General features: G+C 36.9%; 1 protein-coding gene across 1 annotated transcript; it reads left to right on the top strand.

The window, feature by feature from the left end:
• The first annotated feature begins 10,203 nt into the window (after positions 1 to 10,203).
• On the top strand, positions 10,204 to 39,656 carry YIPF7 (Yip1 domain family member 7). The gene is given in 6 exon segments (XM_072620641.1): positions 10,204 to 10,284; positions 11,714 to 11,830; positions 18,372 to 18,550; positions 26,653 to 26,798; positions 34,388 to 34,569; positions 39,095 to 39,656. Coding segments are annotated over 5 exon segments (786 nt in total). The 5' UTR covers positions 10,204 to 10,284; position 11,714; the 3' UTR covers positions 39,258 to 39,656.
• The last annotated feature ends 30,418 nt before the right edge of the window (positions 39,657 to 70,074 follow it).

Genomic DNA, 70,074 nt, shown 5'->3' with positions numbered 1-70,074 from the left:
ATGTTCATGTAAAGCTTCAACATTTACAAAACACTTTACATAGATGATCTCATTTGATCTTTCACAATAGCACTATAAAATGGGTGATTCTGCAGATCTAGACTGGAAATGCATAGTCTTTCCTGATCTTTTCTCACTTATTGTGCGTTTGGCTTTTTGCACTTGTAGCACCTACCCCACCTGGGTTCACCCTCCCCACTCCAGTTATCCCTCATTTGGTCTTCACAACAACCCTGGGAGGTAAGTACAATTAATTTCCTTGTTTATAGTTGAAGAAATAGAGGTAGACATAGCTTAAGTGGCTTGCCCAGGGTCACACAGCTAGTAGGTGCTTGAGTGTCAGTAAGAAATTAATAAGAGCTAAACTGATTTCTCCAGTGTCACATAGCTAGCAAGAAGGTTCAAAACCCAGGTGTCATCATTTCAGTTCTAGTATCTGTTCTGTCTAGCAGCCTCCCAATGCCAAAGTAAGCATGCTTCTCTGCAGCTACTCAGTTTTCTTTATTCCATATTTCCTGCCAGTGCAGTTGCTTCTAGTTACTAGCTTATGACACCAGAATCGCACATTTTATTTTATTTTTGTTGTGTAAAAATAATCTTTATTCAGATTGAATGAAAATGGAAGTTGCTGTACTTTGCAAGATGGAGAAAATTAAATTTTTAGAAATATGTAAAACAAGAATAGATACATAATACCAGCATGTAGGACTCTACCCTTGATTTCCTGTGGATTCCACAAAGTATCAAGTTTTTGTTTTGATTGTGCTGTTTACAACTTTGTTAAGTCCAAAAGTACAAAACCAAAGACTAAGCATTTTTACTAAATGGTGTACTTCAAAAGGCATCACTTAAAGGGCAAAGATGGTCGAACCTATTGTATCTACCAATGTCATCATTCTAATCTAAAAGGCATCAGGTACTGAGCTCTATTTCTATAACCCTGAAGGCTAAGGCATTTGAAATGGTCTATTGAGAACCATGTAATAAGGAAGCTCTTTAATTTAAGAAAATAAGCCTGGTGCCAGGAAACTTAACAGAGTAAGAGAGCAGGCACTGAGGTTTCACAATTATAGACACACCACTGGGAGAGTTAAAAAGGTACAACATCAACATGTGTTCTACTGCAGTTGTTTGTGCCAGAGTTATCCAAAATGTACAAAAGCTTATTCTCTTAGAGTTCCATCTGTGCTGGCAGCCAGTTTGGGTCCTTGGGTGGGATCTAGACCTAGACCTTCAAGGTCATTTGGAGGAATAAATAGACTTAGATTTAGACTGGGATCTTATTCATGAGGCTGATTTTAATCTGGAATGAGATTCTGATAGAATGTTTGGTTTTCATTTGGAATTGAATCAAGACTGGACTCCTGATTCTTGTACTGAATTTTCTGATTTGTTTCTATGTCATAACCCTGCCACTTCTTCCATCTTTGTATTCTTTTGAGTCAGACTTCAGCTTTCTGTGTTCCTTGGAATGATATCAGGGTTGAGATCTAGATCAGAAATCCTTTTAGTCTCCCATTTTTTCTTCTTGATTCTGTTTTCTCATGTGTTTTGCTTTTTGTACTTATAGTACCCACACTGGGTTCACCCTCTCAACTCCCACTCCCACATCTTAGAAGGCAATGAGCACTTCACTCTTATGGACTTTAGGGGTAACCCCAAGGGCCTATGGCTTCTAATATTGTTGTTCATTAGCCCTTATCTAGTATGCCCTTTCAAAAACTGATTAACCAGTTGATATTAGGTATTTAGTAATATTTAGATATTTACCATGAAGGCATAGTGAGTACAATAGTTACAAAATATTCCTCCCAAAATGGATGTGCACTCTCTTCCATGCATACACTCAATTCCTAAGGAGATTGGATTCAGAATTATAGCACAGAAGTAGTGGGGCCCACATGTGTGAATCATATGAAACAGAAAGGGTACTTCTAGACTCCTAGTTAACCCAAGGAACCATTTCTCCCTTTCTCGTTATGATGTTTCCAATGGATGAATAACTTTCTAGTTTACATTGAATGGCTCCTTTCAGGAGATGATATCTTGACTAACAGGTCAGTCTACTGCTAGGCAGGTTAGAACAGGTTGTTCCTCAAAGGCTACCTATTCATTAGATTCAGCTTCTGCTGTTACTAGCTCTAATAGTCTCTGCTATTAGCTTTACTTATTGAAGGCTTTACTGACTTCTGAAATTCCCAAAGTCCATTCTATCTCCAAATACTCACCTAAGATCACAAAAGAATGACCATAATAGAACAGGCACTGTATGTACTCCCAGCATATGTTGTAGCTGGGTGAGGAGATAGGGCAGCTGAAGACACTTTCCTCCAACTCCATCTAGAGGCATATAGCAGTTCTTCCTGTATCAGAGGCCACTAGAGAAGACAGAAGTTTTAAAAATGGAAAAAGGGAGAGGGATATATATCCCTGACTTTGAGGTCAATCAGACAACTCTCCTTTACTTTTCCTTTCCTTTTGATGATATTTTCCTTTTGACTTCTACTTTTCTTTTGCTTGTGCTTCTTCTCAAACTTTCTACCCATTTCTTCTTCTCCACTCTCTTAGTGATACCATGACGCTTGACTTTTCCATAATCTTCAATATTTTGAATTTCTCCTCTGATTTTGCTTTGGCTCCAGGACTTTTCTGTGTGATGACTGTAGTTCCTGCTTTTGTTACTCCTTCTTGAAAAGAGAAGGCTCTTTTTTTCTTTTCCTCAACTGCAGCTCCTGCTATGGCTTCAACTCTTACTCCTGGAATAGGAACCAGACTTGGACAGGGATGCTACTATTGCCACTATAGCTTCTGCTCTTCTGAGAACGTGTGAGAGTGAGACTTTGAGTGCCTTCTGCACTAGAAATGTTGCTGTCTAGAACTAAGAGTGTCTTCAGCTAGTTTAGTTATCCTCCAATGTTTTTTGGTTCCGTCCAGCTCTTCAGGAATGATTTTCATATCAGAATATGACACACAGCTCAATTGCGCCTTCATTTTTGTGCCCTTTGTGAGCATCTTAAATGTCACTTCTCCTAATGTGTATAATCTTTAAGTATTGTTAAACTTTTATTGATGTTTTGTTTGTACACTATAGATATTTAAATTACCCCTTCATTTCATGAGAGATCTTTTGTAATAAAGTACAGAACTTTATCAAAACTTATAATAGCAAGGACCTCTTCTGAAAGTGCTTGTAACATTTCACATCTGTAACACCCCCCACCTATCTGTTAAAAAAGTCTATTTCCTCTATCTTCTACTGCCAACCCCATTGGAAAAGAAAAAGAAATTCCTTGCAATGAATATATACAGTCAATATGCACAGATACACACACATGCATATTCTGAACCATAAATATGTCACCTCTCTGTCAGTTGATGGATAGTGTGTTTCATCAGCAATCTTTTGGAGTAGTCCTTTGAATGGTCAACATATTGCTCATACTTCTTAACTATTATGCTTGTCCTAGAAGCAGATGCCCTAGTCACTTCCACATAGAAAAGAGCATCTGAGGTTGTCTAAACATGGACCAAATCCCATTAGCTTTATAAGGAACTTACATTCTACTAGAGGAGACAACATATACATAAAAATATAATTGCAAAAATAATCTGAAGAGAGGACAGCTAGGTGGCACAGTGGATAGAGTGCTGAGATAGGAGTCAAGAGACCTGAATTCGAATAGGGCCTCAGACACTTACCAGCTATGTGACCCTGGGGAAGTCACTTAAACCTGTTTGCTTCAGTTTTATCATCCTCAGATAGCTGGAGAAGAAATAGCAAACCATTCCAGTATCTTTGCCAAGAAAGCCCCAAATGGGATCACAAAGAGTTGAACATGACCGAAAAACTGAACAATCTTATGAGGGAGAATGCATGGACATTTGAGAGATCAGCAAGGGCTTCACAGAGGATGTGACACTTGAGCTGGTGCTTGAAGAAATACATGGATTCTGAAAGGCATCGATGAGAAGGATGTCTATTTCAGTGCTGGCTTCTATAACAGGCAATGCCAAAGCAAGGGAGAGGGAGATGAAATATTGAGTTCAGAGAATAGCAAATAGGCCAAGTTGGCTAGAATGAAAGGGAATGATGTGGAATGTCCTAGAGAAGTCAAGTGTGAACAGTTGGAAAGGTAGGGCTAAAGAAATAACTTCTAAAAGGATCTGTTAGGTATGGCAGCTTCTACCTTGTAACAATCTGAGCTTCCAGACCTAGTCTAGTACTGAGAAGCTAATTGTTGGTTCTTGTTATAAAATAAAAGTGTAAGAGGCTTCTTTTGAAGGCAGGTTTTGCCTTTTTCTCCTGTCACTAATGTAGTCTCTCTATTTCTGCTGTCTTGATTCTTTGCTTTGCTTTAATCCCCTGCCCCATTGTCTGTATTACTCCTGGCTTCTTACTGCCTGTCATGGCTCCCCAGTAACCTCCCTTCCATGGACCCTTCTCTCAACCCATTCTACACTTGATTCCAGATTTTTGCCGTAGTTATTCTAGCTTTGTATTCCATTTCACTTTGTATTTCCATTACTATTTCCTTGATTTTATTGCCTGGTAGGATAGATAGAGCACCTCATTTTACCATGTTCCCTGCCTGCTACACTCTTGTCTTAGGATCTTTTTACTACAGGGTTGTGACTTCAGTGTTATATGATGGAAGGAATTTTAGAAGTAGTAAAGTGTGGAAGCACAACATTTGTTATTGTTTAGTCATGTCTGACGCTTCATGACCCCATTTGGGATTTTCTTGACAATGATACTGGAATGGTTTGCCAGTTCTTTCTCCAGCTCATTTTATAGATGAGTAACTGAGGCAAATAGCGTTAAATAACTTGCCCAAGGTCACAAGCTAGTAGATATCTGAAGCCAGATTTAAATTTAGGTCTTCTTGACTCTAGGTCCAACACTCCATCCACCACACCATCTTGTTCCTAGTTTCTTTAAATATGAGGTCCTCTTTTTAATATTAAAAATGTGGATGCCTACATGATAGTAGTAGTGTAATTTTGATATGGTTGAGAAAATATGCAATAGCAATTACTTAGGTATGCATGCAAGGAATAAATATTTACTAAGACTTTGTGCTGGGCAATTCTATGAGGTGACTGGGTGGTACAGGGGATAGAGCATTAGACTTGGAATCAAGATATTTACACTCTCAACCTCATTTTCCTCATATGTAAGAAGGGGATAATAATAACACTTTTCTCACATGCTTGTTGTGATGATCAAATGAGATGATAGTTGTGAAAAAATATGTAAAAATTAAAATTTTACCCAATACTAGCTACTTTATTAAATGAATTTAATTTTTTATTAATCACAATAGCATCTACAAAAAATTTGAAAATTGTAGCAAATATATTGTGACATTATTACTTTAAAGTTAAGAAGGTTTATTTGCTTATTTATTTTTTAAATTTATTTATTTAACTTTTAACATTCATTTTCACAAAATTTTGGGTTCCAAATTTTCTCCCCATTTGTCCCCTCCCTCCACCCCAAAACACCAAGCATTCTAATTGCCCCTATCACCAATCTGCCCTCTCTTCTATCATCCCTCCCTTCCCTTGTCCCCATCTACTCTTTTCTCCTGTAGGGCCAGATAACTTTCTATACCCCATTACCTGTATTTCTTATTTCCTAGTGGCAAGAATAGTACTCGACAGTTGATCCTAACACTTTGAGTTCCAACTTCTTTACCTCCCTCCCTCCCCACCCCTTCCCTTTGGAAGGCAAGCAATTCAATATAGGTCATATCTGTGTAATTTTGCAAATGACTTCCATGATAGTCATGTTGTGTAAGACTAACTATATTTCCCTCCATCCTATCCTGCCCCACATTGCTTCTATTCTCTCTTTTGATCCTATCCCTCCCCAGGAGTGTTGACTTCAAATTGCTCCCTCCTCCCACTGCCCTTCCCCCTCCCCCCACTTATCCCCTTCTCCTCCATTTTCCTGTATTGTAAGATAGGTTTTCATACCAAAATGAGTGTGCATTTTATTCCTTCCTTTAGTTGAATGTGATGAGAGTAAACTTCATGTTTTTCTCTCACCTCCCCTCTTTTTCCCTCCAATAAAAAGTCTTTTGTCTGTCTCTTTTATGAGAGATAATTTGCCCCATTCCATTTCTCCCTTTCTCCTCCCAATATATTTCTCTCTCACTGCTTGATTTCATTTTTTTAAGATATGATCCCATCCTATTCAATTCACTCTGTGCTCTCTGTGTCTGTGTGTGTGTGTGTGCGTATATAATCCCACCAATTACCCAGATATTGAAAAGTTTCAAGAGTTACAAATATTGTCTTTCCATGTAGGAATGTAAACAGTTCAACTTTAGTAAAGTCCCTTATGATTTCTCTTTACTGTTTACCTTTTCATGCTTCTCTTCATTCTTGTGTTTGAAAGTCAAATTTTCTTTTCAGCTCTGGTCTTTTCATCAAGAATGCTTGAAAGTCCTCAATTTCATTGAAAGACCAATTTTTCCCCTGAAGTATTATACTCAGTTTTTCTGGGTAGGTGATTCTTGGTTTAAGTCCTAGTTCCTTTGAATTCTGGAATATGATATTCCACGGCCTTTGATCCCTTAATGTAGAAGCTGCTAGATCTTGTGTTATCCTGATTGTATTTCCACAATACTTGAATTGTTTCTTTCCAGCTGCTTGCAATATTTTCTCCTTGACCAGGGAACTCTGGAATTTAGCCACAATGTTCCTAGGAGTTTCTCTTTTTGGATTTCTTTCAGGCAGTGATAGGTGGATTCCTTGAATACTTATTTTGCCCTCTAGTTCTAGAATATCAGGGCAGTTTTCCTTAATAATTTAATGAAAGATGATGTCTAGGTTCTTCTTTTGATCATGGCTTTCAGGTAGTCCCACAATTTTTACATTGTCTCTCCTGGATCAATTTTCCAGGTCAGTTGTTTTTCCAATGAGATATTTCACATTTTCTTCCATTTTTTCATTCTTTTGGTTTTGTTTTGTGATTTCTTGGTTTCTCATAAAGTCATTAGCCTCCATCTGTTCCATTCTAATTTTGAAAGAACTATTTTCTTCAGTGAGCTTTTGGACCTCCTTTTCCATTTGGCTAATTCTGCTTTTGAAAGCATTCTTCTCCTCATTGGCTTTTTGAACCTCTTTTGCCAATTGAGTTAGCTTATTTTTCAAGGTGTTATTTTCTTCAGCATTTTTTTGGGTCTCCTTTAGCAAGGTATTGACCTGCTTTTCATGCTTTTCTTGCATCTCTCTCATTTCTCTTCCCAGTCTTTCCTCCACCTCTCTAACTTGATTTTCAAAATCCTTTCTGAGCTCTTCCAAGCCCTGAGCCCATTGACTATTTATTCTGGGTGTTTGGGATACAGAAGCCTTGACTTCTGTGTCTTTCCCTGATGGTAAGCCTTGTTCTTCCTCATCTGAAAGGATGGGAGGAGATCTCTGTTCACCAAGAGAGTAACCTTCTATGGTCTTATTTTTTTTCCCTTTTCTGGGCATTTTCCCAACCAGTGACTTGACTTCTGAGTGTCCTCTCCACACCCACTTTGCCTCCAGATCTGCCTAGCCAGCACTTGGGGTCTGAGATTCAAATGCTGCTTCCCAGCCTCAGGGCTTTGGGTGGGGGCAGGGCTGCTAGTCAGTGTGAGATTAAGTTCAGGTGCTCAGGTGGGGGCAGGGCCACCGCACAGGGCTCAGTTCCCTCAGGGGTTTATGTGGAGACCTTAAACAATAGATCCTGGATCCTGCCTGCTTTGGGAGCCCCTGTCTGCTGCTGCCTCCCAAGGGGGCCCGAGTTATGGGGACACCCCACTCCCCTCTCAGTGAGCCAAAAAGACTCTCTCACTGACCTTTGCACCCATGGGTAGAGGGACCTGTGTGGCCGCTGGAGATTCCATCCCTGAAACCTGCTCAGATCTGCTCCTCTTGGTGCTGTGTGGCCAAGGCAGGGCTGGGCTCTGCTCTGGGTCCAGTGCATGAGGGACCTTTCGCGTCAGTTTTTCAGGGCTCTCTGGAACAGAAATCTCCTCCACTCCATTGTTCTGTGGCTTCTGCTGCTCCAGAATTTGTTGGGAGTTCTTCTTTACAGGAATTTGATGGGCTGTGGGTTCGGAGCTAGCATATGTGTGTCTTTCCACTCCACCATCTTGGCTCCTCCCCCCCATTTGCTTATTTATTATATTGACTCATGCTGCTTATTCTTTTAAAGCTATGTAAAAGTCAATAGGACATTGGCTTTGAATATGTGTTCATAAAACCCTTGTAAAATTTCTGAAATCTCCCAGGAGTCATAGAATCATAGATTTAGAACTTGAAGGTTATTTCCAGTTCCCTCATTTTGTATGGAAACTGAAGAAACTGAGACTTACATTAAATGACCTATGCAAGGTCATTTAATTTCAAGGTCACATAGCTAGTAAGTAACAAATTACGGTTTTCAAATCCAGAAGCTTTGAACCACAATCCTACACTGTTGTCACTGTGGCATGTTCCCAGGTTTCAGATTCAAGAATGCCATATATTTGTAGGCATTTTGAGAAGAACATGGAATTTAAATCTTTGAAGCAAGTGAGAATAACACTTCACATTGAAAAGTATTCTGGGTCACTCAAAACTTTTACTTTGTACGACTAATTAAAAATCATACTTTAAATCAGATGATCTGAAATGATATGCCATTGTTATTAAAATATTAGATTTACTCTCTATCCTTCAATTGAATTAAAATAAAAACCTTAAAATTGAAGTATAGATTCATGAAAACACATTCTAATTCACATTTTAATACAATATGCATGTAGAAGAATAGTTTTAAAACACTCCAGGATATGTATTAATGGCCCATTAATGTACTTCTCAGGAGATGGAAGTCATTTGGACTCCAACATTTCCTAGCTTATGGTGCACCTGAGGCTTAGATTAATGTTCCATTATTATATGCCATTTTCCGTCAAGGCAGGCAATTCAGCAATTCATTTAATCAGACTTGTTGCCATGAAGGACAAAGTTGGATGACTATAAAATCACCCCAAGTTGCTTGGAAAGATGATGATAGGAAATATTTAGTATTACTAAGGCTCACTAAGGACTCTGGGAAAGTGATGCCCATTGCAAATTTCTCTGGGGATCAGAAAGAAGGATCTACAAAAGAAAAAATTGCTATCAGTCCAGGATACTTTGCCTTTATACACATAAAATCTCCTAGAAGGGAGATACATGCTGGGAGGGTTTGTTCAGCTTCACTATGTGAGTTGGAAAGTTTCCTAGGTCATCACTACAGTAACTTAGAGAAGTATCTGGCACACAGGCATAAACCTGTGATTTCATTACTCAACCTCTGAGGTAAGAAACTTTGAACAATGAAGCTCAGAACTTTCTCTGCACCACACAGTCACAGAGGAGCAGCCACGAGCACTAAGGGCTTAAGTGTCTTGCCCAAGGTCACGCGAAAGTATGTGGCAGAAGTAGAACTTGCCCCAGGTCCTCTTGACTTTGAGGCCAGCTCTATATTCACTCTGCTATGGTACTTCTCATACATAGAGAACAATAACTGTTAAGATAACTATTATGTGCCACTGGTTTGTAGGATGTACCTAACAAGTGCTTGTTGATTGATTAATAAATTGCTATAAGGACACATAAATACTCAGTTCCACCAAAATGTTGTCCAAATTAGACAAAGATTGAGTTTGAATTGAGAAAAGCATGAAAAGCACAGGAGTTCTTGTCTCATGATGAAATTTCCCCTTAGAGTAAAGCTAAAAAATTAACTATATAAATGTTTTATATTTAAGTTTTTTTCTTTTTTGCTTTGAAACATGCATTTAAAATCACATTTAAAAACTTCAGGAAGCTCTAGGTCTCAGAATTCTAGCCAGGCTGAAATCTTGCACTCTATGAAATTAACAAATTCTGAACAATCAGAGCTCACTCACTGAACAATCTGAATAATCTTATGCAGGTTCAGATGAATAGAAATGAGGGATCGCTTGATCACATTGTTCACACCCAAAGAACGAGTCAGTTTTAGAATTTAATGGGAAATGGGTATGAAAATAATTGGCTTTTGTGTCTCATTTTTTTCAAATGAATATTTGTGCACTGTGCAAAGTGTTGTTATGTCCTGGCCATGTTTTCTAGTTGGCCTCTTTCCTTTTTTTTTTTTGGCATGGACTGGTCAAGTGACAAAATTAGAAAGTTATAAATAGTCCTAGATCCTCTCCCTACCCAGCAAAACTTTTTTGTTCCTCAAGTTGGTTATATCTATTGGAAGATTTTTCAACCCCAAGTAATACAAAGGTATGTGCTTGATAATATAACAAATAGATTTAAACATGAATAAGATCTATATCAGTAACTGTGGTTTGCAAGGGCTTGCATATTCTAAAAAACTTCTTGACTTCTTTAATAAAAAATCAATTCCCATGTTTTATAGGAAGGCACTTCAGTGTTATTAAATTTTAAGTTCTCTAAATCATAAACTGTTAAAAGATTTATCACTATTGTAATTTTTAGTTTACATAATTCATAAATACTTGTATATATATTACTAATGAAAAATCTTGATTTGCTAAAATTAACACACATAAATCTGTTTCACCTAATTTCAAAAAATCTTTTTATCCCTCTAAGCTAAACAAAGTTGATATACAGGACAATTGCTACTTCGAATGTTGCTGATTAATGAAGAAGTTGATTTTCAAGATTGAGGCAGTTTCTGGGATATAATTAGAAATTTGTTAAATGAAGTGTTATATGGATGACTATAATTACATGAATTACTCTTAGTGATTTTTAAAATCATATGTTGTTTCAAGGAAAAAAATCAGGTTTTTAAAAGAAATCAATTTTTTTAAAAAAATATAAAGGTAGTAATATAGTTTGTTCTAAATTGTGGATTAGTTGAATTCTCCTCATGAACTAAGAGGGTAGAAGTATTATACCATAGCATGTTGATGGGGAAAAAAAACAGCAAACAAACAAACCACATTCCTTTCCTCTTCCATTTTGATTTCTAAACTAAAATTGTGCCATTTTTAGGCAGAGCTTCAGCACAATGGGGAAATGGACATGGGAAGGAATCTGAGGGGATGCACCAGTTATCAATGTGCAAATATAATTGTTTACCATGGTGTACAGAGCTTCCTTAATGTGGAGGTAGGGTAGGCACCTAGCCACATGTAGAATATGATTTCTAGAATTTAAAGCCTTATTACCAAAAAAAAGGTAACCTATCTCCTTGCTAATTTGCTGATATTTCTTTATTAGGAGACAAAAACAAAATTCCACAATCAGAGTCAAAGTTTAAGAAATGAATATCCTTTGCAAGAGATAAAACATTTTACATTAAGGTATAAGTGACTGATATTTTCTGGGAGCAGATTTTGATAGGATGGAGAGAACATGACACTGGGAAACTAGGATGGGAAAAAGGCTAAGGACCTGGGGAAAGAGAGACTGGAACCCTGAAGTGCATACTTTCCTTTTTTTTTTTTTTTTTTTTTTTTTTTACGAGGCTGGCATGCTGTCATCTTGTAAGTGACATTCAAATGAGTCTTTCTAATACCTTTTCCAAAATGCCTAATTTTTCTCTAAAGAGTTACTCATCAGTGGTAAGCTAGCCAGTTGTGCCACCTAAAATTCTTTTCCCCAAAAAATAAGACTAAGTTTTCTTCATCCTTACTTTTCACTATTAGTAAAATCTTTTTTTGTGTGCGTAATTTTTCAGAATGTCAACTATGGGAGAATTTGATACAGACTTTTACCAATCTAATTATATTATTGATAATCAAGAACAAGGTTATGATGCTGCTGATGCTTATGGAAATCCATATGAACTCAACGAGTAAGTATACTACATATACATCAGTGGAATTCCCTCTCACTAAAGAGTTCACATTTTGATATTATAAAAGTATCTAACTTTGATCAAAATATAAGAAGCAATCTTAGTCTCCAGAGCTGGCAGAGATTTAATTGATTATCTAATGTGGGGAATCTTAGACTGAGGTTCATTAACTTTTTTTAAATCGATAATTACATATTAATACAATTGGTTTCCTTTGTAACCCTCTGTATCTTATTATATGCATTTAAAATATTATCCTGAGAAATTATCACATTTCCATAGTAGTCTATGAAAAGGAAAAGGTAAAGGATCTCATTTTAAAGATAATGAAACAGAAGCCCAGAGTGTCTTGACCAGGTTCACATACAGAAGTAGCAGAATCAGAATGCAAACTCAGGTCCTCAGATGCCAGTTTTCTATTATGCCATGCTCCTTCTAGGCTTTGTTTCTCTGAGGGATTATTTCCATGGAGGAAGAGAATGTATTTTCCCACTTTGCATAAGTATAAGGTATCAAAGTAAATATACCCTTTGTTCTCAGGGTCTCTTTAAACTCTAAAAAATTATTGAGGTCTACAAAGAGCTTTTGTTTATATGAGTTAAATCTATTAATATTTACTCTATTAGAAATTAAAACTGACAAATTGTAAAATATATAATTTGACATAACAATATACTAATTAGGTGTTAGCGTGGTGTATTTTTATGAAAAATAAATTTTCCAAACAAAAAAATTAATGAGTAGTGTGACCTTGTTTTATATCATTTCACAAAATTCTTTTATGTGTGAATTAATAGCAGACAGCTGGATTCTCATTCTACTTAGGCATTCAATCTGTGTGATGCATTATTTTTGTTTGAAGCATGAAGAAAATCTGGCCTCACAAAGATATGTAGTCAGAAAAAGAAGGAATATTTTAATAGGCAAATACCATCTTAGTATTATTATGAAAATAGTTTTGGCCTCATGGACCCTCTGAAAGTGGGGGACCTCTAGGAGGCGACCATACTTTGAGAATTACTAGTGTGTCAGGGGGATATAGAGTAGTTGTTTTCAATAACAGCTTTCTAATGACTCTTCTTAAAAATCCCATGTGGCTTCTAGATATACACCATTTAAATGTATACACAGCGGGCTTCTCTTCATAGTATTTCATCTGAGAACTGAATGCTAGAGAATCGGGTATTAGGGCATTAGACATCTTGGAAGAAAGAGGCTTGTTTTGCTGTTTTCTTTTCCCTGTTCCTCCATACCCAGAAGGGCATTTATCCAAAATTGCCTCAGAAATATAGGCTGTATAGGACACTATAACTTCAAATTGGCTTTAATTAAATAAAAATAGAGGTACAATAATAACAAACTGACATTTACATAGTATTCAAAGTTTGTGGAGTATTTTTTACGCATTTCTCATTTGAGCCTCTCAGCTCCTCTGCTTTTTGGTCATGTTAATAATTGCAAAAAAAAAAAAAAAGACAAATATAAGATTAATTAGAAGTAGCATGCCACTCTCTGTTCCAGAAGATAAAGAGGCAAAAATAATTTAAAATTAACTTCCTGTTTAAATCTACATAATCTTTCATCCTTTATGAACTCTGTATAAAACTAGGAATGAGAAAAAATAAAAATGGGAAAAGTGGTAAAAATATGGAAAACATGGTTTGGAACTAATAATAAATAAGAAAAGTCAGTGCTTTGATGACTGTACTGAAGCCCGACATTTATATGGCATGGTATGCTATCCTCAAGAAAAGCGTTTGGGATGTGAAAATTACCAAATGACATCTCAAAAATGAAATTGTTTATGTTTTTATTTATAAAATTCAGTTGCTTATTGGGAGTCATTTCAAAATCAATTGTTTTGTAAAGCCAAATCACAAACTTAGAACACAGAACAGCGTCACTTGCAAAAATACAAATGAGAAGATATGAGATGCTACTGAGGCAACCGTAGCTTGACCTATTTAAACAAATTACTGAGGCTGATAAATGAGAAGTGAATAAAAATCCCTAATGAACAGAGACTGACATAATTTCTGAAGGAATTTTAACTGTTATAAATTAGTCATCAAAATGAGGAGACAACGCGAAACTAGAAACAACCTCAGCTAGCAATGCTAAATCTTTTTTGCCAATATATGAAGAGAAATATGTCATTCAAGGTGAACATGGGTTTAGAATGAACTCCGTTTTGTAAAATCTAATGAAAGAGGGTGGTAAAAGATCGTAAGTAGCATCAACTCATTAAAAAGAAAAACAAGAAACAGGGGAAGGGAAAACAAGTTTGCATAAATCTTGATCAGAAACTCACCTATATGAGATTATTTTGAAAGCATTTACGTATGAAACTGGACACAGAATAAGGAATGGAAACAAGGAAAACACCTGCAACAATTTCTATAAGAAGCTCTTTTTTTTTTTAACCTAATATCATTGATATGATACACAAGGAAGTAGACAGGACACCAAAAGAAAATGTCTTTCAAGTCCATAGAGAGGAAGTCTGGGACAGATGTCACAGTTTGAAGCCACTGAGGGTTAATTCTTAACCTATTGAAAGGAAGGAAGATATCAAATATATAGAAAAATACAGGCATTTTCATCTATATAAAATCCTTAAAATGCACACAAACCAAAGATATCCTTGATCAAAGAATGAAAAGGGAGCAGGTAAACTTTCATAAATGATAATCTACATTAGATAAGTTCTTTGCAGTCACACAGTTGAAAGAAAGATGCAGAAATTATATGATCCAATTGTGTTTTTTTCTGTAAAAATTATTTAATACTCAAATATTTTTCATCTAAATTGGTAGCAGATTCTGCATTTAAGTTAAATTTCCCCTTTCTGTAAACAAAATTTCTTTGTTTTTTTTCTTTTCTTTGTTTTCTTGTGATGGGTGAATAATCCTTTTAAATTCCAACAGAAGTAGCTTGATAAATGATACTTTTCTTCTTAGTCACTTATGAATTTCTCTCCCATTAATGAAGCTTTGGAGTATGATGCCAATCTCTGTGGGTGAATTGAATTTGATGATTCTCCCTGGAGGTATCTGGTGAAGTGTAGCCATTTTTAGTCTATCTTTTGACAGACTATTTCTGGGAAATTTTCTTGAGTGGTTAACTGAAAAATGATCCCCAGATTATTTCTTTCTTTGAAGTTTTCAGGTAATCTTATGACTCAGATCATGTTATCTGACCCCTTTCTTCTGGTTCTATAATCTTGCAACACTTTTAAGACTTTTGCTAATTGTTACCCTTTGATCTTGTTTTTAATATGTTCTACTCATTCTGAAAATTTGCCTTCCAGTCAGAGAATTTTATTTCCATTGATTCAATCCCTTTCTCTTTCTTTAGCTATTCCACTACTTTCTTTATACTGATGTCTTCTTTTTCTCTCACACCAATTTCTTTTGTTCCAATTTTTTTTCTGGTATAAACCCTCATTACAGATGCTAGATACTTCTTTACTGACATCAAAGCTTCATTACTTTTCTTTAAAAAGGTTTATAATCCAATTTAATGTGTCTTGTGCTAGATTTTTGTTTCTTGGACCATTAATACATAATATTTATTTGTTTTTTTTAAGGATTTTTTCCCCTCCAACTGCATTTTTGCTTCCTGATCTTTTCCTTGTCAGAATCTATCCTATTTTGATGCTTTTTGGTTGTTCCCCTGCCCTTTCCCCTCTCCATATTTGTTTTATTTGGGATTGGAGTATTTTTTTCTTTCATGACCTCTCAACTCTGCCACCTTGTCAGAATTCTGGGTATATACTTAAATAGGAAAAACTTTGTAGAAGACCACTGTTTCTTTTTGGCAGCAAGAAGTACTCTGACCTAAAAAAAAACTTTTACATATATTGATACAGATATACTTCATCATATATTGAAAAAAATTTACATTACAGATCTAAATTTATTGTTATAGTCAAATAAATGAAGGGATTACCCATCAATTTTTCATTTTGCTTTCAGCTCACTGAGTCATGTAGCAGGTCCCAGAGGGAGGTATTGATTAGTTCCAGACATTAGAGGATTTTTCTATTCTCCTACCAGAGATGTTTGCCTCTAGAATCTTCAGACTTCAGAGGAACTGAAATCTTCCAAAGGCTGATGTTAGGAACTTTAGTCCCTCTCATTATTGTCTTGGATTTATCATTTGCCTTCCTTCCAAATCTTTGTTCTGACCATTCCCAAAGAATTTTCATTTTTAATAAAGAAAAAAACAAAGTCTGGATGAAAGAAATAGACTCACCAGAGAATTTTCTAATACTGATATATAAGCCTAGTTATGATAATGAACTCAGGAAACTAAAATATAAATAGAAGTTACTGAGGTAGCAAGATGGCCTAAAAGCTATTCATTTTACTTGTGTAAACTACAAGAACAACAGATTTGCTATGTGGCTTTCAGCAAATGACTTAAGCTCTTTCTTACTTAGTTTCCTCACATAAAGAAAGAATATTTTTCACTTACTTGCTAGTGGATTGCTGAATTTTTTTTCCTTTGAATATGTGCTTTGAACTACTTGGGTCATATATAATACATGCAAACTTTATTCCATTATGTAGAGGTAGCATCATGTGATGGATAGTCAGGAACATATGCGTTCCAACATTTCCTCTGGCACGTATTAGCTGTGTGAGCTTCCTTGGCTCCTCAGAGCCCTCGGCACCTCACTAAAATTCTGAATTACAAAGGAGGTACAGACTGGACATTTGTGGAAGAAATCTCCACACTGGGAGTTCCCCATATCAAGGATATCACAGGTATGGATTCTACTTGTTAAAAAAAAAGAAAATGTAAGAAAGTCCAAATTTAGGTGCAACCTGTGTGTGGAGAATCACTCATTTGCAAACAGATACTTAAGAAGCAAAGGAATCAAAGACTTAGAAATTATTGATCATAAGTGAAATGAGTTGTCCAGATATTTAGCAAGCAATACGGAGTGCTTAAGTCTGTAGACATTTTTCTTGGCAACTCCTTGAGATTAGGGACCATGAATTATGTTTTCTTTTTTTTTGGTAAAGCTTCCTCACCCAGCTTCTAGCACAGGGCAATTCACTTAGTATATGTTCGGTAAATGGAGAAAAAAAACATTCATTAAGGGCTTACTTTGCTGCAAGCACTGTGCTAAATGCTTCCAGTTGATCAATGACCAAATATATGTGAAATGCCTATGACAAGTAAGGTACCATATGCAGCGCTTCAGGGGCTGTAAAGAAGTATAATATGCCATTCTTATTATTGTTTCAAGGAATCAATTTCTCATTTTTCAATAACAGAATTTCACTCTATCAGGCATTAATGAATAAAGAAGCTAAGGGCCTTGTTTATTTAACAAGCATTTACCAGGCACAAGGTTCTCTGCTGGTCACTGAAAGGAACAACACAGTAAGGGTTAAGAGACACAATTTCTTAAGCACTTCTAAAGATGATTGACTTGGGGATTTGGCCGCTGAATTCAGGTGCTAGAGAATACATAGCAGCTGATATATATTATAGCTAAGCTGTAGATTTTAATTTTGATTAGATGTGATCCTTTGTAAAATAATTTACAAACACTCTCTCCTAACCATGACCCTCTCCTTGAAATATGTTTGTGTGCGTGTGTGTGTGTGTGTGTGTGTGTGTGTGTTACCAAAATACCCAAACTTCCCTCTTGGCTATCCTCCCTTTTTCCTCCCCATCTCAATCTCCACTGACTTCTTCCTCTTCCTCCAGTCTTTTCATAAGATTGTTGGTTATTCATTCCACCTTTCACATAGGCATGAATGAAGCCACAAATGGGGTGAGACAAATCGAATCTTCATGGAAACACCTTTGAAAACATACTATTGACATCTTTCTGTCCCTGCTCTTCCAAGGTGACTCTGCCAACAGTCATTGCCATCTCTGGGCTGTGCCTGAAAAGACTGCTTTGTAGACTACATGCAGGGATTCTTCGTGAAGTGAATGGCAACATTTTGAAACTGCATTTTGATTTTTGTGGGACACTGAAGCATGGTGGATAGAGCTCTGGCCTCAGAGCCAGGAAGTCTGGGTTCAGGTCGTGCCTCTGACCCATATTGTCTGTGTGAGCCTGGGCAAGTCATTGAACCTCTCAGTGCTCTAGGCAATGCTCTAAGCCTATAAGTTGCAGAGAAGGTGCTAACTTGCATCTCTGGAGGGAGTTTTTTGTTTTTGTTTTTTCACACTGGAGTTCCTTGTATCTATAAAATCACAGATTTAGCTCCTATTTCTATTTTATTGATAGAGGCAGTGCTGCCATTTGTAAGATCTGTCATCATCAGCAACTTGGCTTTTTTTAAACTTACAACCTTATGAAAACCTTTACTTAAAAAGAGCTACCCATTCTAAACTGAAGGTAAGTTTTAAACATGATATTTGTGTAGTTAAGTACCTACAAAAACCAAATAACATCCAAGAAAATTAGGTGAATCTGGCAAAGAAAAAAGTAAAAACAGATTACTTTCTTCTCTTTATCATTGTACAAATTTCACAGATGGTTTAATGACAATATTTTTCATTCCAGACAGCATTCAAAAGAGTTGACCCACCCTGCAGCTTTTGCTCCTCCAGAGATGATTGCATCCTCAGGTTACCCCAGAGAATTTTTTCAGCCAACATATAATTCGGATTGTTATTCACAACTGGCTTATGCAGACGGTTTTGATGAAGAGCCGCCTTTGCTAGAAGATAAGTTAAGCAAATGTTATTTAATATGCTTTGCATTTAGAGAATAGAAATAATCAGCATTAAATGAGTGCCTTCAGTATGCTATGTCCTGAGTTTTATGTGTGTTTCTTTTATGGAGAAGGGCCTACAAATTTTATTGAAATCAACAGCAACTAGATGGATGTCTTCTTGGGGAATGTGAATGGCACATATTCAGGTGATGATTCTAAGTTATTCATTTGAATCAGAAAAAAAACCAGGCTGTTATTAATCACCTCTTGTTTCTGCAGCTTAGACTTTTTCCTGTAACAATTATTGAAAACATCAATCACTCAGTTAGCATTTATTAAGCAACTACTATATGCCAACTACCGTGTGCTATTATGGAATATGCATGTAAGAAAGGCAACATTTTAAAGTTGAAAAAAGTCCCCCAGTAATAAAGTACTTCAGAACAATATATTGCCAATCAGGATTACATAGACTCTGAGAATCTTAGGTAGAACAGACTTTAGAAGTTACTGGTCCAATCACTTAGCTGAAGCTTGATTCTTCTCTATGACATCTCATGCCCAGCTTTGTGTGAGTATGAATGTATGTGTTTTCATGCTGGGTTGTAAAAGAGAGGTTTGCTGTTATTTTGCTGTAATGTAGATACCTTCCCTTCCCCTCACCCCTTTTCAGAGCTATAATGGGGACTTTTATGACAGCTACATGGCTGGTAGGGGAGAACAGTAAGATTTTTGGTTTTAAGGGAAGTTCATTCTTGGGAAATTTTGGAACAAAATCAGAAGACCTCTTAAGTTCTCAGAGTTTCCTTGGGCTTTTCACTAGTGGGTATGGTGGAACCTGGGCATATTGTCAGCACAAATAAATATGAAAAACATCAAATCTGTGGATAAAGGAGAGATGCTCTAACAGTCTAACAAAAATTCAGTTCATGGAATTAGACTTTTACCATATTAGTGGTTTCTGATATCAAGAGGAATAGAAAAAAAAACAACAACCCCATAATTTGAAGAAAAAAAGAGATACAGAAGACATTTTGCTTCTTTGTGGTCATAACCTCTTTTTTCCTCAGACTTAGTTCATCTAGTCTTTAGTGAAGAAACTTCATAGGTTAAACCATCTTTGCTTGGCCCTTAAGAAACAAGGAGGGTATCTGTACCTTTAAGACCTCTTCAATTCCTGCTTTTAAGTTTCAGAGTGGGAAGTGAGGTGGATGAGTAACAGTGAGTAGGACTGTGGAGGTGGGGTTCTTGGGAGATGTCTTAGTGTGGGATGGCAGAAGAGGGAGACAGAGACAAAGATTCCAGGCATGGTTTCAAATAGTAACATGTTCCTATATCCACCTTCTCTTACCTCCCCATACTCATCACCTCTCTCCTTCATTCCTTATCTGTAAGATTTACATACTTGAAATTATGTTTAACCAGTAACAACCCTTCTGAAACTATTATCTTGAAAGAATCACTGACTCAGAATTGGTAAGGTTCTCTGAGATCATCTAGTCCAACCCATACCTAAAAAGACATCTATTCTTCAACATCCCCACCAAATGCTCATCAGTGCTTTATTTGAAAACCTCAAGTAATGAAGAAATTGCTATCTCTTAGGGAAGCCTCCTCCACTTTTGGTTAGGTTAATCATTAGGAATTATTTCCTGTATTTAGCCTACCATGCCCAGTGCTTGGCACATAATATGCTTTTATATTCAAGGAATCTTGGAAGTGCTCTTAATTTACTCTTTAAAAGCAATTTGTTTTCATCTGCGCGGTATGTTCTGAGATATCTGTCTTTCTCATAAAGTCCTTAGCGTCCATCTGTACCATTCCAGTTTTGAAAGATCTATTTTCTTCAGTGAGCTTTTGAATCTCCTTTTCCATTTGGTTAATTCTGCTTTGGAAAGCATTCTTCTCCTCATTGGCCCCTTGCACCTCCCTTGCCAACTGAGTTAGGCTAGTTCTCAGGGTGCCAATTTCTTCAAGATTTTTTTGGTTCTCCTTTAGCAGGGAGCTGAACTGCTTTTCATGCTTCTCCCTCATCCCTCTCATTTCCCTTCCCAGTCTTTCCTCCACCTCTCTAACTTGATTTTCAAAATTCCTCTTGAACTCTTCCATGGCCCGAGCCCATTGGGTGGGCTGGGACACAGAATCCTCGATTTCTGTGTCTTTGCCTGATGGCAAGCATTGTTCCTCCCCATCAGAAAGGAAGGGAGGAAGTGTCTTTTCTCCGAGAAAATACCCTTCAATAGTTTTATTTCTTTTCCCTTTTCTTGGCATTCTCCCCCACCAGTGACCTGACCTCTGAATGTTCTCCTCACACCCACCTCGCCTCCTGGTCCTCCCAGCCAGGGTTTGGGGACTGAGATTCAAATGCTGCTTCCCACCTTAGGGTTTTTGGCGGGGGCAGGGCTGCTATTCAGTGCGAGAATTGAGTCCAGGTGGTCAGGGGCAGGGCCGCCTCTCTGGCTCAGTTCCCTCAGGGGGTTTATGCACAGACCATCCACAATGGATCCAGGCTCCCGCCCGTTTGGGGAGCCCCTGTCTGTAGCCGCCTCTCAGCTTCTATCTCCTGGGGGGGCCCGAGCCATGGGGGCACCCCACTCCCCTCTCGACCCGCCAAAGACACTCTCTCACCTATCCCCGTCAGTCACCTGTTGGTGGGGAGGCTAGTGCTGCCGCTGGAGATCCCGTCTCTGGAGCCTTCTCGGATCTGTACCTCTCGGAGCCCCGGCTGCCGCTGCCGCTGCAGGTCCGGGCTGGGCTCCGCGTCTGCAGCGCGACGGACCTTTAGCGAGAGGTTTGCAGGTCCCTCTGTGTGTGGGGGGACCCGCGTGGCCGCTGGAGATCCCGTCCCCGTAGCCCTCTCGGATCTTTCCCTCACGGTGTCATGGCCGCGGCAGGGCTGCCCTCTCTCCCCGTCCCGGCGCTCAGTCCACGGCGCGAAGGACCCCCCCGCGAGATGTTTGCAGGTCTCTCCAGAACAGAAATCTCCCTCGCTCCAATATTCCATGGTCTCTGGGTGCAGAATTCGCCCTGGGTTAGTCCCCTCTAGCCGTTCTGTGGTTTGTGGGTTCGGAGCTATGTGTATGTGCGTCTTTCTACTTCGCCATCTTGGCTCCGCCCCCAGCAATTTGTTTTCTTGAGGCAACTAGCTGGTACATTGGTTAAAGGAGTAGACCTGAAATCAGGAAGACCTAAGTTCAAATTCAGTTTCAGGCACTTACTAGCTGGGTGACCTTGGGTAAATCACTTAATCTTTGTCTCAGTCTCCTAAATTGTAAAATGAGAATATAAATAATGCTTACCTCTTGAGAATATTTGTAAAGAGCTTAACACAGTGCCTAGAACATAATAGATATTGTATAAATATTAGCTATCATTACTGTTATCACTATCCCTTATATCACAAATAATGAGTTTGCAGACTTCGACCCCCAGATGTCTTTCAGATGAATTCCTTATTCATGTGACGTGGTACTTTCTCCATCTCATATTTTTGAAGTTGATTTTTTTAAACCCATGTATGAGACACTTATCTTTATTAAATTTTATCATAGTAGATTAGGCCCAATCTTCTAGATCTGTCAAGATCCTTTTGGATCCTGACTCTGTCAGGAAGCAGGTCATCTGTGCCTTTATCCAAGTCATTGCTGACACTGCCAAACAGCACAAGACCAGCTATTGAGCTGTCTCCACTGGACATCCAACCTATAATGACTATTCTTTGGGTTAACCCATTCATTTTTTTTTTTTTTGGTCATCTAACCTACATCTTCTCACATTTTTACAAGGCTAGCAAGAGAGACTAGTTCAAGAATTCTCCAGCCAGAGTACAGAGTTACTGTCATGTCCCTCATTCTGAGTAGTCTCTATAAATATAGCTTAAGACTGTGCTGTCAGCTCCTACTGCTCAGTCACAATAGTGACTCATTTAGAAATTGCATGTTACTTAAACCTTTTATCATAATGACGAGTCTAGCCATATTTTCTCCATCGTACAAACAGCAAAATTTGTACCATTTCATTTTTGAACTCTTTTGGGATTTTACATTTACTCCTATTAAATTTCCACACATCTAAGGATTTTAAGGTAATGCAAGATTCATGTGTATGTTGCATCATCAAAGAAAGGATTAATGAATGCTCATTAGTTTGAGCATTAAGTATAAGCATTCAATGTTTGGTGATTAGATTTGGGGTGGGGGAAAAGAAGAATTGACAAAAATAATTTGACATATGAATATGTATATTTATAATGTCTCCACTGATCTAAACCTGTTATTGTCCATTAAATTCAATTTCCTAACTATGTTGGATAAGTTTACTTTCCCATGACATTTAGAATGTCTCCTTAAAATTAGTCCTAATCTCCGGTACCATTAAAATCATCAATATACCCTGACTTAATTACTCATTACTTTCTTAACCAGTTCCCCCAAAGTCATAATTCATTTTGATCAATAAAAACTCTCTAATGTGAAAAAGAAATTATTATATTTCTTTTCTGTCCATGCCGGCTAAGAAGGAATCATGATCCCTTTCCCCCATGTCCATCAAGCCATTCTAGGTGACCCTTGTCTACAATCAATTCTGAGCTTTTCATTAGTTTAATGCCACCTGCTATAACATGCTTCCTCCAGGCTGGGTAGAATTATGAAGGGCAGAGACCCATTTTGTCTCACAGAGCCTGAAAAAAGCATGATAAGTTGATAAATGGCATTTTATTCCCTTTTTTCTTGAGGAAAAGTCGTTGTGGTATTTAACAATACAGAACTGTAAAATGTACATACTTGTCACTCAAGCTACTTTCTTTGAGAAATATGTCTGTTTATTCTAGAAATGATTTATGTTATAAAACACTTACCTAACTTTGGAAAGGAATAACTTTTTGTTACTTGATAATGCATCATCAACATGTTAACAAATGAATCTTGAGATAATAATCAATTCTCACGTCAGACCAGAAAATATAGTAGAACTTAATATTTTGTATTTCTAACATAGGCCAATGTTTGTAGTTGAAAGGCCAGGGCCACAATTTACATAGAAAATAAAGATATTAATTTATTTTTATGGCACATTTATCATATACTTTGCTACCACTAGATGACAGCAAAGCAATAAATTTTAAATTCACATTTCATGGCAATTTCCTCCTCTATTTTTATTTTGCATAATAAGATATTGTGTAGGGCCCCTGTAATTAATGAATACTTATCATAATCTCCTTTGCATATTTGGCAATAAATTTGAAAGCAAAAATCAAGGTAGCTTACTTCAGCAAAACAAAACAAAACAAAAACCTTAAACCCTCAGTTCTTATAAAAGAGTTTTCAAGTCTTTTGTTAATTCATTGCTTTATTGGGCAAAACCAAAAGATGTGCAGAAATTAATCGTGCCATTTAACAAGTGGTTTGAAATACTTATAGCATTCCATAAAATATACTTTATTTTGATTATTTAAATACAGTTATGCATTTTTTTGAGAAGAGGTAGTCATGTCAGTCATTCACTCCATTTTCAGTAAGTATTCATGTAGTGCTGCCCCCAAGGCCCTATCCTTGGTGCTTTGGAGTAAAGCAAAGTTAATCTATCATATTAAACAATGGAAACATATGGTTAATGAAAGCCAGTTTGCAACAAAACTGCCAAGTTTGGAAATGATAAATTCCTCAGGTAGAATGAAACTGTAAAGTCTATTAATTCCTGAAAGAAAAATTGAATGAGATGGTCCATGCTGATTTAAGTGTGATAGATTACTCCTATTTACCAAAATGTTTATTCATTAAGAAATATGTAAATATTCATCAGGTGAACAAATAATTTATTCAATTTTATTCTTATTTTCAAGATTAAATATATTTTATAATTTACTTTATCAATAAAATTAATATGCTCTTAAGCTGTACAAGGACACAAGTCTTTATACAGATAGAGGGCAAATCTCATTCAGGTTTGCTAATGACAGCAGTCAATTCCCAGAGAGAGAAATGTTTGGCCATTGTTCTAGCAGTATTATTCAACTCTCATCCAGATTGATCGTTAAAAGGCCTTTCCGTATTCTGTGCATAGAATTTAGATTTTAGGGATTTATGAGTATGAAGAACTAGGGCAGAATTAAAAGCAGGTTTCTGCTCCTTGCCATACTTCCAAATGGTGCTCCACAGCCTTGTGAAGTCATGGATGCAGGTACTTTTCCTGTGCAGAAATAATTTATTCCCAGGGACAGAGAATTGTTGTGTCAGAGGCTCCTACTGCACAAAGAACTTGGGTTCACTTTAAGGAATTTTTAATTTTTTTTTTTTACTAATATTTCTTGAGTTAGGAAACCTTCTAAAATCTATTCCTGGTATCCCCACTATGTTGAGAACAACTTTCCATATGCAAGCAAGCTGGTAGAAGGTAGTAGAACAAAACTTCAAAGCCAGATCCTCTGATTTCAAATTGAGTCTTATGTCCATTGTACCATATTTTTTTCACAACAACCCTTCAAAGCTTGTGGGCAAAGATTTTTATCCCAACTATAGAGAGGAAGAAACTAATACAGAGAGGTTGTCCATGATCATATATATCTAGTATGTGTCAAACTTAAAGTGCATTAAACTTTCACTATACCATGCTGCCTCAACCAAAGGAAGTGCAGACCAGACATTGCTGCTGTCGGGGTGGTTACCGTGTATCCATAGCCCCCTATGGTGCAAGATAAGTGGAAGGAGCCATAGGGGTCAGAGGAGAGTTAAATACAGCAGCCGCTCTCTTAACCAGGTTGGAACTGCTCTCTTTGAGCTGAGCAAGGGGCATAGGGTGTGGACTTACAGGCTCTTTTGTTTGCCAGCATGTTTGCTGGGTCTCCTCAGATTCTCTGTCTTACAGTAGCACTACAGCTTCCTTACGGAAATCCTTCCTTCCAGTCTCCATCAGTTAGCAACTACTTCCTCTGGCTTTCTCTTTCCCCCACCCATACACTCCCCCAGATTGCTGTCATTCTCTTAAATTAGCAAAAGGGGAAGGAGTAAGAAAAGAAGATTCCAGTGTTTATGCATTAAAAGTGGCACTATCAGTGCCAATTACTCCCTTCTACCCCCAAATTCAATCATTATAGATAATACATTCTTTAAATTTAATCATCTAGGGATTTACTTTTAAAAACTAACTTCTGAGAAAATCATTCCTTTTGTGCCTCCTAGGCAGAATTCACTATATTCATGAAATAATTTTTCTTAATTCTTCTTCCTCATTATTCTGATTTTACTTGCTTCTGAGTGACTGGCTACTTTCTAAGTACTGGGGCTGTGTTCCTTTCCTTCCTTGAAGTTTTTCTCACTTTTCCATTCCCTCAAGGTTCCTCTTAAAATATGATTTTATATGATTGAAGAAAAAGTAACTGATATATAGAACGTATCTATTCTATGTTCTGTGTACATGTTCTATTTTTATTTTTTAATATAGAAACAATACCATGTGGTAGCAAGTTTCATCAGGGGATCTAATCTAATCCTATTTTTTTAAAAATTGGAAAATAGACCCTATAAAACCTAGAAAAATGCATAGCAAAGTAAACCTATAGTTACTAAACTGTATTGATTTTAACACTGTCTAAGAACCGTTGCCTTCCTTTGGCTAATGAATCAAAGAGGAAATCTGTTTGTCTATGGAATTTCATTTGCACACATTCAGCCATGGATGGGCAGTGACCTTATAAAATCATTCACACAAGCTACGATCCCTTTGATTTGGTGGGAGGACTTATCTTGTTTCTTCTTGTTTATATTTCAGTTGGTTAGCATAAGGACTATACTTCTCATCAGGAAGAAGAAAATTAAAAAAAAAATACTCAAACCTTACAGCCTCTCTAGGTTGTCACCTTTGCTTTGGCAATTGCTGCTAAGAATTTTATTTGAGCTAAGATTGTATTTGAGAGAAGATAATAAATATTTCTCAGTTTGCAAGTAGAATGTAAACTTGAATGCACTGCAAGAGCCTGCAAAATAGCTTCCGGTGGGCCTTTGTTCACTGGGCATTTGTCATAGGTCATGATCTGGACATGATAAGAGCCCAATTTTGTTTCATTTGGTTGTCAGTTACTTCTCTTTACTTCAAGTAAAAAAATCACTCTATTTATTTCTTCTGCAGAACTTGGAATAAATTTTGATCACATTTGGCAAAAAACACTTACAGTGTTAAATCCTCTGAAACCGGCAGATGGCAGCATTATGAATGAAACTGATCTCACAGGCCCCATGCTTTTCTGCATAGCCCTGGGAGCAACCCTGCTTCTGGTAATGTATGGCTGCGATCAGAAGACTGAGGGAAAAAAAAAAACCCAAAACAAGCTATAGATTAGGAAAGAAGTATTCCCTTATTATAGTGAAAAGTATTCATTTAACTTGAGTTTTTCTTTAGTGATAGCACAAGATTTAATAAAAACATAATACCCATACAAAACTACCTTCATGGGTAGACATAGATAAGGCATTAATTTAAATGACTTTGTAACAGTATAAAGTGTCAAAACTACATCAAAGAAAATTATAATAAATGCCATCTAGTTCATTTCCTTATTACAAAAAGGTAGAGTATAGGTAGAAAAGAGGGTGCCTTATATTTAGATTAAAATATAGGGCTTGAATGAAAGATTTATTTTGTAAGAAAATTCACATAATCTATTTATGAGGAACTCTTTTTTTTCTGGTTATTTTAATTCTTCACTCACAGGGAATTCTTTTCTGATTATTTTAATTCTTCACTTTTTAAAGCAATAACTTGACCAGAATTTCATTTTCTAAGGTATGGTGGCAATAGTGAGATTCTCTTTTGTATCCTTGTGTCTGTTAGTTGCTGTATCAAGATTCATCAGTGGATAATGAAAAAAGAATAATCCCTAAATGTTTGGATTCATGTATCAGACTGGGATTAAGAGGTTTTTGTTTTGAAAAATGTATCAAGTAAAAAAGAGAAAGGAAGCAAATCCTGGCAAAATGAGATGAGAAAAATAGCATCCGTAAATAAGTTCAAATAGGAGGATAATAAATCTGAATTTGTGATTTAATATACTTTACCAAACTCCTTATGATATGTAAAGATTTAAACACTATTTCAAAGAGAATATTGTTTACAGTTAAGTTCATTTAGAAAAAAATAAAAGATCTAAGGGGTTTTAAGTTTATGCAGGCTTAAAAATGAGTCAACATTGTGATGAAAGCCATGAGACAGTACAATACTAAGCTGCTTTAATTGAGTTATAGTATGATTAAGGATGTGGAAAAACCACCATACTTTTCTGTGATCAGATCAAACTTGTGTTAGTGTGTTTGATTCTGATTAATGCATTTTAGAAATGACATTGATAAACTGGAAAGTGTCAGAGAAGGATATTGAGAGGTCTCAAACTCATAATGTACATTGACTGGTTGAAGGAACTAGAGATGTTTCACCTAAAGAAGGGAAGACTTGGGCTTCTTCTTCCTCCCAGAGGGCAGGAACAAGACCAGTGAGGGGAAATTTCAAAGAAACATAGGCTTGAGATAAAGAGAAGCTTCATAATAGTGAGAACTGTCTAAGTGTGGAATTGGCTGCCTCCGGACAGAGGCATTCTTTCTTAGGTATTGATTGAACTAGATGGCCTCATTGGTTTCTCACAACTCAAAGATTCTCCACTCTAGTCCCCTAATTTTCATATGAGCAACACGAGGTCCACGGAGGTAAATAATTTATTTGCTGAAGGTTGAATTGCTAGCATGTTTCAACGCATCAACAAAAAATAGGTGTCCTTTTTCTCTGATTTGTGCTTTTTCACTATACTTGTCTCAAACTTGAAGATATAAAAATTCTGAACATGAAACAGACAGTTCCATTAGTGTAGAAAGAGAAACAAAGGGCATACAAACTGATGAAAGAAATGTAGAAACTAAGAAAAAATTCTCATTGAGAATTAGCAAGTTTCTTCCCTTTCAAATAAAAACTGAAGTTCCAACTGAAAGATCTACTTTGCAAATGCTTATCTAACTAAAGATATTTTTAAACGCTCATTTCAAAAGATTAGTCAGCCTAGTGTTATGTATCAATTGCATAGTAATTTGTTTTAGTGAAAACCACATCATATCCATTTAAACTAATAGCATTTAGTGATACCATCTTATTTTTTCCTCTCTACAGAAGCAGATGTAAATTCCCTGTAAATCAAACACTATATCAAGTAGAGTTTTAATTTAGCTGCTGACCTCCCTTCTTCTGTCTTTGTCACAGTAATTTGATAATCTTAGATTAAGCTGCTAAGGAAGGCTATGTCAATTAATCAAATAGTCAGAAACAATCAATTTAATATATTAACTAATCTTTTTTCCTCAAGTCATTTGTAATATTGCAATTGTTAGTTTTTTCTGTTGAGAATATAATCTTCTTCTTTCAAGGGCAGAATTAATTCTATTAAAATATATAATAGTATTTTCTGATAGTCAAAAGTTCTTTGCTTTTCAATAAGGAGACAGAATGGTACAGTGGTGAAAATATTAGTAAATTAATTATTAAGAGTCAGGAGACTGGGTTCTAACTCTGGGTTTCAGTTTCACTCTGCAAAATAAAATCAGACTAAGTGTTCTAAAGCTTCAATCCAAATATTCTATGAAATATTACTTGATGAAGTATATTTTTCTAAATCTTTTCATACTGAGTATTAAATTTGATGATCTTAAATTTGATTCAGATTAATATTGAATTGTTTCTATACTTTGACATATCTATAGTCTCAAACCATTTTTGCATGTTTTCTCAATCTGTGTCACTATTGTTCACATTTGTCCATAAGCTATCCTCAGAGTCTATCAGACATTCTAGCCTTCCCTTTTAACATTGTGTAGATACCCATGGAAAACACAGATTATCCATCTATATAGCTGTGGAACTCTACCATTTTTTTTCTTTCTGATCATATGTATCACTTTGCCTTTAAGTCATCCACTAAGTTACTTTTCTTGCACAATTCTTTACTGTTGAGTTATTGTAGCCTACTCATGTCTACCATGTACCTCTTTAGAGCACTTAATGCTAATTCTTTAGAGACTGTTATATTCCATTACTTGCAATCACTGAAGCTTCACCAGAAGATTGTTGATATTGAAAAGATGAACTTAAAGCAGTTAGGAGGGCTGTGAAGAATTTTACAGAGTACTTTGTTTCTTCCCCATAACCAGATATATGTCCAAAGTGCAAACTGGAGAAAAAGTAAAAGGTCTGGAAGAATTTTTACCATCTAAGTTATCAGGGAGAATGAAATGTCCTTGTAAGAATGGAGATGATTCATAGAGAAAAGAAAAATGCTTACATAAAGAAAACTGAGGGAAATTCTCACCTGTATCAGGCAGGCAGAGGGTCAAAGAACATGTGTGTTCATCCTTCGTTGCCGAAGAAGACCATGCCATCAGAGAAATAATGACATGACTTGCACTTGATTTTGTTTTGAGTGAGGGAGGGCTGTGCAAGTCACCAGCCTCATTTCTGCTCCAGAACCATCTGAATCCAGTGACCATTAGGATTCATTAGGATGAATGGAGATGACCCAAGATGAGGCAATTGGGGTTAAGTGACTTGTCCAAGATCACACAGCTAGTGAGTGTCAAGTGTCTGAGGTGAGATTTGAACTCAGGTCCTCCTGACTCCAGCACTGGTGCTCTATCCACTGCACCACCTAGCTGCCCCAAAGAATATGACATTGAATAGGAAGAAGAAGAACCTATGACTATTTGGAGATATATAGTAGTAATGAAACCCTTTCTGAAAAGGAGGAAGTTGGGCCATCCCTGAAGGAATAATTTTTTTTGTGCTTCAAGAAATAATGATGTGGATTTCCAGATGGCATTAGTTAAGAAGATAAGCATTACAGTTCAGAAAAAGAAGAGTAGTGAGTTGATATTGTGGTAGCTATTTGATAACCTGGGATAGGCCACAGAGGATTTTTTTATTTCTATTAAATGTATCTGGAATGAGGTGATGATAATGGTGGAGTGCCTTCCAAGAATCATCAAAACTTATGACAACTTTTCTTTCTAGTAATCTTTGTAGAAATTAATTGTGGAGATAAATGATATTAAAAGAAGGAAACTAACAAGATTTGTTTAAAATTATGAATTTCTGGGGAAAAATCATCAACATAAAACCATGAAGGTGTCAGGTGTAGACATAGTGTTTTCATTGCTACTGGTGGTTGAAATTAAGGGATTATGAGTAAAATGAAAGATTGGAAAGAAGATGTCTTGGTGTGGGATTTGAATTTCTAGACAATGGCTGAAAATATAGAAATGATATGTATCTTGGTTTACATCTAACAAGACTTAGAAAATATGTTTGCCAGAATTTTATGAGTCAAATCAAGAGGACATTAAATTAAAAAGGAAGGGGGATATGAAACTGTCTATATAGATTGGACAAACCTATATACATTTATATTGAATCTACTACTCTGTATAGATATATATGTGTATATATATACACATATATGGACACACATATACATATCCACACACACACCTATATCTCTCTATCTTTGAGAAACCTAGTATTTCACAGAAGATAATACCCAAGAAAAGAGCCAGCAGTAAAACTCTTAGTATCAGATGCCCATATGTGAATGAGTAACTCACTGATGATAAGTGTGAGCTAGAGATCTGAATGTGAAGGGGTTGATTTAACCTAATAAGTATTACAGAAAATGGTGGTATGTAGCTCATGACTGGAATTTAGCTCTATATAAATACCTATACAAAAGGAACATATTTGATAAAATTCAAAAGGTCACCTAGTGGTATTATCATTAACATGCAACCATGCGAGGAAATCCAGGACAATATGGGGCAAAGCATAGTGGAGATCACTTCAGGGAGGATCCAGGAAAATAAAAAGAAAAGTGATGTTGTTGGAGTGCATACTACAGACCACCTAGACAAGAAGAATTGGATGAGGAGTTTAGGAACATCACAAACTTGGAACAGAGGTAAGACATTATAGTGGTAAGTCCTTCAATAATCTGGAAATCTTGCTGGTACTCTTTCTCTATTGAAGGTGAAGTAGCCAATACATTTGTGAGTTGCATTTATGATTATCCCGTATTTTAAGAGGTAGTAATAGAAAAGGGGAACTGTCTAATTCTGATAGAAAAGTAACAACATGTTTCTGAATTATGAATGACAAAAATTGGGAGAGGGGTATAACAATCCATTAAAGTTTGTGATAGAGAGGAAAGTCATGTTATCTACTCATGTGCACCCTAGATTTTGGCAGAGTTGATTTTAGGGGATTCAGAAAATAAGCCAATAGCATTTAATAGATTAATATGTTGAAAAAGAAGTCTCTTCAATATAAGGGAAGAGAACAAGAATAAAATTCTGAAGATATAGGCAGATATGTTTCTGATGAGGAGAAAAAATGGGAGTTGCCTAAAGATGTGGGTGTGGACACACAAGAAACTCACTGACAAACATATTTAAAATATACACATGCAGAATATGGGAGCATAGAATGAAAAAAGATTAACATAGCCCTGTAAAGCAAGTGTAGAGTGCTAGAGCCTACATTGAGCTAAGGGTCTCAATGAATACAAATAATCACAAAGTTGTTTAAGGTTTGCTTGTTTCTCTTGTTATATAAGTGTCAGGTGGATTATCAAGAAAGAGTTTTGTTCATTGTTTGGGGTGGATGGAATATTGGTAGTGGTGGTGAAGATGTTAGGGAAGATGGGCTCCTTTTCCACAATGATTTCTTCTCTCAGTGATGGCTGTGGGTGCTGGGCTAGAAGAAGGTCTGGTTTCTTTTGGAGGGGGAAGGCACTGCTATTCCTAAGACTCTTGGGTTCAAGGTACTGGGCTGTCCCCATCAAGATCTGAAGAGAGATGCTGATCAAGGTGGTGGTGGTGGTGGTGATGATGATTTGATTTGCCTGGCACTTGCTTTCTGTCCTTACCTCAAGGTGCCTTGCTGTTTCAGCTAGACTGGCTTACCTGTCCTGTGTGTGTGACAGTTGTTTGGCAACTGGAGAGAATGATTGGCCCCTTCTCTACAGGTGTTGTTTTTTCAGAAGCTTGCTATGGGGCTGGACTAGAATTGGAAGTATTGCCACTCCCAGGGTTCTGTAGTTGGTGAGCAGTCATAAGTGAAATGACAATTATGCAGCATCTAGCTACCTACCCTCAATAAATTCATACCAGCAGGCTTAGATTAATTATATTCTAGAGAGCAGAATGAACTACCAAAAATGATGGCTGAGTGCTATTAGTGCTTTCTGAAAGATCATAGAGAATGGGAAAGATATTGCATTATTAGAAAAATACAAATATTTTCCCTATTTTTTTTAAAGGGAAGAGGATGGAGATTGTTAAGTATCATCCAATAAGCTTGACTTTTATTCATGGAAATATTCTATAACACATTATTAAGAGAGTAGTAGGGGAGTGCTTAAAAAAGGGAAGCAATGATCACTAAAAGCTTGCATGGCTTCATCAAGAACAGGTCATGACAGACTAACCTCATTTATTTTATAACAGGGTTAATAGACTTTTACATCAAGGGAATGCTGTACACATAATATACTTAAATTTCAACAAAGCATTTGACAAAACTTCCCATGGTGATAAAAATGGGTAGATATGGTCTAGATGATTTGGCACCAATCCAGTTACTTTCTCTGGTGGGCGAGGGCAAAACTAGGTCTGTGTCAAGTTGGAGGTAGGTTTCTAGTATTTGCTCTAGGAATATAGCCTTGAAGCTTTCCTATTTAACCTTTTAAATAATGACTTGGATGAAAACACAAGTGGAATAATTTTTAGATGGCAGAAGACAAAACTTGGAAGAATAATACGCTCACTGACAGAAGCTGGATCTAAAAATATCATGGCAGGAAAGAACAATGAGATGAAGTAAGACAAAATTTAAAGGGAATAAATCTGTTTCTTTTCAAGGGGTAATGCTATTTGGGGCTACTTTAAGAGACACATAACGTCCAGGATGATGGTGCTAAGATATATTCTGTACTTCCTGAACTATATTATAGAAAAGGCACAGATTAGTTGGCACATGTCTCAAAGAGGGTAACCAGGATGGTTAAAGGACTAGAGAGCTGGTAATATAAGGATTAGCTGAAGGAACTGAAAATGTTGAGCCTAAAAAAGACTCATGAGGGATATGATTGCTATCTTCCAGTATCTGAAAAACTCTCTTGTGAAAGAGGGGTTAAGACTCCACTTGTCCCAGGGAACAGACCTAGGAGCAGTGATTAGAAACTGCAACGAGATTAGGCTTGATTTAAGAAAAAAGTCATAATAACAAGAGCTGAGCAGAATGGAATAGGTTGTTTCAGGAAGTATAGTGTGTTCCACTCCTCTGGAGACCTTCTAGCAAAGAGTAGATGACCACCAGGTTGGCCATATTGTAGAAAGTTAGCTACAGATTGAACTGCATGGTTTCTGAGGCCTTCCCAGCTGTTAGGTGCTATAAAAACAGAAACCAATTAATTTGGTCACTTTTATATTATAAACACTAACAGATGATTTCTGATCAAATAGGAAGAAAGGACGCCCTCATAGAACTTCTACTTCATTGAAGTATTCTGCAGTGCTCCAGTAACTCCACAATGTTTTGTGCTTCAGCAAACCCTTCCCAACCACAGTCCCAAAAGGCTAAGTAGAGAAATGTGCAATATTTTGTAAATAATATTTTTTCCAGTAGCTGAATTCCCTAAATTCCCTAAGGACAGTCTTGTAGGAACCAGAGCCAGCAGTGAGCCAGCTTTAAAATATCCTCCCTCTTCATTGCCATCTGAATTTCCTCTTGGTGCATTGTGTTTGCTTGTGTGATTAAGTTGTGATATTTCCATTTCTTTCAGGCGGGAAAAGTTCAGTTTGGCTACGTGTATGGCATGAGTGCGATTGGGTGCCTTGGGATTCATGCTTTACTGAACTTGATGAGCACTTCAGGAGTGTCATATGGCTGTGTGGCAAGCGTGCTGGGTTACTGTCTGCTCCCTATGGTCATCCTGTCCAGCTGTGCCATATTCTTCTCACTGCAGTAAGTATCTGTGTGTGCTAATTGACCCCACAAGCACAATCTCAGCTAAGACAGTGGCATACCAGAGCAGCTGTTTCCTGCCTCTGAATATTTTAGTTGTGGGATTGGTAGGGCTATGGTTATTAAAAAGGTTCAAAAAGAGGGAAAAGTAGGTCAGTGTTGGTCTCAGGTGCATTATCCAACTCTACAACTTTTTAAAAAAAATCTCCGTTTTTCTTTAAACCTGGAACCTTTTAAGCTGTCATCTTGTAAGCTACTGACTCTTAATGTGAACTGGTGCCTTGGGTACTATGATGACTACAAACAAAACATTCACTTGTTTGATTTTTTAAAAATAAGAACTCTGTGAACATTGACAGATTGTCTGGGTTCCCAGGCAATTTTACTACCCAAGAGAAGAGCAACTCTGATCTATCTCAGCACGACTTCTTGCAGTAAAGACTTCCCAGTAACACTGAAGGGGACATTGTGACTTTGTGATAAATACACTGTGGGATATATATGCTTTGTCAACTATAAAGGATGATATAAGTGGAAGGTGTTATTATTAGTACAGTGACAGATTTTGGCTCAATATAAAGAGAAAGTCTTACTCCAACATCTCATTGTGAGGAGAGGTGACCATAGGTTGTGAGAGATAGTGAGGCATAGTGTGTCATATTGGATTCAGAGTCAGGAAAACTTGGTTCCAGTACTGCATCAGATATTTACTACTATGATCCTTGGCAAGACACTTTAACTCTGAGCCTCCATTTCTAAATCTGTAAAAATGGGGTTATCAGTAACACCTGCAATATCAGAGTCATCGTAAGACTGTAATGATGATTTTTTCAGCCATAGCAACACTCAAAGACTGTCACAGAGGGCTTTTGCCTGTGCCAGTGGGCAGAGCATTTGTTGGCATTTCTTTCCATTGATCATCAAATGAGGGGAGGGGTAGGATCTCAGAGTAACCTGGAAAAGGGAAAAATAAAGAACAGAAGTCTGGGAAGCCCCTCATTTACTTTTGCCTTTAAAAGCCCTCTCACATATCACTGATGACATTGTTTTAAGCAAGACTGAATTAGTTGGAGATAGTCCTGGTTAATCATTCAAGAATTGGATGCCAGAGTCACTTTGTCACTTTTTTAATGCAACTTATGTGCATTAAAACTAATTAAAACTAGTGTGTGTGTGTGTGTGTGTGTGTGTGTGTGTGTGTGTGGTGTGTGTGCTTGGTGTTCCTCAAGCATCAGCATCAAGGACTTTATTCCTGTCTGAACTCACTGCAGTGAAACAAGAGGTGGTTAGGTGGTTGGATGACCTAAAAGCCAACCTGATATGGAATGCACTTACATGAACTCAAGCATGCTAATGAAAAGAGGTTATACTATGATATATTATGCCCTTTAAAAATTTGGTCTAATTTTTTTCCTGTTTAGAAAAGAGTTTAAAAGTCATAGAATGTTAGAGGGAGAAAAAAACCTTAAAAATCTAGTTTAGGAGTTCCTTACCTTTTTGTGTCATGGACTCCTTTTACAGTGATTCCCAATACTATGGTGGTTTGTTGTCTACATTCATAATTGAAGGAAATGCTAAATTTCAGGTAGAGGTTAGGAAGAAGAAAGATGTAAATTTTTTTTCATCTAAGTTCATGGACTCTCTGAAATCTATCCATAAACCTCAAGCTAACATCTCTGTTTGGAACTCAGACATAGTCCAAACCAGTCATTTTTCAGATGAAGAAACTGAGGATCAGAGGGATGAAGTAATTGACCAAAATCTCTTAATGGGTAGACCTTAGGGACATTTAAGCAAAACTGTCACTTGTTTATTTTTGTTTTTAAAAGTTTTATTTGCTGGGTTTTTGTTTGTTTGTTTTAAAACCAAAGACATTTTCCCCCAAATTCCACCTCTCAACATTGAACCCTCCCTTCTAACAAGGAAAGGCATTTACACAAAACCTGACACAGGGACCAAGGCTGATAGATAAGTTATACCAACTGTCTTTCTCTGTAGTCTCTCTTCTTTCTACTGAGAAGAGGAAGTAATGTTTCAGGATCAGTTCTCAGGGACTAAGAGCAGGCATTATAATTAGTCAATATTCAACTTCCTTTCAGTGCTGTTTTCATTTACATCATTGTTCTCATTGAATACATTGACAAAACCTTTTAAAAGAGGATTTGTTCTAATATGTGTTTATCATTTTAGGCAAAGTTGAGATGTAAGCCAAGAATATCAAACACTGTAGATAGTTGTAAAATGTCAGTAGATTTTCAAAGTATTTGAGTTTAGGATAATAATCTTGCCTTTTGTCAGTTCTTATAATTTAATGTTTTGGTCATTGGGTTTTAGAGGTTAAATCATGAATAACTACAATGAAGCAACAAACAAAACTAGTTCCTAAAACCATTAAACTAGAACTACTTTCACGTGCCCTGATTATATTAACTGCACTAAATAACCAGGTATCATTTTATAGTTTCATTTAGAAATTCAGTAAAATAAATTACTATAGAAATTATTCCTAGTTGATTGATCCAACATGTAACATTTATTGCAGTGCTTTAAAATGTTCTTGATGGGCACAGGGTCTAAGAACATTTTTATCTGAACAGTGTTTCACAATAAATTTCTCAGAAGGTTTTTGCTGGTGTAGGAATAGAGGGTAGCTCTGCTGCTCTCATATACTAAATAACATTCCAAGTCATCTCTTCATATCCTAAGAAAGCCAAGACAGACAGAAGTGAATAGTGAATAAATGACAGAGTCAATGATTCAGTCAAAATGCATTTATTAATTGCTCTCTGCTAGACACTGGGGACACACTCTGCACCCAAAGAGCTTGTGTTCTCCCAGAAAGACAAGACATACGAGCTCCCTGCTCCCTCCCCTGCCTCTTAACACCATGTTGATTGTGTGATGTTGGGGCAAGTCACTTTATCATTTTGGAGTTTCAAATTGTCTCATCTGTGAAATACTTTAATACTTTCTCTAAAGGTTCATGTTATTATTGATGTGGATACTCTTTGCCCTCATGTAGATCGAAACCACTCTGTCACTTAGGAGATGCTTTTGAAGAGTTACCATGACTGAAAAATTAATTACCCTGCACCCAGCCTAACTTTTTAACCTTAGTTGTTTTTCTTCAAACATAGACTGGTCCTTGGATGGGAGGCATACAGTCCTTATCATTAGGTTGGTACTTAAAGCCTTTCCACCTTGGTCAGACCTGCAAGAGTTGCTTACTTGTTGGCCTACCCTTCAAAAACCCAGGGCCACTTTTACTCTGTGATATAATAGGAATATAGCAGGAGATCTATGAAATAAGAATAATTTAATTCAATTCAGCAAGTTTGTATTAAATGTTTTCTATGAGCAAGAGATATAGAGTAGAGGAGTGCATAGAGACTTGGATACAAATTCCACCTCTGTCAGGGTTGTGCCATCCTGGGTAAGTCACTTCAGGTCTCAGTGAATCAAACAACTTTCTAAAGCTATTAAGTTTCAAAACACATTCTCTTAAAGGAGTTTTCTTCACTAGCAATTCTCTACTACACCAATGAAATTAAAGGTCTGAAACCCTCCTTCTCCCAAATGTACAAAGCCATAGACATATGAGACAAAACAAAAACAGTCACTGTTCTCAAGGATCTAACAATCTACTATAATAGTCTGAATCCCGAACCACCTGACATCTTGAAGGCCCTTCCAGTGATAAAGATTTAAGATTCGGAGCAATGCGTTTTTTCAGGCTAAAAAGGAAATCCTTCCTCCACCTCATTCCTAAATTTTCTACAGTAACCAAGATTCAGGGCTTTGTTGCTACCAGAATACTGCCATGCTGCCACTACATATAGTCACCTCTCTGTACAATATTTGACCAAGCCTTTCATGGAATCCTAGACTATTAGAACTACCAGGCTTCTTGAATATCATATGGTTTCTCCCCCTCCTTTTACAGATAAGGAAATTGATGCTCTAAGAGGTAAAATCACCCATTTAAAGTCATTAATGGTAAGACTACTCTGGTAATTGATGAGTGCAAAATTAGGCTTGAAATAGGTAGCTGTAATGACAGAGCTGGCGCATAATTCAACAGAATCCTTGGAGTTGCTTTCCCTTATTGCAGCTGTCCCCCTCCTCCAAACTTTACATTCATATTTGCATATACTGGCAATGCATCAATGGAATAGTTAAAAGTTGAGCCATTAACTCCATGTTCAAGGTAGGGATACATTCAGCCCCAACTTTAGAGGGAAGGCATTGGGCTGGCAAAGAGAGAATTAAAGGTGATATCTGAACTGTATCTGATTACACAACTGCTTCGATAGATGTCTAATAAGGTACTTCAAGATATGAGATGTGGAGACTTGAAAGAAGCGGGATGAGAGTGGCTTCATGAAGATTTTCCTATTTCCAGGGGATTTTTTATTTTTTACCAAAGTGTAAGTCTTATAGCTGGATTTAGTAAGATTCTTGGCTCTGAATTTGTGACTTCCTTTCATCTTATTGTGTATTAATCATACAGTTTTCTTACTTCTAGGGGGACCATTGGCACCATAGCAGCACTAATCATCATTGGATGGTGTAGTCTATCTGCATCCAAAATCTTCAGTTCAGCACTGACTATGGAAGGACAGCAACTTCTAGTTGCCTACCCTTGTGCCTTACTTTATGGACTTTTTGCCCTCGTGACTGTTTTTTAACGCATTCGGAATAGTCTTATTGTGTGTTCTTTGTTTGCAAGTTTTTGGAAAGGGATTTTACATTAATGATATGAATTTTCTTTGCCTCTGAATAGATAATAGTAAATTGAGAAACAACACCATTTAAAGATTGTAAAGAAGCTTCTCTGGCTTGAAAGATATGTTTGCCTTTCTGCTTGTAAAATAAGATCTAAAAATAAAATGATTGTAAAACAAAATAACTCTTTTAAGGAATTTTTCCATAACTCTTAAGCAGAGAATATAATTGGGATATAGTTATACCTTGCTTGACTCACTAGAAATATTCATGGAGAGTTGTGTATTAAGTAAAATCATATGTACTAAGGGTATTTGCTTCTTAAAAGTGTCCTATGGAAAATAAATTGAGAAACTAAAGAATTTCTCTGTAGTATGTGGTCAGTCCTTAGTCCAATGTGAGTTTTTTTTTTTTAAATGAGTCACATTACAGTCTTCTTTATACTGGTAGGTGTAAAGTACAGGTATTATAGATAGTTATAAAAATAGGATAGAAAACTATCTTGACTTTTCCTTTGTGCATATTAGGGGAGCTTCTTAATTTGAAGGGAGATGAGTTTCTCTGAGTCTTCCTATTGACAACCAGTATTATCCATTTCATTAGGCACCATTAGAACCCAGACTGGGCCCAGGAATATGGCTGCCAAGATAAAAGGATGGCTACTGATATACTTATCAATCATTATTTCAATAACGATTTATTAAATAAATAGTGTGTCAGGCTGACTAGAAACTTGAGACAAAAATGAAACAGTTGCTTTCCTCATGGAGTTTATATTCTAGACGGAGGGGGGGTGTCAACATATAAATCCATAGAAAATAAGTGCATAGAAAATAAATTCAAGGTAATTTTTTGGGGAAGGCATTAATGGCTATAGGGGTGGGAGAATCAAAAAAGGAACATATGGAAGATAGCATTTGATCTGAATTTAGAAAGAAATGAAGGATTCTAAGAGGTAGAGACAAAAAGGTCAGTGACACTTTCATTCCTATCCGAAGCATTTCAAAGTTCTGCTGAATGTGTTCTTGGGGGTTTCCTCACATTTCCATAGGTTTTCTTCCAGATATTATACAAGGACAAGTCAAAGAAAGCACTTCATTATAGCAGTATTAAACCTGTGCCTGGAGAATTGAACAGGAAGAGATATCAAGTAGAACACACAGAGTTTTCTCCAATATAAATACAAAAGGAGAATTAGAAAATCTCTAATGCTCACCCATTATTTCTACGTATACTTTCCTTATGCCTGGAGGAGAATTGAGTTGCTTGATTCCAAGGAAGCTTTGTGAAGGGTCTATGGAAAAACATGGACAAGAGTTGCAAAGGATTGGAAAGTAGGGCTGGATTGCAATCTGCATTGAGAGAGGAAATACTCATATTTATGAGATTGCAAATTCACTGAAATACCAGATCATAATTAATTAGAGTCTTTAGTTGTTAGTTTTTCTACATGAAAAGAGCATCCAATTAATAAATAAATCAAAGAAAAAATTATTCAACATAAAATGTTACACTAAAAATATATATTTTATTTTTGAATTTTTCTTATGTTTCTTCCTTCCTCCTTGGTGAATCAGTTTGTGGAAGGCTCTCATCTTGAGGCTCAGTAAATTTATTGTACTCTTTCTCCCTTTGATTGCTTTAAGTCCAAGAATTTTTTTGGGGGGGGGGGGTTTGGTTGAGGTGGACAAGTGGGTAGAGAGAAACAGATACAGTAGGTTCTTCAAAAGGAACATTTTGAAAAGTCTTTTTGAGAAATTTGTTCAGAGTTTGACAGTATTTTAAAGTACGCACATCATCGAGCAAAAAGAAAAAAATAGTTTTTTAAACTTAGAAAATTTTATTGAAGTCATTAAGGAAGTGCATATACAAAAATGAACTTTAAAAAAAGCTGATTCAAAGATAAGTAGGGGATTTTTACTACTGAATGTGTTTTTCTAAATTAAAAAAGCTCAGATTGTATCTTCATGAATTTAAAAAGTACATTTATCTCAACTTTGGAATTTTTGTTTTTTAAATAAGTTTTTGGTGATATGTTTTGTTTTTGTATTACCTTGATTTCTCCCTAACCCCTCTCTTTCCTCTCAGAAAGTCATCTCTTATAGCAAAAAAAAGAAAAAAAAAAGAAAAAAGGAAAGAAGAAAAAAACAGCACAAAATCTGGAAAAATACACAGTTTTCACTTCTGCAAATAAGTGGTGAGAAGTGTTTTCTTATATCTTTTCCTTGAGGGCTTTGTAATTTCACAGCATTTCTTTTTGGTATTTTTTGTGTGTGGTTGTTCTTAACATTTACATGTTGTCACAGTAAGCACCCCAGTACACACAGGGGGGCCTGCTATCGCAGGTTCTTTTATCTGCTTTTCTAAAAAGAAAGCAACTTCTGAGGGATCAACAATCACTTTAATCCAGCACATGTATCATTCACTTAATTCAGGGGAAAAAGTCAGTATCCTGAACTTTGGAGAAAATATAGAGAGATCAAGAGACATGCTTCCAAATATCTGACAGATCAACAGACAGATTCAACTGTCTGACTATAGTTACCATAGAGGGAAGTACCAACATCTGGGTTGTCAAGATGAGGTGGGAGGAGGTTCCTTAGTGGCTTCCCAGAGTCTCATCTGGCCAAGCAAACACTTCCAGTCAGTAAGTCCTAAAGTAAAACCTCACTGTCAGAGTATCTATACATTTTTTTAGAGTTAGAGGGCTTGAGAACCAGTGCCTTGTTAACAAAAGACGTGGGGGCCTTCCAACAAATCTTCCCAGGTTCATTAATGGATGGGAAAGATCTCTAATCATATTAAAATCATTAACAGTACAAATACACATACTATTTCTAGTTAAAGAAACTCTTGTTTCCCTACTTTATTCCTAGTAAAGACTCTTGGTTGATAACACGATTCAATCAGAGGCACTTAATTTTACTAAAACAAAAACAGCAAAAAATCCTACTTTGCTTGCCATTACACATTTTAACCTCACTGTATATAGTGTTTTTCTAGCTTTCCTCATTTCACTTTGCATGGGTTCATTAAGTCTTTTCATGCTTCTCTGTATTCATCCTATTCATTTTTTGTATAGTGTAGTAATATTTTATTACACTCATATGACACAATGTGGTTACCCATTACCCAAATGATGGGAATTTGCTGTGTTTCTACGTCTTTTCTACAACAAAAAGTGCTACTATAAATATTTTGGCATATATTGAGTATACATTTTGTTAATGACCTCCTTGGGGATTATGTCGAGCAGGGGAATCCCTGGGTCAAAGGGTATAGACATCTTAATTACTCTATTTGTCCAATTCCAAATTGCTTTCCAGAATTGTTGCACTAATTTATAGGTCCATCAATTCATTAGAGTGCAGTATTTCTAGAACCCCTCCAAAATAATGATTTTTCCCATTTTTGTTATCTTTGCCAACTAACTATATATGAGGTGATATCTCATTTTGATTTGCACTTCTATCATTATTACTGATTTAGACATTCTTTTGTTACATATGCTTATTTCATATGTGTATATATATACATATATGTTTGCAGTTCTTTTGAGAACTGTTAGTTCATGTTTATTGATTTTCTATTGAAGAATGCCTTTTGATTAAATATTTCTTTTAGTTGTCTGATGATATTAAACCTTTATTGGAGATATTTAATATAAAGTTTTCCCCCCATTCAACTCTTCCTTTCTTATCCCTGATATATTGATTTTCTTTGTGCAAAAGCTTTTTTGTTTTACATAATCAAAATTATCTATTATATCTTTTGGAATTGTCTCTATCCATGGTTTAGGAATTTTTCCCTTTCTATTGCTGTGAAAAATATTTGATATGCTTCTATTCTAATTTATTATTGTGTGATCGTTAATATTAAATTCATGTTTATATTTTGTATTTATTGTGGGATATAATGAAGTTGATCTAAAACTAATTTTTGCTAGACTGCTTCCTACTTCTCCCAGCAGTTCTTATCAGATAAAGAGTATAGATAATTTATATCTTTGGGTTTATTGAACATTGGGTTATTAAGTTCCCTTATTTCTCATTCTCACTCATCTAGTTTCTTCCAGTAATCTATTTTTTTTTCACTATTATCAAATGGTTTTGATAATTGCTACCTTATAGTATTGTTTGAATTCTGGAAATACTGTTCTACATTTCTATCTTTCTATCGTCATTATTGATAGGTAGATATTGATATTCTATTTTTTCTCCAAATGGATTTTGTTATTTTTTCATCTAGCTCTATAAACTAGCTAGCTTGATTAGTTTAACACTGAATGTGTAATTGATTTTGGTAATATTGTCATTTTTATTATTTTGGCACAGCCCTGTCATGACCACTGAACCATTGGTATAACATTACCTAGGTGTGAAATTGAGTGAGTTACAACTTTTCTGTGGCTCAGTTTTCTCATAGGTAAAGTTGGATTAGATAATCTTGCAAGGTCCCTTCTAACTCTCAAATGATGTTAAATTTTGTCTGCATAATAAATTAGAAGTATATTTTATTATTATATATGCATCTTTGGTCTTCTGCAAAATGGTCTCTTTTCCAATGGGGATAAGAGAGCCATTAGATATAAACATTTTGTATCCCTGATTGCCAGGTCCCAGTGTGGACCAGCAGGCAACTCCTTTTTCTTGTTAATCTTGGTATTTGTTAATCTTGGTTCCTCTGCTGGTACAAATACACTGTGCAGCTCTAGGAAGTTATGGAACACAGCTCCATCATCATTCTTCATCTCCTATTGTCCATGTATGCATTTTCTAGGCTCTGAAGTAATACAAACACATGACTCTACATTCCACATATTTATCCACAGGATACACTATACTTATTAAAAGGAAAACTAAAGGAGAAAATCCAGAAGCTTTAAATCAGTGGAGCATTGGCTATATGGTTTCTCTCACCTGGTATCTCTATTATCTCACCATACACACCTTACATATCCCTGTGTGTGTGTATGTGTGTGTGTGTGTGTGTGTGCACGCACACGTGCCCATGCCAGGTTGTTTAAAGATGTTTAAAGCTTTGTTTCCTGACTTTGAAACTCATAAATATCCTGGCTAAATGCAGGCCTACATGAAAGCACTGACGTTCCCCCGCTGTTCCCTGCAGGCCCAGGAGGTTTCTGTCCTGGGAGTCCAATACTTGCCATCCCATCTGTGCTCCCTGAAGCTTCTAAGCCATGCCTTGTGCTAGTTGCTGAGGTAGAGAACTTCCTTATGTCTATATCTGATTTCTACTCAGACTTACTCTTTCTCTTGACCAGTGCCTGATATGACTAATCAGTTTGATCTCTAGGACAAAAGAGATGGTGATGGCATAGAAAAAGAAAACAGTTTTAAAGGCTGACTTTTCTAACATTTAGAGAAGGGCACAGGATTGACCTTTGGTTATGTTAATTTCAACAGTGTCAAGGTTAGCTAGCACATGCATGGAAGTTCCATAGAGTCCAGGGATGTCCAAAATTTCTTGTATTTTTAGCAATCTATTGAGATCTAATTCTTGTCCCTACTATTTTGTTCCTTTCAAACAATAATTAATGAAAAATGCCTACTTTGTGCAATGCACTGTGCTAGCTACCAAGGGAGATACTCAAACAAATAAGATATAGTTCCGATCTAACAAACAAAAGTTTACAAAGCGTTTTTGCTTACACTCTAGTAGTAGGTTGTACGAGCATTACTATCACCACAGAAGAGAATATTGGTATTCATAGAAGTTAAATAATTTGTCCAGTAAGGCAGTTTGTATTAGTGCCAGAACTTAAACTTGAGTCTTCTCATCAAAAGTTGAGGGTTCTTTTGTTGAGAGAGAGAGAAGAGAGAGAGAGAGAGAGAGAGAGAGAGAGAGAGAGAGAGAGAGAGAGAGAGAGAGAGAGAGAGAGAGAATTTCTTTGCTTTTAACTGAAGTGTGTATTTATGTTCAGTAATATGGATTTTGTGGCAAAAGATGAAAAGTAATAAGTTTGGAAGTATTTCTGTCTGGCTTAATCAAGTTTCACTTGACAACCCCGCCCCCCCCCCCAAGTACTTTCAGCATCTCTCATCTAAGTTTGAGACATTTTTTTTACCTATTCCTACTTTGCTAGTAGCATAAAATGTGCAGATTGTATGCAGAAGGTAAGATAGTCATTTGGAAGTAAGAGACTGACTAAATTTTGACAGGTGTGATTTGGGGACATGTGCTAGAAATAGAAGATCTGAATTACTTAGGTCCTGTTCACAATAGCCTATTCCTAAGGCGGCAGCAACCTTTATGATACTCAGACACAGTCTTTCCATTCTACTTTACCCTGCAGATTAGAAATGTCAAATTTTTTTAAAAATAGAAAATTTCTTATTCCCTCTTTTTTCTTAGCCCATCACCATTGCCAATACCACCTGTTACTTGATGACAGACTCACAGGATCCCTGTTTTCTAAACCACTTTTCATTTGTGAGTTGAAGAGTGGAATCATTTTCTGAAGGTTCCTATTCTTATCAGTGTCAACCAGGCCATGTCAGAAGAAAACCTTGAGGGTGGCAGCCAATCATTTACTTTTTCAGTAAACAATAGAGATGATTTATTTCCATGACTTTAAGGTATGTTTAGAGTAATAAGTCTATAACTGATGCCAGCCCTTTAGGATGGTCTTAAGGGAAAGATCTCAGGTTTTTATTGTTTTCTTTAGCATGGGAACTTTCTCACTTGCTGGAGACTTGCAAATCATCTGTAATTTTAGTCTTAGAGAGTGGCCTAGGGGTACTAAGAAGTTAAGAGCAATCCAAGAATTTGTTAAGCACTTCTGGCGTATTAAATACTATGCTAAGCAAGTCCCTGCCCTCAAGAAGCTTGCAATCAAATAAGGGAGGCAGCATGCAAACAAGTATGGCACACGGTTTAAAGGAGAAATGATCTCAGAGGAAAGGCCCTAGCAGTGGAGGGATAGAAGGAGTAGCAAAAGACTCTTACAGAAAATGGGATTAAAGTTGAGTCTTCAAAGAAGCCAAGAAGATGAGAAGGCAGAGGTACAGAAGGCATTCTAGGCATAAGAGACAGTCAATGAACATGCATAGAATTGGTAAGTGGAGCATTATGTGTGAGGAACAGTAAGGATGTCCATGATCCATGAACACACAGATAATAGGTTTTGTGGACAGGTTTTGAGCTAGGGTCTTTCTGACTTCAACCTTCTGTCTACTGTGCCACACTACCTCTCTTGTTGGTAATTTCATGAACACTTTTTATGATGTTGTTGACAATATTTCCTAAAATAAAATTATTTGGGTCAAAACTAGTGGTTTTATCAATGTAGGAAATTTCTATTATGGAGATTCCCTTCACCAGTGCATATCATTGCCTGTTAGTTGCTTGGGGTAACTGAGAGCTTATGAGATTCTCATTAGATAATTAGGTGTCTTTAGTTGTCCTTTCTAACTCTTGATTTTGTGGCATATATACACATACGTATAACTGCCTGTATATAATTATATATACATTCATATATATATGTATATATATATACATATATACATACACACACAAACATAATCATACATATATACACAAATGTCTATGTATATAATCATCCAGGTCTCATTGTATGTTGTATCTTCATTTCATTCACTGTACTCCACATTATATCTAAATAAGTACATATTTTATCTCTAGTACTAAATTTCTTAAGGGCTAGAATTGTGTCTTCTTCAACTCTTTGTGAATAAGGCAGCTAGCACTTGCCTTATATAAACCAGATACTCAGTAAAATGTTTAATGAATGAATAAATGAATTTTAAAAAATTCACAATTTTAAAAAATCCACAATTTTAAAACAATCACTGACTTCATTATCAATCTGGTAGATAAGGTTTCAGGATAAAAATTTTGAAAAGAGGTTCATTATCAAGTATGCTTAAGTCAGAGAGTAGCTAAAGAATTTCAAAACTCTCAGGCCCTTCAAAGTTGAAGGAGGATAGTATAGTATAATAGAAAGAGTAATGAATGAGAAGTCAGAAGTTCCAGAAGCAACTAGTTGGTACAGTGGATAGCAATCTAGGCCTTAAAAGGAGACCCAAATTCCTATGTAGTTTCAGACACTTAGTAGCTGGGTTACCCTAGGTAATGCATTTAACCTCAGTCTGTCTCAGTTTCCCCTCTTGTAAAATCATGATATCACTAACTCCCATAGTCGTTGTGGGGATGTGATGAGGTATTATTTGTAAAATGCTTAGCATAATGCCTGGCACATAGTAGGTCCTTAATAAATGTTGTCTCTTTCCTGCCTGGTTCGATTTGTGGCTTTGTAACTCCTGGTTATGTGAGCAGAAGGCACTTCCTTTCTCTGGTCCTCATTTCCTTGTCTGTGGAATTGTATTATATAATCTCCAGAGTACCTTTCAGCTGCAATATTCTGTGTCTGTGGGAGAAGGATAACTGGACTTGGTTGACATTGGTAGTTCTGTAGACTGGATCATCATTAAAAATATCATATCAGGATAAATATGAGTGATATTCTTGAATAAGACATGACTAGTTTTACTGTATATAACATGTAGCATGGCTAAGTACTGAATCCCCAGAATACCATTTTCCTTCTACTGCAATTGAATATGGTGAACCTGGCACTGAAAATAGTCTCCCAAAGCCAAAAAGTGAATCGCATCCCTCAAGCCTAAGCCAGGCTCCATGCATGCATCACTGTGGCTTCATTCATTTTGGCACTGAACCTTTGGAGACTGATGAGAAACAGTAAAAGATGGTTGGGACCATGGGAGTAAGTGAGAGCACTGAGTCACGGGAGAGGAAAAGCAATATGTACTGTAGCATGTGTTAAATGTTTTATAGAATCCAAAGTAGCAGTGGAAGGGAGTGATAAAGAGCACACGTCAATGAAGGGAGTCAGTTGCCCAAACAGTATTCTCGCCACAGGAGTGAAAAGTTCAGACAGAATTTCAATTGCTTCCTGAAGCGCAGCTGCACTGCGCTTGCATCTCAATCAGCCCTGCAATTTGTTGACTCTTTTTAAAAATTGATGCTTCTTAATAAAAAAAAAAGTGGGGGCAGTTGAGAGAAATGAACACCTGGAAACTCAGATGCAAAGGACTTTTGCTATTGAGCAGACAAGGGTGTGACAAGAAAAGTACAGATTACAGCAAGATGGTTGGTAATCAAGTGAAAAAGTCAACAGTGGCACTGATGATATAGCTCTGGGAGCTCAGAGTTTCATCTGAGAATTTTATCTGAATCCAGAGGGGCCCAGATTGAGTGCTAGAGTTTTTCCTCAAGACATATTGTCTCCTCCCATGTTAATTGCTGAAGCTAAGTCTAAAGTCACATGAATACAAAGAAAACTTGCTTCCTGAAATCAAAAGATTTGCTATTGCTTTGACTTGGATACTCTGTTCACCAACGCAGTTTATAGAATAGTTTAAAGAGTTTGCGGGGTGAGTAAAAACATTCATTATCTAGTTTGGTCCTTGGATGCAGAGGCTCTCCTTTGCTGGGTTCATACTTAAAACCTTTCCAGCTTGGTAGGGCATAACTGTTCTCTTGTTGCCATAGACTTGAAGAGCCCAGTGAGGAGGTAATACATACAATACAGCCTGTGCAAAGTCTTGGGGATGGTAGAAGGAATATCATCTATGAAGGGCAAAAAAGTAGACCAGTTTGGCTGGGCGGAAAAATGAGTAAAGGGGAATAATATATAATAAACTTAGGAAGGTAGATTGTGTCAAAATGTGGAAGGCTTTGAAAACCAAACAAAGGAGGTTTTTTTCCATCCTAGAGGCACTGGAGCAAAGGACCACTGAAATTTTTTTGAGCAGAGGACAGATCTCTGTTTACAGATGATCACATTTGGCAATAGTATGGAGTTTGGATTAGAAACAATTGAGGCTTGAAGCAAGAACAGAAGACTTGCAATAGTCCAGGAAAGAGGCGATGAGGGTCTGACCCAGAATGTGGGCTCTGTGAGTGGAGAGAAAGGGACATATACATATATAACAAATGTTGTAGTGGTAAACTTAATAGGACGGGAGCTGGTTGGGTTTGGTAGGTGAGGAAGAGTAGAGACCTGGACACAGAGCCCTGATTTCTGCATACAAAATCCTCTTTGGTGTTTGGGGGATGACTGAATTTGATAGATTCAGCCCCTGACCTTTGGAAGCTTGCAAATGATTGAGAACGAACAAATATAAACAAAAAATGTCACCATACTGGATTATGGACCCATTTAGTCTTGTATTCTATCTTTGACAGCAGTACCAAGGGATGTCAGCCTCAATGGTAGGACTGTCCTTAAAGTAGCCCATGTCCTTCTGTAATATAGCCTTCATATATACAGTAATGCTGACATTTTTATGATATTATTTAAGAATTTATATCTCTGAAAAGCACCTAAACCAAATATCATTTCTCAAGAGAGCAGTTTTTTACTTTTTTTTTAAATAGATAACAAGCATGAATGAGTACCTCCTTCCCTTTTAAGAGAATTTATAGGCACTGATCACTGGATCCCAAACCTGTCATTTTCATTGTCTACATTATTTCTTTGCCCTATTAAAAAAGCAGTTTGTGTTTGTCACTTTCCTATTTACAAAGAGCATCCTTCTCAACAAACCAGCAAGAAAAGAGTGTAACTGTTAGCATCTGCACTGTACGTTTAACCCGCAGGTGCTGTTACAAATCACTAACCCGAAACATCATTCAATTAGAATAACAACTCTCTCTGCTCTGTCTCCTTTTCTTTCTCCCTGTCTCTGTCTCTCTGTCTCTGTGTCTCTCTCTGTCTCTCTCTCTGTCTCTGTCTCTGTCTCTGTCTCTCTGTCTCTCTTTCTCTTTCATGCATATCCATTTCTATCTTCCGTACCACTACTCCTGTTGACCCTTATTTGCTTATTTGCACCATCTTGGACTAAAGCCACAACCTCCTAACTGGTCCCTTGACAACAGCCTCAACTTTCAACAAATACATCCTTCATACTGCTGGCATATTAATTTTCTTTATGTATAGATATCGTCATTCAGTTCCACAATTCAAATCAGTAGATTTTTATTAGGCACCTGCAATTACACAGCACTCTCCTAGGCATTGAGGATAAAAATTAAAAAAAAAAAAAACTATTTCTGTCCTCATGAACCCAGTGGAGAGCAGGGGATACAGTATGAATATAAGTAAGCATATTTCAGGGCAGAAGATAAGTTGAGTTCCTTTTACATGCTGAAAGAGTACTGAGTGCTGCAATGTTCTCTAAATTGTAGAATCCTGGGTCAAAGTCATGGTTGCCTTATCTTAGCTGTGAGTCTAAATTTCATGGGAAAGGTTTTCCAGCAGGGATTAATGTTTGTTCCAGCAAAAGGAAGTTACAGAGAATCAGGAGGTGTGGGAGGTAAGAGTTGCTAGCCATAAAATAGAGCAAATATCAGTTAATTAGAGGAGTGGGGGTTGAGTTGCAGTCTCCTCTTAGAGCAGGAGTTCTTAACCTTTGTAACATGAACCCCATTTTGCAGTCTGGCAAAGCCAATGCACTCCTCAAAATGTTGTCTGTTATCTACCTACAAAACTGAGAATAATGCTAAAATGTCAGTTAGAAGGTAGTGAAAATAAAGAAGTATTTTTTTCCCATCCAAGCTCACAGATCTATAGACTTCTCCCAACAAGAACAACTGCAGTAAAGAATATAAATTCCTTTAGGGCATATATTATTTTACCATTTTTTGTATTCTTAGAGCCCAGCACAGTGTAGGTATTGGACAAATGTTTGTTGATGGATAGATTCTATTCTTCCTCATCACTCTCCTTGTGAGAGACTGCTACCAAGATCAGGTGCCGGCTGTGGCAAAGGCAACCTCTAGACTGAGGTGGCATGCAGCAGAACAGCCTCACTATCCTACCTCCTCCTTCCTCTCATCACATGACTCATTAGTATTGTGACCTGCCTAGAAAAGTGCTTGTGATAATAGTGTCAAGAAAAGGTCTAAACTCCATGGGCAGTTGACCTTACCTTTCTGAAGATAATGATGGCTACCTGGAAGACTGCATGGTGAGGAGGCGCCTACTCCCAATCTTTCTTAGTGGCCATGTGTCTAATTTGGTAACCAAGTCCCATGGAGCAGCTACACTCATACACTTTGCCTTCTTGCCTTCTTTTCTGAGAGGAGCACCCTCTTGTGCCACCTCCCATCTGGTATTTACTTCATATCTACCTACAACTGTCTACCTTTCTGTAAAGTGAAGCATACACACAATTAGAAGAAATCTACCTTCTGTTAAAGAACTTGGAGTTACCCAATTAAGAAAGAAATCTTAGTAATTACAGAACATGCCTTTCAAAAACCTATATGCATGGAACAGAGTAAGATTTTTTAATTGAAGCCCACACTATAGTGCCCCATTTGACTTGCCTACCTTTGGTAATAGTCTACATGCTGAAGCTTTCTCTTCTCCCCATCAAATCTTACTTGCCTTGTTTCCTGCTCTCTAAGGATTTACTTCTGACCTAAGTGACTGTTAGCTAATCTGATTAATTAATCCAAGTTAAAGTGCTAATAGACGCTAATGAATTAGTGGGTCACTTTTCTTAGGTGACATTTTCAAAGGGGCCTAGCGTCCAGAGACACAATTCCAAAATAGTTTGCAGACACTCTCAGGTTGATGAGGATGGCATTTTGGTGTATATGAGGCTTTTATTCTCAACCAAATCACACCATATAAGTAGCCACCAAAGAATGTAAACTTTGAGAGGGTCATTTTGGTCATTTTAAAATTTAGTTATCTTCCTCTCTTTACAACTAGAAGCTTACTCTTTGTTAAGCACTTTTACTTCTGCCTTTGTCCCCAACATAGCAGTCTCTCTTGAAAAATATGGCCATTCTTGGCAGAGAGGCTAGCTTCCATGAAGGAGGGAGGTACTGAGACACCTACTCCAACCCTACTCCCACCCCATCCCCCCCAAAATCCACAGCCTTCTAGTCTCACAGGGGAACAATGAACTCGATAATCCACCAATTACTTTTATCACGTTACATTCTTTAGGAGTCTTTGGGGAAAAAAAATGATCAGACTCTTATTTTACAATATTCATAGCACTGATATTATCACACTTCTCCCCCAAACTCTTCCTTACTCCCTATTGACTGCTAAATAAATTTCAAACTCATAACTTGACATTCAAGGTCTCCACAATCTTGTGGACCATACCTTCCTAGACTGAGATATAACTATTCCTTTTATATGCACTATACTATTATTAAATAAGGATTTCCTCATACCTGGAACGTATGGGAAATCTTGCTCCCACCTCCTGCCCATCTTTTTTTTTTGATAATTATTACATTACCTTTTTTTTTTCAGTTAGTGTTCAAGATGTAGTGGGTAGATGAATTTGAAGCATGCTCAGGGGATCACTTGAGATGAATTTCCATTTGCCCACTCAACAATCAAGGTCAGACCCACAGTGGAGCTTCATGATGAATCTGTTAATAAAGTAGGGAGATTAGGAAGAGAAGACCTCTCTCATCAAAGGCGCACATCAGGCAGCAGTAGGGCAAATTGTAAGATGTTCTAAGATGTTTGGAGTGTGTGGAAGTATATTCAAAACAAAACAAAACTCTTTCTTTTTAGTTTTTCCAGAAATCTTAAGAAAGAGTATTTTTTTCATTCACCTACAGTCCTCTCCAGACTTTTTCATTAGGAGAGTAGGAAAAATAAGGACTAGGGTCTTCCTTTGAAATGGAGTAAGGGTGGGTACCAAACTTTGCTCTTGTTTGGAAGGAAACACTTCCCTTTTCACCCCAGAAGTGATATCATGATCTCCTTGGGGACAATGGCTTGTCTTGAAATTCAAGATTAACATACTGAATACAAACAGAATACTTAAAGCGAAGTGGTCCAGGAAGGGACTGAGTAATGCATGTTCTAGAATATTAGCACAAAACTGTATTTTCACATTTTATAATATTATTCTTGTTCGAGATTACTACATATGTTGCAATGAATTGTCAGAGTAGAGAGGCATATCAGAGGACTTGCGGGACTAGAGCAGTTTGGATATCACCCACCAAGTTACGTTAATGCTAAAGTTAATAAAATTGTTTCTGACACACAAGTTTAAATCACAGAATAGTATTAGTAGTATTTTTTTCTTCAACAGCTAGTTAGATGAAGCCTCCGTAATGTTGCCAATCAGTACTAGTTTTTATCCCCTTGGATCTCATGAGGCAATTTATTTATACCTCTCTCCTGCATTTAGCATAAAGTAGTTTATTTTTTATTTCTTTGGGTATCTATCAGACCTACCTATTTGACTATCATCGCCATGAAGACAAGAACTCTAGGTTGATTAAGGCCATTCTTGTTCAAGTACAAGTCAGACAAGATGACTTCTGAGACCCCTTCCAACTCTGACATTTTACAATTTTGGAACCCTATCTTGTCCAAACTTTCTAGCTCCCTGAGTGCCTAGCAGAATATTCACCGCAGAGTTTATATTCAATAAATCTTTGTTGAGTTAAGTTAAGCATTGCCTTTAGGATAATTTGAAATCTGCTTAAAATCCAAGAATAGTTTTCAAATCTCTTCGTGTCTAGAATATCTACAAAGGAGGCATTAGAATTGTCAACATTTCTTAAATGTTTTTTAATGAAAAAAATTAAAAGTCGTCTTCTTGTTTCAGCCAGTCATTAATCACCAGAATTATAACTTGAAAGTAAATTAACAGATGCCATTATTTCTTCACCTTCAAGAACTAGGTTATCATAAAGGCACTACAGGAAAATTAGTCATATCTAGACATTTTTTAAATGGGGGAGGATAATAATAATTAAGAATGAAATTAAAGTATTTGATTTCTAGTATAGTTCAATATTCAGAGACTTTGAGGTTTTACCTGGCAGAATTACCTTCATCAAAACCAAACCAGTCTCCAAGTTGATTTTTTAGTTCCATAATACTAACCTGTTGACAATTTACTTGGGAAAGAAAGAGAAAAACTGTGGCTTGTGCAGAATTTGGCATATGGTACCAAATATTCTCATTACTAACTACTTAATCCAAGATGCACAATGAAGCTTGAATTCAAAGTTTCTTTTGGGAGCTGAGATCAGCTACCATTAAACAAACAACTCCCCAAGTAAGCAATACCCTTTGTCTTCCCCACCTCCCACCCCAAGTTTGGACAGTAAAGCTCATTTCTGGATTGGAGGCTGCTGGGAAAATAGATCCCTTGAACAACATTTCTTTTCTTTTAGTCTTCCCTTTTCCTCACTCTCTTCCTTCTATCCCAAATCCATTATCACTCTGGTCTCCAGAGCTCCAAAGATCCTAATGTGCAGGAATCGGAAATGACTACCCAAAGCAGCTTTAAGCAGCAGCTAACGTTATTCCTGGATGGGCTAGGAATAGCCTCCTCTGCCTTGCCTGTATCCATATCCGTGCTGCAGCTGTTGTTCCTAATAGTATTTTTCTAATTCTAGTTTAATGTGCATGGCAGTAGATCTCGGAGACCTGCTTAAAGGAACTCCAGGGAAGGGTCCCTTTTTGGACAAGTTCTGAAACTTGAAATGAAAAATTAAATAGAATGAAAAAGTTGATTTGTTGCTGGACTTGAAGAAAAAGGTGAGAGTGAATGATAGTTCACAGTTAGACAGAGCTCAGTATCTATGGTTTTCCCCCTTGAAGTTGTCTACTTTGGGGGCTTGAATTAATTTGTACTAGGGTTTAGTCACTTTCCTTTGGAGTCACCATCAATGATTTGGGAACAGTATTACGAAAACAGTTTCTTGTACTGTGGTAGTCTTTTTTTTTTTTAAATTGAACTGATGCATATTAATTTAGCATGTTACCAGTGAGGCAAAGATCAGGCATTCAATCCTCATGTGAATTAAAGTACTTTTTCTAGGGATACCTACCTTTATCTCTAGCCAGCCCTCTCACAAACTTCTGTGCATGTTGTCAGTCACAAGGCAAATACAGATGGATCAACGTAAACCCGCATTGAAACTCACGAAGTGCATGCCCTGTTGACCATGGGCATTACAAATAATAGGAAGATAATGCTGTTCTGGGCATGCAAAAAATGAAGGAACTGATTTGTGGCATCCTTGCTTTTATAAAACAGTATTATCATCAAGCTGTCAGTCAAATAGTATGAGCCTAGCACAGTCCTGAGCATTGTGAGGCCACCAAAAAATAAGACATTTCCCATCCATAAAGTCTTTATGATCAAGCTGTGTGGGATGGCAAGACCCCTACTCAAACTGACTACTCAGAGGCATCTCAAAGTACAAACAGAAAGTCCTTTAAGAAGCAGACTTCACCCTTCTTCAAGCAGATTGGAGGAGGGGAAGCATTTAACAGAAGCAAATGCAAGATTATATAGCAGAAAACCACAAACTCCTTCCCCTTCCTCCCCTTATCCTTTTGGTCAAGAGCCTGAGCTAGCAGTTTTTATTTCAGAAATAAGGAAATGGGTTAAGTGAGACTGGGGAGAGGGGCAACAGACAGTTTCACAACTTCAAGTTTCCCCATATCATATGATTTTTGATAAATTGAAACTTAGGCCTTATATCTACTTTACTTTAGACTTCGATCCCTGAGAAGTCTTCACTGACATCACATTCATAGCCATTATGTTGCTACATATAGATATAATATTGGATCTTAAAGAGAGATGTGTTGTCTAATAGCTGTTAATTTGTATTATATGCATATATGTATTTTTACAATTTACAAAATATTATACATACATTATGGCCATTGTGGCAAGTAACTTAACCTGTTTGAGACTCAGTTTCCTCATTTATAAAATAGGGATAATAATAGCATTAACCATAGGGAGTTGTTGTCAGGTTATAATGAGATGATTTATACAGAGTAGTATCATCATTTTACAGATGAGAGAACTGAGGCCAAGACAGTTGGAGTTACTAACTGCTCCAAGACCCCACAGATAACAAGCATTAGGATTTGAACTAGAACTTTTGACTCCACATAGAGCACTTTTTCCACAATACCACAGCTTATGATAATGATGATGATAAATAATAATCGTAATAATAACATACATATCACACTCCAAAATTTATAAAGATCACAGAATTTAGATCAATTGCAATTGCAGTTTAGAGAAATTATATGGTGTCAAGTATTAGTATCCCCATTTTACAAATGAGAATATTGAGGCTTAGAGAAACTGACTTGGCTAGGCCTACATAGTAAGTCACAGTCTATTCCTTGATAGAAGAAAAAAAGACACCTTGTTTCCTTCAGGATAGAAGATCTATTTCATTGGCTTGATCAATGTGTTCAGTGGATTGTACTGAACAGCTGCCGTTGGGGACATAACACTGCAACAAGACTTTCGCATTATGAGCAGTCCATTCAGGCTGGATAATAAGCAATTGTTTGGAGAATTATTGACATATTGTTATTTCAGGGAGAAGTATCCAAAGAATCAGAAAGGTCAGAGGCAGACCCATCTTTAAACCCTCAGGAAAGGAAAACTTTGGTAATTTGATACTTGTGAAAATACCAGAACAAACTGTCAAACAATCAATCCAGTAATCACCTAACAGAGCAATTGACATGATTTGTGAGAAGGAACTCTTCCAAACCAGCTTCATTTCCTTCTCTGACACAGTACCATATCATGGAGATAAAAACAGCAAGCAGTAGATGTAATCTAGCCAGACTTCAGTAATACTTTGGATCCTGCCTCATAGATTAGGAAGCAATGGTCTCAACCAGTAATGTCCTTCTTATTCTTTTCTTTTATTTTTTCATATGAAGAAAACAATTATAAAAACATAGAAGAGAGGGTGCTGGGTATGCTTTAGAGATTTTTTTTTAGAAATTTTGCTTTCCTGAAGATAAAATAGGTTTACTTATATCTCATTTTATTTTATATCCTATCATCTTGCTTATGCTGCCATCTGATGTATTTATGAAATATAGAGAAACTTTTAATCTTCCAGTCTTATGTGGTTAGGTCATTTTCTTGTAGTTATTTTTTTTTTTAAAAGGCAACTGATGTTCTCAGAAATGATAATGGTATGTGAGATAAAAGACATGTTAATCCATAGAGACGATTTGCTTTGTATCACAATCTCTCAGATTTTGACAAAGCAGGCTTTGCTTTTGGGTGGATATTTCTGGTTCCATTGTTTCATTATGCAAAATCTGTAGCCATTCAGAAGAAGGTAATTGTAAAGTTTCTTCTTTAAAGTTGGACATTGGTTGTTGATGAGCGCAAATTGCTATTCTAATGATTGATTTTTAATATTAAATTAAGTCATCTTTAAGTTTAATTATATTAAGGCATTACCTTCTCTAGTTTAAAAGTGTAACTTTGTTTTCTCATTCTTTTCAGCAATTTTGTGAGATGACAGTATTGTGTACTATCAAGCTTGCAATTTAAAGCTTTATTGTTCAATAATGAATTAATTCTTCATAGCATAAAGGGGTAAACATTTTTTTCTAGCATGTGACGAATGCTTCTTTTCCATGCCGTGATACATTTATGTGAAGATCTCTCTTTTGTCATTGTCTGTACATATTTGTATGACTTAGGCAAAATATCATTTAGCCATTTACCTCCATTAAACATTTGTTCCTCATATTCTGAAAAAAGCTATTGGTAGTTTAGTACAACATTCTGATGTTAGTGTAAAAGAGTACCCACTGTATTAAAATCCAAACCACTGTAATACAAACATTCCCTGGTTTTTGTTTTGTTTTCCAATCAGTCCTTTCCTAACAAATGTTGTCCAATGTCTAGTTATTTCATGAGTATATAAGCTCGAAGAATTGTGAAGCTGGCAACCTTTTCCATAATTGTTTCTAATTATTATTATCATTTCTCCACCATCTTATATATTTTGCACGTATGTGGTAAAAGGTTTGTAGGCTATCCATACATGCTTTTCCATATTGTTCAGGCATAATAAATTTTCTTTTTTTTTCTTTTCTTTTTTTTTTTTAATTTTTTTTATTTTGTAATGTTTCACAATCACTGCCATACAATTGTGATTTTATCCCCCCCACCTACCCCCCAATACCCCCCTCCCTCCCCACGACTGCATACAATTCTGTATAGATTCTACATATACTTTCCTATTGAGTATATTTTCACTATAGTCATGCTATGTAGTCAGACTAAGATAAATGAAAGAAATCGTATAACAAATCAGAACATGATACACAAACACATACACATACACAAACATGATCTGCTACAATATGTGAGTGACTTCCATATTTCTCTCTCTGAGTGTGGCAGGCATTTTGCCTTGAGATCCTCCATTGGGATTTTTTTTTTTTTTTTTTTTTTTTGGTAAGAAGTTCTTGTGTTATTACAAAAATCTAAGTCTACCAGAAAAAACTCTCACACACTGTGGTTGTTGCTGTACATAAAGTTCTCCTGGTTCTGCTCCTTTCACTCAGCATCAGGTCATATAAGTCCTTCCAGGCCTCTCTGAAGTCTTCTTGTTCATCATTTCTTATGGCACAATAGTACTCCATTACATTCATATACCATAATTTATTCAGCCATTCCCCAATTGATGGACATCCCCTTGACTTCCAGTTTTTGGCAACTACATAGAGTGCTGCTATAAATATTTTTGTACATGTGGGACCCTTTCCCATTTTTATGATCTCTTGGGGATATAGTCCTAGTAGCGATATTGCTGGGTCAAAGGGTATGCACATTTTTGTAGCCCTTTGGGCATAGTTCCAAATTGCTCTCCAGAATGGTTGGATGCGCTCGCAGCTCCACCAACAATGAATTAGTGTTCCAACTTTCCCACATCCTCTCCAGCATTTATCATTTTCTTGTTCTGTCATGTTTGCCAATCTTATAGGTGTGATATGGTACCTCAGAGTTGTTTTGATTTGCATCTCTCTAACCAATAGTGATTTAGAGGATTTTTTCATATGATTATAGATAGCTTTAACCTCTTCCTCTGAAAATTGCCTGTTCATATCCTTTGACCATTTATCAATTGGGGAATGACTTGTATGATTATACATTTGGATCAGTTCTCTATATATTCTAGAAATGAGGCCTTTATCCCCGAGCTTAGCTGTAAAAATTCTTTCCCAATTTACTACATCCCTCCAGATTTTGGTTGCATTGGGTTTGGTTGTGCAAAAACTTCTCAGTTTAATGTAATCAAAGTTATCCATTTTGCATTTCATAATGCATTCTATCTCTCCTTTAGTAAAGAATTCTTCCCTTCTCCATAGATCTGATAAATACACTATTCCTTGCTTCTCCAGTTTATTCATGGTATCAATCTTTATACCTAAATCATGTACCCATTTGGACTTTATTCTTGTGTACGGTGTCAGGTATGGGTCTATGCCTAATTTCCGCCACACTGTTATCCAGTTTTCCCAGCAATTTTTGTCAAACAATGAGTTCTTATCCCAGAAGCTGGGGTCCTTGGGTTTATCAAACAGAAGGTTGCTATATTCCTTGCCTACTGCATCTTGAGTGCCAAGTCTATTCCACTTGTCTACCTCTCTGTTTCTTAGCCAATACCAAGTGGTTTTGATAATTGTTGCTTTATAGTACAGTTTGAGGTCTGGTAGCGCTAGGCCATCTTCCCAAGCATTTCTTTTCATTAGTCCCTTTGATATTCTGGACCTTTTGTTTTTCCAAATGAATTTTGATATTATTTTGTCCAGCTCTAGAAAGTAATTGTCTGATAGTTTAATTGGTATGGCACTAAATAAGTATATTAATTTGGGTAGAATTGTCATTTTTATTATATTAGCACGGCCTACCCATGAGCAACTAATGTTTTTCCACTTACTTAAATCTGACTTTATTTGTGCAAAAAGTGTCTTGTAATTGTGTTCATATAATCCCTGGGTTTGTTTTGGCAGGTAGACTCCTAAGTATTTTATACTGTCTACCCTAACTTTAAATGGGATTTCTCTTTCTATCTCTTGCTGTTGGACTTTGTTGCTAATATATAGGAATGCAGAAGATTTGTGTGGGTTTATTTTGTACCCTGCAACTTTGCCAAAGTTGTTTATTAATTCTAGTAATTTTTTACTTGAATCTCTGGGATTCTCTAGGTAAATCATCATATCATCTGCAAAGAGTGATAACTTAGTTTCTTCTTTGGCTATTTTAATTCCTTGGATATCTTTATCTTGTCTAATTGCTACAGCTAACATTTCTAGTACCATATTAAATAATAGTGGTGATAATGGACAACCTTGTTTCACCCCTGATCTTATTGGGAATGCATCTAGCTTATCCCCATTGCATATAATGCTTGCTGAAGGTTTTAGATAGATACTGCTTATTATTTTATGGAAAGTTCCCTTTATTCCTACATTCTCCAATGTTTTTAGTAGGAATGGATGTTGTATTTTGTCAAAAGCCTTTTCTGCATCTATTGAGATAATCATGTGGTTTTTGTTAGCTTTGTTGTTGATGTGATCGATAATGCTAATAGTTTTCCTAATATTGAACCAGCCCTGTAGTCCTGGTATGAATCCTACCTGATCATAATGTATTAATCTCGTGATAAGATGTTGTATTCGTTTTGCTAGAATCTTACTTAAAATTTTTGCATCTATATTCATTAGGGAAATTGGTCTATAATTTTCTTTCTCTGTTTTGTCTCTTCCTGGTTTGGGTATCAAAACCATATTTGTATCATAGAAAGAATTTGGGAGGACTCCTTCTTCCCCAATTTTCAAGAATAGTGTATGTAGTATTGGAATTAACTGTTCTTTAAATGTTTGATAGAATTCACTTGTGAATCCATCTGGCCCTGGAGATTTTTTCCTAGGGAGTTCATTGATGGCTTGTTCAATTTCTTTTTCTGAGATGGGGTTGTTTAAGTATTCAACTTCCTCTTCTGTTAATCTGGGCAATTTGTATTTTTTAAAATATTCATCCATCTCGTTTAGATTATCGAATTTGTGGGCATAAAGTTGGGCAAAGTAGTTTCTAATTATTGTTTTAATTTCCTCCTCATTGGAGGTGAGTTCACCCCTTTCATTTTTAATATTAGTAATTTGGTTTTCTTCTTTCTTTTTTTTAATCAGATTGACCAAAGGTTTATCAATTTTATTAGTTTTTTCATAAAACCAACTATTGGTTTTATTTATTAATTCAATAGTTTTCTTAATTTCAATTTTATTAATCTCTCCTTTGGTTTTCAGTATTTCTAATTTGGTATTTACTTGGGGATTTTCAATTGGTTCTTTTTCTAGCTTTTTCAACTGCAAGCCTAAGTCATTGATCTCTTCTTTCTCTATTTTATTTATGTAGGCATTCAGAGATATAAAACTTCCCCTAATAACTGCTTTTGCAGTATCCCATAAGTTTTGGTATGTTGTCTCACTATTGTCATTCTCTTGAATGAAATTGTTGATTGTTTCTATGATTTCTTCTTTAACCCAACCCTTCTTTAGAATTAGATTATTTAGTTTCCAATTGATTTTTGGTTTCTCTTTCCATGGCCTTTTATTACATGTAATTTTTAATGCATTATGATCTGAAAAGGATGCATTGATTATCTCTACCTTTCTGCACTGGATTGTGAGATTTTTATGTCCTAGTACATGGTCAATTTTTGTAAATGTTCCATGTACCGCTGAGAAAAAAGTATATTCCTTTCTATTCCCATTTAATTTTCTCCAAAGATCTATCATATCTACCTTATCCAGAGTTTTATTTACCTCCTTAACCTCTTTCTTGTTTATTTTGAGGTTGGATTTATCGAGTTCAGAGAGGGGGAGGTTGAAGTCCCCCACTAGTATAGTTTTGCTATCAATTTCTTCCTTCAACTCCCCCAACCTCTCCTCTAAGAATCTGGATGCTATACCACTTGGAGCATACATGTTTAGTAATGATATTGCTTCATTGTCTATGGTGCCTTTTAGCAGGATATAGTTTCCATCCCTATCCCTTTTGATTAGATCTATTTCTGCTTTTGCTTTGTCTGAGATTAGGATTGCTACTCCTGCCTTTCTTACATGAGCTGAAGCACAATATATTCTGCTCCATCCTTTGACCTTTATCCTATGTGTATCCCCCCGTTTCAAATGTGTTTCTTGTAAGCAGCATATTGTTGGATTATGGCTTTTAATCCATTCTGCTATCCGTCTCTGTTTTATGGGAGAGTTCATTCCATTCACATTCACAGTTATGATTACAATCTGTGTATTTCCCTCCAACCTCTTTCCCACCATTTGTGCTTTTAGCTCTCCCATCTCCCTTCCCCTCCTCAATAGTATTCACTTTTCTCCCCCTCCTCCTGCAGCCTTCCCCTCTTTCTTTTGACCCCCCTCCCTTTTAGTCCCCTTTACTCTTATTGCTTCTTTCCTCCCTTTTAGCCACCCTCCCCTTTCTTCCCCCTTCCCCTCCTACTACCTATAGAGCTAGTTAGGCTTATCTACTTAAGATTATTGTTCCCTCCTTTGAACAAATCAGATGAGAGTACCTCTCAAACAATGCTCATCTCCCTCCCCTCCTTCCCTCTACTATAGTTTTGTACTTCTTCCTGTGATATAATTTGCCATTTTCTGCTTCCCCCTTTCCACACCTCCTATTACATTCCCTTCTCATACTTAAATCATATTTTTGACATGACATCATTTACTTTATGCCCGTTCCCTCTACATATATCCCTTTTATCATAACAGCTGCACAGTTCTCAAGATTAACAGGTATCATCTTCCCTTATAGGGAGGTAAACAGTTTGCCCTAATTGAGTAGCAAGTTTTTTTTTTGTTTTTTCCCCTCTGTTTACCTTTTTATGATTCTCTGGAGACCTGCATTTGAAGATCAAATTGTCTATTGAGTTCTGGTGTTTTGGTCAGGAAGCTCTGGAAATCCCTTATTTCATTGATTGACTTTCTCCTTGCCTGAAATGTTATGCTGAACTTTGCTGGGTAGTTGATCCTTGGTTGAAGTCCCAACTCCTTTGCCTTACGGAATATTGGGTTCCAATTCTTTCGATCTTTTAATGTAGAAGCTGCAAGGTCCTGTGTGATCCTGACTGTGTGTCCTTGATATTTGAATTGTTTCTTTCTGGCTGCTTGTAGTATTTTCTCCTTCACTTGATAGCTCTGGAATTTGGCAACTATATTTCTTGGGGTTTTGAGTTTGGGATCCCTTTCGGGAGGGGAACGGTGGATTCTTTCGATGACTATTTTGCCCTCTGAGTCTAGTACTTCTGGACAGTTTTCCTTGATGATTTCCTGGAAGATATTGTCCAGACTCTTTTCTTCATCATGGGTTTCTGGCAGGCCAATAATTCTTAGATTTTCTCTCCTGGATCTATTTTCCAGGTCAGTTGTTTTTCCAATTAAATATTTTACATTTTCTTCTATCTTTTCATTCTTTAGATTTTGTTTGACTGATTCTTGTTGCCTCATTGAGTCATTAGTTTCTACTTGCCCAATTCTAATCTTCATCGTAGTGTTTTCTTCAGTTAGCTTTTCCATCTCCTTTTCCATCTGACCAATTTTTCCCTTTAAGGAGCTATTTTCTCCATTTAATTTTTGTACTTCTTTTTCCATTCGACCAATTTTCCCAGTTAGGTTTTGGGTTTCCTTTTCCATCTGATCAATTTTCCCAATTAGGTTTTGGGTTTCCTTTTCCATTTGATTAGCTCTTCCTTTTAGGGAATTATTCTCTCCAGTTAATTTTTGAACTTCCTTTTCCATTTCTTCAATTTTCTTTTTCAGGGTGATGTTCTCATCAGTGAATTCTTTTTTTATAGTTTTAAAATCATTGGCCAGTTTTTCTTTTATATCCTTCTTCAGACGTTCCAGGTAATCTAGTTGTGCTTGCGAGAAATTCATAGTCCCATCTGAGGTTTCAGATGGAAGTACAGTCTCAGCTCTGACCTCTTTGGTGTTTGTGTTTTGGTCCTTATCCCCATAGAAAGATTCTATGGTTTTTTCACTTTTCGTCTGCTTTTTCCGATTCATGATGTTGGCTGAGTGTTGTAGCTTTTGGTTCTTTCAGTCAGAAGGTACAGATCTTTAAGTTGAGCTGATGTGTGTCTAGGCTAAAAGCAGGCTTTTGTCTTTTGTTTCCCCGATGAACCCTGGGGTTAGCTTGTTAGGTATGTGGGTGGGGTGGTCTGTCCTCAGGATATCTCCTCAGCTGACTTGAGGCAAAGGCAAGGTCAGGGGATGATGATCCCAGCTTCCCTATTGTCTTCCCTTTTCCCCTGGAGGGCTGGGTCACGCCTAGAAGCTAACTCGTGTTCCCGCCCCTCCTTGGGCTCGTCTCCCGGCTCTGAGGCTTGCCTGGGTCTCAGTGCGAATTTTCTCTGCCCTGGGTCGTCTGTCCCTCCAGCCGTCTCCGCTACCGTAGGAAGAATCCCCCTTTGCCACTTTTCCAGCCTCTGGTGTTATGAGACCACCCTCCCCCTTCTGCTGTTCCCGCTGATCCAGGATTAATCTGGGGAAGAATTTTATGGTTCCCTCACGGTCATCAGGGGGGAGGAGAGAGCACTTACTGATCACTCTGCCATCCCAGTTCCTGGAAGTTCAAGTAGTGACCCACGGAAGTCCGTCTTCAGGCTGATGATTTCAAGGGCTGCTGCGCTGATGTCTGGCACTCAGCGGCTCTCACCGGCTCGGCCTGGCTTATCTCCTGCTCCGCTTGTCTCGCCCGTCACTCTCGGGCTCCTCTGGTCCCCTCCGCCCTGCCGCACCGACCGCGCTGCGCTGTGCGCCGGGGTCTTACCCCCGCGGAACAGATCCGTCCCGTGGACCCTCCGGTCCAGCCTGGGCTCCGAATCCGTCAAAGTCCGTCACCCACTGCATTCTACACCTCCAAAGTCTGGTCAGACTCTTCCTCCGGAGATATCCAGAGGAGTTTTTCCAGGAGCTTAGGTGAGTCGTTGCTTTCACTCCGCCATCTTGGCTCCGCCCCCCCATAATAAATTTTCTAATGAGAAGACACATGCACATCAGGCTTCTATGACTGTTCAGTTGATAAGTCTTTTAATCAGTCTTTAGATGGGTCAAAAGTCATATGAACTTTTATTTTGTTGTATAGAATACAAAGTATTTTATGATCTAGAGTTTTCAGATCTCCTTTACTTGAGAAGTACCTCATTGTATTTACAAATATTCTATTTATTTGCTCTTCCAAATAAATAACTCTGACAATTCTTAGTATTGCCTACAAGTAGGAGCATGGTGTGTCATGAAAAAAGATGCTCACTACTGTTCCAGGTGATAGAATTCTGCCACATGGTACATTTTTCCAAGTCATTTTTATCTTTGAGAAATTAACATGGTCATCCAATTATGTAAGTTACTAGATATGTGAATGCTGTATGTAAGCATTCATTCAACAAATATTTAATGACCATCTTCAATAGGTAAGGCATTATTAGTTCTATTATCCATCAATTGAACCACTTTGGTGAATATCATTATCAGTAGAAAATCCTTCTATTGCCCGAATCTCATTCAAGACATCTTAGGTCATGGTGAACAGATTTGGTGAGTATGCATTTCCTTATTTAGCACATTGCTAGGTTGCTGAACAAAAGGATATCTGTCATTGTACCTTGTATTATACCAAAATACCATTGTATTTTGGAGTCTTGGATAATTTTGATATGACACACCATTCTTAAGGAGAGACTTCAAGTATGAATTTAGCTCTGCTGAGTCAAATACTTCCATAAAATCAGTAGATAATAGTAATAGCAAAATCTTGTATTATACCTCATTGTCTGTAGGACCATAAAGATGTGGTCCATTGTAAAAAATAATCTGTGAAATTTAGGATGTTTCTTTCTCAAGTTTTCATCAAAGAAGTCTTGGATGCATGCATAGAGCTTTCTTATAAATATTTATATTTAATATAGAAATGAGAGTGGATATGGTTCATTTCCTTCGGGTAGTGAGAAAACTCATTGTTAACTTGTTTGAGGAGAACTTTCAGATACATTTTGATCCAATGTTTCTTGAAGCGCATAACATATTATTAAGAGGAAGATTTTAACCTCAGTTTGCCTGCACATGAATCTTAGAACAACTAGGATAGGATAGTGACAGCATCTTCTTTAGTACAGCCTACAAGTGGGTGCATGGTGTTTCATTCAAAAGCAAAACTCATTCATCCACTGTACCAAATGACAGAATATAAGAGACAGTTTTACTTCCTACCCTTCCTACTCTTATTGTCTTTAGTGACTTTAACATCCAAGTTGACAATGACTCATGTAATAATCTTCAACCTTCTCAACAGTAATTCATTATCACTTTATTCCAAGAATACACAAAAGGTCATAGTTCCTTTACAGACTGCATGGCTGAGATATTTTTAGGATATAGTACCTCCAAATGTGGCATCCATATGTCGGCAGTCAGGGATATGTGTCCACTATATAACGAGAGTGTAAAAGGACACACAAGGCATCTTTGCCATACCAACCACATTCTTCCTTCTTCCCCTTACAAAGAGAGACATGGAATTGTATAAGCATAGTTATCCATGGTAGATTCTATCTACAACTGTGTTGGGAGCAGTCCCAGTTTCTACGGAGCAGAAAATTTTATGCAACAACGATGGATTTATTTGCCTTTGCTAGAAGACATATTAATAGAGCCTATACGTTAATGATTCTGTTTTTTAAAATCTGCAACATAAATTATTCTTTTAGAATTTGCTTTGAGTGTTGGATAAATGTTAATTGTTGTAAATATTATTTAAAGTTTAGTGACCGTGTACCAGAATCTGCAAAAATCTAAATTACTCCCTCATAAGCATACATATTAAACAGCAAAGACAGCTGCACTCAGCTAAGTATTAAGAACTTCACTGAAGCCTTAGACAGCTTATAGAAATACAGTTATGTTTCTCAGGCAACAGTGAAGATCCAGAATTTCCTCTGTGGCCTTTAGCAAGAATATCCTTTAGGAGGATAGGGAGACATCTTTGACCATCATTAGTAATACTTACAGTATTACTACGCCAATATTATATATGCCACAGTAATTGATGTTCATTCTGAGAGTCCACGTCCCCTTAGGAATAAAGACCGTCAGGGGCCATGATAAAGGCTTAAAGATTTTCACATTCCTTTGTACGTTCTATAGGAGTGACTCTTTCCTTCTTCATGCATGGCTGTATCATTATTTTGCATCACAAAGGACACATGCAAGTTTCAGGTCATAACAGTCGGAAGAATCTATGGACCAAGCATATGGCACAGTTGAGGAATGAGGTAATACTAATGTGTGATTCTACCTATCCTATTTTAATTGAGTCTATAAATATGTCTCAAGTTATGTTTACTTGACCTGTCTCTTGATATGTGTAATTATTAATAGCAGAGGCAAATCATACATTTACACAGGGCTTTAAAGCTGGCAAAACACTTTATCTCTTAAATGAGATCTTATATAAAGAAGAGCGTTTAAAGTGTTGGATCAAAGAGTTAAGGGATGAAATTCTGGCTTAAAACCTATGTACCCATGGGTGGTGTGGCACACTGGAAAGATTCCTGGCACTACTTGTTACTGCTTTTTTGGTTCAATGGCAGAAGTGGAATAACTTTTCCCAGTTGGAAGGTGGTAAGGAAAAAGAAGGGGAGCAGCTAGCAGAGAAGTGGCTTTATGTGGTACAGATGGCTTTGGAAGGAACTAAAGATGTTAAGGCCTTCAGTTCAAGTTCAGAGTTGCCTTAAAGATGGATTTCCTCATTTATGTGTCTCTCTGCTAGGTTTCTATAAGTGTGAATCCATTCTCTACCATAGAAACTACATAAATCATTGGGAGAGTGTTACCAAGGTTTAGAAGTACATAATGAAATTTTGATGATTCCTGCTTTTGCCCTCTATTGAATAACTATGACCTTAGGTTAAACCTTATTGTTTAGTAAATCTTTTACATTTAAGAGGTAATTATATTATAGTGACTGATTTTGTGTAATAGGGAACATATCAATTAGGTCTTAGAAACTACAGTATTGAGTAATAGAAACTTGCACCCCTCCAATCAGGGTTACCCTTGGAATCCTGAGAGATGGTTTTGAAGTGAGAAGTGAGAAGCCCCCCTCTCTGGAATTCCCAGTCCTATCAGTTTGAGTTCAGGTTAGAATGAATGAACTAACACAGTGTAATTTATAGTACACCTTACCTATATGACATATAAAATAGAGATAGTAGGTGTATCTTGTGAGACTCAAATGAGGAGTGTATAACATACTTTACAAACTTTAAGGCACTATGTAAAGGTCAGTACTGTTACTCCTGACCTGCCATTTTCTGCTCTCAACCTTTCATATCTCCCTCCATAGTTCTTGCCCTCAGAGCAAGAACCATTTCTTATTTTGGTCGTTTTTATCCTTAGCACTGAAGACAGTGCTTAAAACATAGTAGCTGTTTAATAAACGCTTGTAGGTTGATTGTTATTAGATCTGTCATTCTGTTGAAAGTCTCAAAAAAAAATTCTAGGAAGACTGGCTAAAAAAAGGAAATAGCATCTTTCCTGGGAAATCTCTATAAGAACAAATTTGCTTTCTTGAGATGTCAGCAAAATGATATGGGAGAATATCAGAGTGCTGCCCACACTTCATACCTCTTTCTCTATTCTCCACCTTTACCTTTATGACAGAAACAATTGAATGAAAGAGAAAGTTTCCCTTTCATTTTAGGATTCCCAGACAGAATTTCCCTTTTCACTCTATCCTTTTTGGTTTGACTAAGTCCTTGTGCACATACATGTGGCTTATCCCACTCTCAGTGGACTGACAAGAGCTGACTGTAAAAATGTGAGAGCTTGCTTTTCCAATATTGCCATTTTCTCTTCTTTATATCCTGAAACTTAAGGAGCCACCTGGACTGTAACTCACAGAAGGACTGACAAAGCGCACAGCCCTGCAGTCCCCAGACCCCACCGCGTTCTCTGATTCTCAGATCACCTCTCCCACTCTTCCTAAAACAGCCTAAAGAAAATTCAGAAATTCCCAACCCAGAGAAAAAACTTGAAGAACAGTCTGTCATTATTCTTCTTCTGTGCCCCTTGGATCAGCAGCACATGAACAGCTGCTCCCCACCTACACAAACCCTGAACTTGGCCCTGTACAGTCAATGAGGCTCCTTCTCATTCTTTCTTCAAATACTCTCCTAAGCTCCTTCTCTCCAAGTTGCTTTGCTTCAACTAAAGGCTGTGTCAGCACAAAGCCCATTCTGTTCATCTTAACCAATTAATTTCCAGTGTTCAAAATGACCAACACTAGCCCTAAGATTACTTCCTGTGACCCTTCAATAACCCTGGGAAATGTATCCTATAGTCTTGGATATACAGCTGTCCTCCCTGTTCACACTGGAGTAAAATTTCTGTTACCTTTTGTTGATTAATTCTTAAGAATATTTTGAATATTGAATATGGATTGCTTTCAATCATATATTTATTCAGGGTTATGGCAGCCTTCTGTTCTAGGAATTTATTATCATTCTCAGTGCTATTCAGACAATGGCAGACTAGATTATCTTCACCTGAATTGTGAGCTACTCTCATTTTATGTCCGTCACCATTGGGGTACAATAGAAAGAACACTGTTGCAAGAATCAGAGGGCCTGGCTTTAACTCCTGACTTTATAGTTTACTGCCTGTGTGACCTTGGACAAGTCACTTATCCTCTTTGGCCCTCAGTTTCCTCATCTGCAACATGAAGTTGTATAAAAAGCAAGGACCCTGACATACATAGGAGTGTAATGGCAAGTAAAATAGGATATTTTGCTGTTTTTGTTTTAGTAAAATGAAGTGTAATGGTTCTATTT

The sequence above is a fragment of the Notamacropus eugenii genome, chromosome 6, assembly GCF_028372415.1.
Source record: "Notamacropus eugenii isolate mMacEug1 chromosome 6, mMacEug1.pri_v2, whole genome shotgun sequence".
Lineage (NCBI taxonomy): Eukaryota > Metazoa > Chordata > Mammalia > Diprotodontia > Macropodidae > Notamacropus > Notamacropus eugenii.
This window is presented reverse-complemented; position numbering and strand designations above follow the sequence as displayed.